At 42.5% G+C, this 72,089-nt stretch overlaps 1 non-coding gene across 1 annotated transcript; it reads right to left on the reverse strand.

Moving 5' to 3' along the window:
- Positions 1–36,123: 36,123 nt before the first annotated feature.
- Positions 36,124–36,194, reverse strand: TRNAG-ACC (transfer RNA glycine (anticodon ACC)). The gene has a single exon. It is a non-coding gene; the product is annotated as a tRNA-Gly (tRNA).
- Positions 36,195–72,089: the final 35,895 nt, after the last annotated feature.

The following is a 72,089-nucleotide window of genomic DNA, read 5'->3' on the forward strand; positions in this document are numbered from 1 at the left end:
TTAAAAGCCAGGCTTGTTCACCTGCCAGCACTTTAGCTTCCTTTTCCATCTTTCCGACGATTTTCCCAGATGGAATTTTTGGTCCTCTACACATCCATCTTCTCTTTATCTAGCAGGAATTTATTTCCTCTGCGGTCCTCTCTTTTTTCTTTTCCTTCTCCTTTCTCTGCTCCTCTCCTCAACACCTCTAGCACGGTGTGTGGTTATTCTGCAATTTTTCAATACCACCCTCTCTCTCTGGGAGAAAGTTATTACTTGGTTGAGGACAGGTTGGTTATAGCTGTGTGCGTGCCTACCAAGCTGAAGCCTCGTCAGCAAGGCCGTTTCCAGCCCCTGCTGGCTCAAGTGACATTTGGCAAGACATCGCTTTCCAACCCCATCCAATTGTTTCTGGCAGTTTGATGAAATTGCAAAGTGGGTTGCAATATTGGCAATTTAAAAGTGAATATTGCATAGGGTTATAGAATCATATTTTGAATACTTTTTTTTGTATTTCTTGCTCACCTTACCTGTTTCTTTTTAAAGAGCAATGAGATATAATTTTAACAATGTGTGTGCAATATTAGCCTGGAATTTCCAGAGAGAAAATTCAGGACGAAGATAGAAATGCTCAGTCTGCAGGAATGTGCTTTATCCTCAATGTTAAGTTGGCATTTCAGCAAGGAGGCCACAGGAGCTTTCCTTCACTAGTCTATTGGTCATTGGTTCCTAACTGCTGCTGCACCTTGGGGAGCTTTAAAAAATACAGATGCATGTGCCCTGCCCCTAAAAATTCTGACTGCATTGTTTCGGGTGCATCTTAAGAATTGGTCCTTTTTTAACCTCTTCAGGTGATTCTGCTCTGCAGCTAAGGTTGAGAACCACATAACTCAGTACAAGGAGATGCAAACTGTATTCACTTATGATTTGAAGACCTCAGAAAGTATTTGCTCCCTTACATAACATGGAAACGCCAACCTCATTTCCTTCCCGTGCCCACATTGAGCTGTTTCTGATTCTTGCCTATTTGTCTATAATCATTCCCTGTTTCATTTCTTTTCCCTAAGTGTCTTGTTGGCTCACATGTTTACAAGCAGTGTGAAAGAAAAGCAGCAAAAGGAAGTTGAGTGATGGTTGCTCCTAATTTTGGGGTCTGCTGACTGCAGCTTCAGTTAGGACTTCACAGCTTTTCTGAGTGGGGAGGACCTTTGCTAACAACTCTCTACTCATCCCTCTTCCAAGATGAAGCCCAAGAATTAACTTCCAATGAAACCCTTTATTTTTACTGCCCCAGCCTCAGCAGGTTAGAAGTGTCCCTTCCAACTTTGTACCCCTATTGCAACCCATCCCCCAACACTTGGGACACCAAATGGCTCTTACTGGCTTCACGCCTTTCTCCTTCCAATAGACTGCCCCTTGCTCCCAGCATCATGCCTGTTATCCAGCAAGCACTCAATAAATATTTTTATAACAAAGGAGCAAAAGAAGCGATGAAGCTGTATTTTCTCAGGATGTCAAGGAGTTTACGGAAATGACCCTATTATATTAGAAGTTGCAGGTTGGAGATGAAATCTGTTGTTGGAGACAGCGTCTTAAGGCAAATCACTGAAAGGTAAACTCCTGGCTTTGGCAGAAAGCTTTGGGGGAGAACTAGAATGTGGCAAGGCATTGCGGGGATCTTTAATGGACAGTGTCAAGTAAAATGGGACCAGCCACCAAGCTGAAGACCAGGCCTTAAGACTAGCTGGGCTACCCCAGGAGGACGCACTGGGGGTCTAGAGACTTTCCCACCGGAAAGTCTGTCTTACTCAGGAGAAATTCTTGGCAATTAGTTCTGCAAGCTCAGGTCACAACATGTCCACCCTCTGGTTTGAACCAGCACTTTGGATTCCAGCACAAATGGTCACCTTGACCTCTCTTGGAATGTTTAGTTCACCTCTGTGTTCTTGTTTATTTCTCTCCTTTGCTGGTCTATAAGCTCCGTGAGGGGAAAGATCATGTCAGTTTAAATCACTGCTGTAAAAACACACTTAGCATGGTGCCTCGCAGAGTCAATATGTGATAGACAATTTTTGACTGAAGGAATGACTTAATTTACAGTACCTGAGTTTCCCATAGTCCAGCATCTACTGTGGAGGGTCCTTGGTGCTCACTGAAGCTAAAGTTCCATACATTCTTAACCTGGGATCCATGAACCAATTAAGGGTCCATGGATAGAATTCCAGGGGTGCCTGAATGTGCATGGAAAACAATAGCTCTTTATTTTCAGTAACCTTTAAGTGAAATGTACTTTTTCTTCAATCATGAAAGTAGGCAACAAGTCACAAGAGTGCCAGCAAGACCCATGACTTTGTCACTGGCAGAATACGTTATGCTCATTCAGAGAATTCTGAATTATGGTAGCAATTATGCCTGCCACTGAATCTTATTATTTAATGTGTTAATAAAGAAGCATATATATTACCATAGCACAGGTTTATAGAATGACCAAATTAATGGTAATTAACCTGAATAAATGCATTAAAATTTTAATGATGCCATTTTCAAATAACTGGATGCCTTTGTAATCCTATGTATTTTCTTTTATAAATTTAAAAGCATTATTCTTAGAAGGGGTCCCTAGGCTTCACTAAAGCAGTCCCTGATTACAAACAAGGTTAAAAAAAAATACTTATATAGTACTTGTTACACAGGTGGGTTTAGTTCGTTAAAACACCCTCACAGATTCTGCTTCTGTTGTAAGATGCTTTTTCAGCTCAGGAGACTAGAATAGGATATCTACTGGTTACTGATATCCTATTCACACCTCGGAACATAGATCTTGGCTAACCATCCATGTATCACACCCCAGTTGGCAACACAAGTTAGCAGCTAGCACTAGCTGAGAGTCTGGACTTTACTCAGTATCCGTTTCACACCCTTTTGTGACCTTAGCATTACCCAAACTTTAATGTTCCTTTCTTGCCCCTGGTCTTGGAAATCTCCCTTGACATCCTCTATTTTATTACTTTTATTAATCTTTTCAAAGAACTACCTTTTGTCTTCATTGATTTTTCTCTACTGTTTTCTGTTGTCATATTTATTATTTCCTTCTACTGTCTCTGGATTTTATTTGTCGTTCTTTTTCTAATTTTCTGAAATGGGAAGCATAGAGCATAGTTAACCTGTCTTTCTTAAAACGTGCATTTAAGGCTATACATTTCCCTCTATGCACTGCTTTAGCTACACCCACAAGTTTTGATATATCTTCATTATCATTCAGTTCTAAATGTTTTCTAAGTCCTATTGTGATTTTTCCTTTGACCTATGGTTATTCAGAAGTGTATTGCTTAATTTGCAAACAGTTGGGTATTTTCAGTAATCTTTTTGTTATTGATTTCTAGCTTAAGATCACTGTAATCAGACATCATATTCTGAATTTTTTAATCCTTCAACATTTGTTGAGGTTTGATTGATGGCCCCATATATGATGGATTTTGGTAAATGTTCCTTACACACTTGAGAAAGAATTCATGTTCAGCTTCTGGGGTCTTGCTTCCTGTTTTAAACCTTCCTTTATATTTTGTTATAGTTTTGTCTCTTCTTCCTCCATTGTCTCTTGCAATGGGACTCCCTGCAGAGCATCCACCACTCCCAACTCCAACATCTAAGCCACTCCCGACGCACATGAAGATGATTTGCATGGAATTTGAACACCTAGTATCTTCTTTTCACTAGTTCTTAGGAGGCAATTATGGGTAGTTGCCCTTGTACCAGGGAGAATTAGCATTCAGGTCTTGAAGAGGGGAAATACCATGAGAAACTGCTTCACTTCCATAGAGAGTGATGGAAACAAATGTCCCCCTCCATAATAAAAACACACGTATGCCTAGTTTCTGTCTGGGGGCTGGTAGCAACTATAGCAAATGGCCATGGGGAAGTCAGGCTTGGGGGACCTGGGCTCTAGGCCCATACATCACTGCCACATATACAAAATGAACGGCACACACATTGCCACATGATTATTGCAAGTGCCTCTGGTGACTGTTATGTTGAAACATAAAGATGAAATGGAGTAAAGTGGGATCCCAGCTGTGATAATGTGGGCTTGTGAACAGTGCAAGGGAGGATATGTGTATTTAGGATTAAAAAATACATGATTGGGGAGTGTATAAGACTCCTCAGTCCCTTTCCTTTGTATGTGAATCTACCTATCAAGCATGAAGATCTCAGATCTCAGTGGCTTGCCTGGTTATGTAACCCAAACCAGCCTTTCTGAGGAGTTGAGCTCTTGATAACTATGTCCTTCCCAGACCAAGGTTGATGCACATGTCCATTCACAATCATAATTGGGTGAGGTACTTCCACAAGGTGCCAAGTGGATTATCTGAGTTCCACATATGTTCTTCCCTGCCCTTATTGTATAACAGCAGCCCTATTTCCTCCTGCTGATCAGGGTCAATTACTCCTGAAGGAAGGTGTCTCTTCTGCCTGCTGAACCCAGGATCAAGGGGTACAAAGCATCCAAGTGGCAGCTGTAGCTTGCTGTGTCTCCCAAAGGGAGATTTGGGTGGCAAGAGTGCAGGGCACCCTAATCCTGCAGAAACCAAAGTTGTAGGTACTGGTAAGACAAAGTTCCCCAGAAGCTCATTGAGAATAATGGCAAGTGGGATCACTTCTGTTCCACTCTTTGACTCACAGGTCCACATATTCTTTTTGTTGGGGACTCAGTACCATGCTGATTCAGTGTGTACTGAGTCTTGGGGAATAAAATTCCATCCTCACAGAGTGTTGCCTCTGAGCTGGCACTTTAGCGTTCCTTCAGCAGGCAATTCCATTGCTGTAAGATGGCCAACTGCATGCTGGCTGATGGTACAACTGGTGGATCCCATGATTATTGACCCACATCCTCACCACCTGTGTCGTGAAGTGAAGCATCCTGGTTGGATGTTATGTTATGTAGGATTCTATCTCTGTGAATCAGGCACTTTGTAAGCCCCTGGATAGTGGTACTGGCCGAGGCTCTGCAGGCAGAAAAGGAAAACCCATATCTGGAATAAGTATTGGTGTGAGAATGAACTACTGAATTTTCCATACTGGAAGGGACTCAATGTAGTCAACTGCCACCAAGTGGTTGATCATACTCCTAAGGAAAAGTCCCATACCAGAGGCTCAGCTTTGGTCTGTGTTGTTGACAGTTGGGCATCCAGAGATGGTGGTAACAGATTGCTCCTGGGCCCATGTGTGACCTCTACTTCTGCCACCATGGCTACCACATTGTTTCCTTCATGTCAATTCTGTGGTGGCTGATGATGAAGGCTGGCCGACATCAACTGTCTGGGTCATATTGTCTACTTGTTGTTCAGTGCCTCTTCCATGGTAGATACAGTACTTTCTGCTGAGTGTTAACATGTGAAACATATATCTTCAAATTTTGTATCGACTTCCATATGTCCATCCTCATGCCATAACTAGTCACCGGGCCCACGCAAACACAAAGTGGGATAAGAAGTGCAATCCTATGTATATGCCCAGGAATGGGAGAGCAGAAAATAGCTGATGAATAGCAGTAATGACTACCAGAGGTTCCACTTATTTTACTCTGTTAGAAGGGTCTCAAAGTATTTCCTTTATGGTCTACAGAGTCTTAGTGAAATTAAATGTTTACTGACAGCTTTCTTTCTTCCTAGAATCCAAGAGATGTTTCCTTAGGGTTGGGGTTAAAGATGGTATAGCTGCTGAGTTTTACGCTTTGTTACTGGTGAAAGCATGTTATTCTTGGCATTTTGTTTGTTTGTTTGGTTTTTGTCCTCTTAGGGAGGGATTTTTTTTAAAGCAGCTGTTCAATACTCATGCAAATAGGCTTCTGGTGGGCCCACCCAACCGGTCGGCTGGTCATGCCTAAGCTCATCTGAATCCCACTGAGATGCAAGTCTGGCCCCCCACCACACTTACATTACTATTTATATTTTTTGGCCCTGCATTGAGTCTCTCCCTAACTCTAATATAAGCTTCTTGAATGCTGAGACTGTGTCTCCTTTCTCTTTATAGCTGCAGCTCCTAGGACAACCTCCTACCCAACATAAAATGCTTTGTAGTATTTGTCATTGGTGATGAAGTGATTCTAGAAAGCAAACAAAACAGGTTTTATGACAAAGATAGCCACCCATGCAAATAATGCAAGGCAAACAGTTCTCAAAGGATAAACAAGCCCCAGAATGCATTCTACCCTGGGCACCCGCTGTGTGCTTTGACCTCTAGCAAATGGCCTTCTGCGAGTTAAGCCCAGTGAGTTGGAGGGCCTGGTTGACATTTTATGTGTCTAATGTTCAGAGGATTGCAGCTCCTCGGAAAGGCTTTATTGAATCTGAATCCCAGAAAGCAGAACAACCTTACAAAGTCTATGTCAATTAAAAGAGTATAACCATTTTATTTTATGTGCAAGACCTCAGGCTTCAGGGCCCTCATTTACTAATCCTATTCCCATTTTAACTTTCACCCCCAACCCAGAGCAAAAGCAAGATGCTTTCTATTTGGGGCAACCAATAAATTATTTTGATTTTTTTGTTTTATGACCAAACCTATTTATTACCAGCAGCCACAGCATTATTTCTCTCTACACACTCATCATTCATATCTACAGGGGTAAAAATATTCCAAAATAGTATGTAATGTCTGTTATACATTTAGATGTATAAATTTTGGTTGTCAAGATGTAATTTCATAGAAACTTATAGGTTCATTGTAGAATTTCTTTTTTTACTCTGTCCTTTTTAAATCTTAACTCTATTTTTTAATGCCTAGCTGTTAGTTTTATCCCTTTTTATTCCTCTCTTCTTGAAAATGTTACTTCTATATGATGTAGTCCTACTTTACTTATCATGGTCTGGGTCTAACAAATTTTGGCAATAGACTTAAAATAAATTAAGGGAGAAAAGCATATATTCTCTTAAGAGTCAGAAAGACAATTAGTGGGAAGATGGCAGAGTAGGGAGCTCCAGGACTCAGTCCTTCCACCAAAACAGCTGTTAAAGAGACAGGATCAGCTTGAAACAACTATTTTGAGACCTTGGAGGCCAGAAGAACACTGTACAAAATTCAGGGAAGAGGACAAAGTTGATAGACTACAGTAAAGAAGAGTAAATTGCCCTATCTGCATAGCACCTACCAGTGCCTATCTTACACCCTCTTGGCAGGCCACTGCAAGGTCCAGTCCCTGGCTAGCTGCTAGTGACAGAAAAGGATGTCATCTAAAAACCACGGTTGGGCATGGCCAATCACTGATCACAGCTTTTGATTAACCTATTTGAATCTTAGGGCTGACTCTGAGGGCAGCCACTGTTTGAACCTGTGCCAGACAAAGGTGACGGCAGCCATTGTTTCAAACCTCCGTGGACATGGGCAGCACCGGTGGAGACTTAAAGATGCTGCACTTCCTCAGAACTATGGGGGACAGTTAGTTGAAGTGCAGCATTTTCTGGGAAGCCAGGAAAGCTTAGCTTTGGGGAGCTCTTGGAGAAGCTCTTTGTGCCCTTCTTGATCCCCTCCCCAGGGCACTAAGGAGCCAGTCTATGCCCCCTTCATTGACCTCTAGCCCTGTTCTGGCTGCGTAAGTCTGACTTGGGAGTATCATCTCTGGCACAGTGCTCCTTCCAAAATTTGCCCTCCAGGCGAAAGCAACTTGAGACAGTGAAAACAGTTTAAGAAACCATAGAGGTGGACATTCTAGGGCAAAGGCCTGTAGGCTTCAACACCTGAGAGAGGGAGGTCTGTATCCTGGAAAACAGAGGGGAAAACCAAGTTCCTGTAAACAGGGGAACTCCAAAACAACTAACAAGTAAAACTGCAGGACAAGACAGGGGCCCAGAAAAATAGGGAAAACCTAGCACACTGTATCCAATCTGATAGGACGGCTGAAGCTCAAGAAAATCTCTGTCCTATCAATAGCTGGTTACAAAATCAAGAAACAGACATCTCAAGGAATAAATCTGGGAGTTAACATTTAAAAATATTAAAATGTACAATGCACAACAAAAGAGTACAAGACAAGCAAAGAAACAGGAAATGATGGTCCGTTCAAAGGAAGAGGATAAAAATCCAAAAAACACCATGAAGAAGACCAGAATGTGGACATACTAAACAAATCCCTTAAAAACATGATCTTAAAAATGCTTAAGGGGATGAAGGAAAATATAGAGAAGAAATTAAAGAATATCAGAAAAACAGGGAATGATCAATATGAGAATCTTAGTAAACAGATAGAAATTTTTAAAAAGAATCAAACAGAATTGCTAGAGTTGAAGACCACAATAACTGAAATGAAAAATGCCCATGGGAGTGTGAAGAGCAGATTGGATCTGGCAGAAGGAAGAATTGGGGATCTTGAAGACAAGACACTTTGAAATGAGTCAGGCTGAGGAGCAGAAAGAAAGGAATATTAAAAGCAAAAATAACCTACACACCTCTGAAACACCATCAAGCCCATCAATATACACATTATAGGAGTCACAAAAGGGGAAGAAAGAGAGAAAGGGGCAGAAGGAATATTCAAAGAAATAATAACAGAGAACTTCCCAAATTTAGCAAAAGATGTTAACATGCACATTCAAGAAGCCCAGAGAACACCAAACAGAATAAACATGAAGAAAAATATACTTCATCATATATTGATCATACTGTCAAATGCAATGAATAAGGAGAAAATTCTGAAAGCTTCAAGAGAAAAGCAACGTTACATACAAGGGAGTCCCAATAAGACTGAGTTCCAATTTCTCATCAGAAACCATGGAGGCAGGAAGGTGATGGGTTGAAATACTTAAGGCACTGAAATAAAACAGATACCAGCCAAGAATTTTATATCCAGTGAGATTTTCTTTAAAAAACGAGAGATTATGACATTCCCAGATAAACAAAAGCTGAGGGAGTTCATTACCACTAGACCTGCTCTAAAGCAACGCTAAAGGGAGTTCTTCACACTGAAATTAAAGGATACTAGACAGTGGTTCAAAGTGGCAAAAAGAAATAAAGACCTGTGGTAAAGGTAGCCATTTGAGTAATTATGAATGCTAGTATAATTGTAGTGTATTGTTTGGTATGTAACTCCAATTCTTACGTCCTACAGGTACTAAAATGCATATGCATAAAAAGCAATGATAAATCTATCATTTGGGACATACAATGTACAAAGATATAAGTGGTAATAAGGACAAAAAAAGGTGGGGGGGCAGAGTGGAATAGGAAAAGTTTATGGATGATATGAAAGTTAAGTTGGTATCAAACAAATATGATTATAATACATTTAGGATGTTAAATTTTAACCCCATTGTAACCACAAGAAAATTAGATGATAAATATACCCAGATAGAAATGAGAAGTCACTCCATATGGTACAACACAAAAAAACAAATAAATACAAAAGTAGGCATTAATAGAAGTGAAGGGAAAAAAGTTATAAGACTCTCGGTGGGCGGGCAGCTGCGGCAGCTGCTGCTGTGGCTCGGGCGGTGGCGGCGCGGCGGCGGCAGAGGGGGCTCCGGGGTTGGATCGTCGGCTCTCCCTGTGCTCTCCGCACCACGGCTTAAATGATTTATTTTGTGATTGCAGTGATGAAAGCCCTATAAAAAACATATTGGTGAAGATGGCGGCTTAGTAAGGTACGCGCGTCTTAGTTCCTCCTCCAGAGCAACTACTAGGTGAACAGAAACAGTGCAGAACAGCTCCCGGAGCCACGGCAGGGAATGGACACACAGTGTACCCCAGTCTGGGCTGGCTAGACTGACTGCGAGACTCTGCTGCAGTGAGATCCCCGAGTGGCACGTGGTTCCCCGAGCTGCGGCAGCTGGCGGACGGAGCACCTCCCTCCCTCCTTCCCGGGCCGGCTGAGAGTCTCGGAGAGGCAAGTTTCCCAAGCTGCGGTGGCCGGCGCCCCTCTTTTGTGGGCGGCTTCCTGGACCAGCTATGAGTCTCGGATCAGAGGGCTACCCAAGCCGCGGTGGCCGGCAACCGGCACCCCTCCCCCGTGGGCGGCTTCCTGGTGCGGTGGCGAGTTCCCCAGGCCGCGGCGGCCAGCGACCGACACCCCTCCAGGGAGAGGAGGGAATTTCCAACAGTGGCAGGGACTGGGTCCAACCAAACACCAATAGGGGCATTTATAAAGGAGCCACAGGGTCCCCTCAAGCTGTGGCGGCTGACGCCCCCACCACGCACGGCCCCCCGGACCAACGGAGAGAATTGGATCGGAAATCCCCAGGCCGCGGAGAATGGTGACCAGAGGGATCCCTTCCAAACACGTGAGACAAACGTGTGCCACGAGCGCCACCTACTGGGCAGGATAAGAAAAACAGAACCCAGAGATTTCACAGAAAAATCTTACAAACTTGTTGGGTCCGACACCCAGGGAAATCTGACTAAATGCCCAGATGCCAGCAGAAGATAACGGTCCACGCTCAGAAGATTGAGAATATGGCCCAGTCAAAGGAACAAACCAATAGTTCAAATGAGATACAGGAGCTGAGACAATTAATGCTGAATATACGAACAGAAATGGTAAACCTCTTCAAAAATGAAATCGATAAATTGAGGGAGGACATGAAGAAGACATGGGCTGAACAAAAAGAAGAAATAGAAAAACTGAAAAAACAAATCACAGAACTTAAGGAAGTGAAGGACAAAGTAGAAAAGATGGAAAAAACAATGGATACCTACAATGATAGATTTAAAGAGACAGAAGATAGAATTAGTGATTTGGAGGATGGAACATCTGAATTCCAAAAAGAAACAGAAACTATCGGCAAAAGAACGGAAAAATTTGAGCAGGGTATCAGGGAACTCAAGGACAATATAAACCGCACAAATATACGTGTTGTGGGTGTCCCAGAAGGAGAAGAGAAGGGAAAAGGAGGAGAAAAACTAATGGAAGAAATTATCACTGAAAATTTCCCAACTCTTATGAAAGACCTAAATTTGCAGATCCAAGAAGTGCAGCGCACCCCAAGGAGAATAGACACAAATAGGCGTTCTCCAAGACACTTATTAGTTAGAATGTCAGAGGTCAAAGAGAAAGAGAGGATCTTGAAAGCAGCAAGAGAAAAACAATCCATCACATACAAGGGAAACCCAATAAGACTATGTGTAGATTTCTCAGCAGAAACCATGGAAGCTAGAAGACAGTGGGATGATATATTTAAATTACTAAAAGAGAAAAACTGCCAACCAAGACTCCTATATCCAGCAAAATTGTCCTTCAAAAATGAGGGAGAAATTAAAACATTTATAGACAAAAAGTCACTGAGAGAATTTGTGACCAAGAGACCAGCTCTGCAAGAAATACTAAAGGGAGCACTAGAGTCAGATACAAAAAGACAGAAGAGAGAGGTATGGAGAAGAGTGTAGAAAGAAGGAAAATCAGATATGATATATATAATACAAAAGGCAAAATGTTAGAGGAAAATATTATCCAAACAGTAATAACACTAAATGTTAATGGACTGAATTTCCAATCAAAAGACATAGATTGGTAGAATGGATTAAAAAACAGGATCCTTCTATATGCTGTCTACAGGAAACACATCTTAGACCCAAAGATAAACATAGGTTGAAAGTGAAAGGTTGGGAAAAGCTATTTCATGCAAATAACAACCAGAAAAGAGCAGGAGTGGCTACACTAATATCCAACAAATTAGACTTCAAATGTAAAACAGTTAAAAGAGACAAAGAAGGACACTATATACTAATAAAAGGAACAATTAAACAAGAAGACATAACAATCATAAATATTTACGCACCGAACCAGAATGCCCCAAAATACATGAGGAATACACTGCAAACACTGAAAAGGGAAATAGACTCATATACCATAATAGTTGGAGACTTCAATTCCCCACTCTCATCAATGGACAGAACATCTAGACAGAGGATCAATAAAGAAATAGAGAATCTGAATATTACTATAAATGAGCTAGACTTAACAGATATTTATAGGACATTACATCCCACAACAGCAGGATACACCTTTTTCTCAAGTGCTCATGGATCATTCTCAAAGATAAACCATATGCTGGGTCACAAAGCAAGTCTTAACAAATTTAAAAATATTGAAATCATACACAACACTTTCTCAGATCATAAAGGAATGAAGTTGGAAATCAATAACAGGCGGAGTGCCAGAAAATTCACAAATACGTGGAGGCTCAACAACACACTCCTAAACAACGAGTGGGTCAAAGAAGAAATTGCAAGAGAAATTAGCAAATACCTCGAGGCGAATGAAAATGAAAACACAACATATCAAAACTTATGGGACGTAGTAAAGGCAGTGCTAAGAGGGAAATTTATTGCTCTAAATGCCTATATCAGAAAAGAAGAAAAGGCAAAAATTCAGGAATTAACTGTCCATTTGGAAGAACTGGAGGAAGAACAGCAAACTAATCCCAAAGCAAGCAAAAGGAAAGAAATAACAAAGATTAGAGCAGAAATAAATGAAATTGAAAACATGAAAACAATAGAGAAAATCAATAAGGCCAGAAGTTGGTTCTATGAGAAAATCAATAAGATTGATGGGCCCTTAGCAAGATTGACAAAAAGAAGAAGAGAGAGGATGCAAATAAATAAGATCAGAAATGGAAGAGGACACATAACTACTGACCTCACAGAAATAAAGGAGGTAATAACAGGATACTATGAACAACTTTACACTAATAAATACAACAATTTAGAGGAAATGGACGGGTTCCTGGAAAGACATGAACAACCAACTTTGACTCAAGAAGACATAGATGACCTCAGCAAACCAATCACAAGTAAAGAAATTGAATCACTCATTCAAAAGCTTCCTAAAAAGAAAAGTCCAGGACCAGACGGCTTCACATCTGAATTCTATCAAACATTCCAGAAAGAATTAGTACCAACTCTCCTCAAACTCTTCAAAAAAATCGAAGCGGAGGGAAAACTACCTAATTCATTCTATGAAGCCAACATCACCCTCATACCAAAACCAGGCAAAGATATTACAAAAAAAGAAAACTACAGGCCAATCTCTCTAATGAATATAGATGCAAAAATCCTCAATAAAATTCTAGCAAATAGTATCCAACAACACATTAAAAGAATTATACATCATGACCAAGTAGGATTCATCCCAGGTATGCAAGGATGGTTCAACATAAGAAAATCAATTAATGTAATACACCATATCAACAAATCAAAGCAGAAAAATCACATGATCATCTCAATTGATGCAGAGAAGGCATTTGACAAGATTCAACATCCTTTCCTGTTGAAAACACTTCAAAGGATAGGAATACAAGGGAACTTCCTTAAAATGATAGAGGGAATATATGAAAAACCCACAGCTAATATCATCCTCAATGGGGAAAAATTGAAAACTTTCCCCCTAAGATCAGGAACAAGACAAGGATGTCCACTATCACCACTATTATTCAACATTGTGTTGGAGGTTCTAGTCAGAGCAATTAGACAAGAAAAAGAAATACAAGGCATCAAAATTGGAAAGGAAGAAGTAAAACTATCACTGTTTGCAGACGATATGATACTATACGTCGAAAACCCGGAAAAATCCACAACAAAACTACTAGAGCTAATAAATGAGTATAGCAAAGTAGCAGGTTACAAGATCAACATTCAAAAATCTGTAGCATTTCTATACACTAGCAATGAACAAGCTGAGGGGGAAATCAAGAAACGAATCCCATTTACAATTGCAACTAAAAGAATAAAATACCTAGGAATAAATTTAACTAAAGAGACAAAAAACCTATATAAAGAAAACTACAAAAAACTGCTAAAAGAAATCACAGAAGACCTAAATAGATGGAAGGGCATACCGTGTTCATGGATTGGAAGACTAAATATAGTTAAGATGTCAATCCTACCTAAATTGATTTACAGATTCAATGCAATACCAATCAAAATCCCAACAACTTATTTTTCAGAAATAGAAAAACCAATAAGCAAATTTATCTGGAAGGGCAGGGTGCCCCGAATTGCTAAAAACATCTTGAGGAAAAAAAACGAAGCTGGAGGTCTCGCACTGCCTGACTTTAAGGCATATTATGAAGCCACAGTGGTCAAAACAGCATGGTATTGGCATAAAGATAGATATATCGACCAATGGAATCGAATAGAGTGCTCAGATATAGACCCTCTCATCTATGGACGTTTGATCTTTGATAAGGCAGTCAAGCCAACTCACCTGGGACAGAACAGTCTCTTCAATAAATGGTGCCTAGAGAATTGGATATCCATATGCAAAAGAATGAAAGAGGACCCGTATCTCACACCCTATACAAAAGTTAACTCAAAATGGATCAAAGATCTAAACATTATATCTAAGACCATAAAACAGTTAGAGGAAAATGTAGGGAGATATCTTATGAAACTTACAATTGGAGGCGGTTTTATGGACCTTAAACCTAAAGCAAGAGCACTGAAGAAAGAAATAAATAAATGGGAGCTCCTCAAAATTAAACACTTTTGTGCATCAAAGAACTTCATCAAGAAAGTAGAAAGACAGCCTACACAATGGGAGACAATATTTGGAAACGACATATCAGATAAAGGTCTAGTATCCAGAATTTATAAAGAGATTGTTCAACTCAACAACAAAAAGAGCCAACCCAATTACAAAATGGGAAAAAGACTTGAACAGACACCTCCCAGAAGAGGAAATACAAATGGCCAAAAGGCACATGAAGAGATGCTCAATGTCCCTGGCCATTAGAGAAATGCAAATCAAAACCACAATGAGATATCATCTCACACCCACCAGAATGGCCATTATCAACAAAACGGAAAATGACAAGTGCTGGAGAGGATGCGGAGAAAGAGGCTCACTTATCCACTGTTGGTGGGAATGTCAAATGGTGCAACCACTGTGGAAGGCAGTTTGGCGGTTCCTCAAAAAGCTGAATATAGAATTGCCATACGACCCAGTAATACCATTGCTAGGTATCTACTCAAAGGACTTAAGGGCAAAGACACAAACGGACATTTGCACACCAATGTTTATAGCAGCGTTATTTACAATTGCAAAGAGATGGAAACAGCCAAAATGTCCATCAACAGACGAGTGGCTAAACAAGCTGTGGTATATGCATACGATGGAATATTATGCAGCTTTAAGACAATAAATTTATGAAGCATGTAATAACATGGATGGACCTAGAGAACATTATGCTGAGTGAGTCTAACTAAAAACTAAAGGACAAATACTGTATGGTCCCACTGATGTGAACCGACATTCGAGAATAAACTTGGAATATGTCATTGGTAATGGAGACCATCAGGAGTTAGAAACAGGGTAAGATAATGGGTAATTGGAGCTGAAGGGATACAGACTGTGCAACAGGACTAGATACAAAAACTCAAAAACGGGCAGCACAATACTACCTAATTGTAATGTAATTATGTTAAAACACTGAATGAAGCTGCATCTGAGCTATAGTTTTTTTGTTTGTTTGTTTATTTGTGTCTTTTGTTTTTTTTCTTTTTCCTTTTCTTTTTTTATTATTATTATTTTTATTTTTTCTCTATATTAACATTCTATATCGTTTTTTTGTTGTTTTGCTAGTTCTTTTCCTAAATCGATGCAAATGTACTAAGAAATGATGATCATGCATCTATGTGACGATGTTAAGAATTACTGATTGCATATCTAGAATGGAATGATTTCTAAATGTTGTGTTAATTTCTTTTTTTCTTTAATTAATAAAAAAAAGTACAAAAAAAAAAAGCCCTTCCGTTTCTGGTATGTTGCATTCCGGCAGCTAGCAAACTAGAACACAGGGAAAGATACATTGTTCAAGAAGGCCCATGAAGTTCAGAGTTTCTCTCTCAAGTGAGAAGGCACATGGCAAACACAGCCACAGTTTCTCTCTTGGCTGGAAGGGCACATGGCGAACACAGTGTCATCTGCTAGCTTTTTCTCCTGGCTTCCGGTTTCATGAAGCTTCTCAGGAGGCGTTTCCTTCTTCATCTCCAAAGGTCACTGGCTAGTGGGCTCTCTGCTTCTCGTGGCTATGTCATTCTTCTCTGCTATCTCTGAATCTCTTTCATTCTCCAAACTGTTTCCTCTTTTAAAGGACTCCAGAAACTTCTCAAGACCCACCCAAATGGGTGGAGACATGTCATCACCTAATCCAGTTTAACAACCACTCTTGATTAAATCACATCTGCAGGGAGATGATCTGTTTACAGTTTCAAACATACAGTATTGAATAGGGATTATTCTGCCTTTATGAAATGGAATTTAGATTAAAGCATGGTTTTTCCAGGGGACATACATCCTTTCAAACCAGCACACTGCCTTTCCCTTTCTCGAATTCTAGTGTTTCTGGAATTGTCAAGAAGACAACCTTAGACATAGTGTACCTGGATTCAACAAGCTATTTAACAGGGTTATCATGATATTTTTGTGGATAAGAAGGAAAAAAGTGTGGTCTGGATAAAAGAATAGTTATGTGAATTCATGGTTTGTCTCAGATGTCAACTCTGAGGGAGATCTCAATACTGTTGTAAAAACCGTCCCCATAATTCTGTCCTATTCTACTTTTGATCAAAGACCTTCCCCATAACTCTGTCCTATTCTACTATATTAAATACTTGAGAGGAAAGCTCTGCAAATTTGCAGAAGATGCAGAAGAGGGATGAATAGATTCCATGGTCAATGGCAGATTTGGAATTCAAAGGGTTCTCAACAAGCTAGAATGAAGGGTTAAAATGAACAAGATTAAACACAATGAGGATGCATGTAAGTGCACACACTTTTGTTTAAAAATTAAACTATGCAACAATAGTATGAAAGAAACATGGGCCAACATTAATATGGTAGTGATAGGGGGAGTCTTAGGACCTTTAATTTGTTATAAACTCATCATGAGCCAAAAGGGTGCCATGGCTGCCAAGTATCAAATGCAATCTTGGACTACATTAATTATGGTATAATGGGAAGGCTAATTCCATTGTAGTTGGGATCACCAGACTCTGTCTGGGTTATTGTACGCAAATCATGGCAGGCTGACAAGCTGCAATGTATCTGAGACAGGCAGCCCGGGTGGAAGAGGTTCTGGAATCAGTGGCATTCAGGAGCCAGCTGATCCTCACTTACTAGAGCTTGTTGAATATTCAGGAATTTCATGAGCTGGTTGTGAAACCATTGGTAGCTTGATGTGGGCAGGGGTGGGGGGTGGGGAGAGTATTTGCACGAAGGTAATGAGCAAATGCTGCAAACCAGGGCTTTTTGTTTTTCACAGAGCCGGTCTGTCAGCACACCACTGTCAGGAACCCTCTGGTAGAGAGAAATGTTGGAGACAGAGGGGCTGCTATGGTCAATCAATAATTAAAAATAAAAACTTGAGGAGCAGAGGATGAGGATTACAGAGCTGTCTTTAAATACCTGAAGAGTTTAGATTTGCCTTTCCAGCAAATCAGAGCAATGCTTCTCAAACCCTCTACCTTTACCCTAAGAACCTGAGCTGTCACAACTTCCCCACCCTTCCTGAGGCATAGTCTCAGTCGCTACCAAGAGATTTCTCTGAAGTTGCTCATATTCTCTCCGAAACGTATGCAGACTTTAGAGTTTACTCCATAATTGATCCGTGTCTCTCTGAATATAAAAAATAGTTGATTAAATTAGTGTATGTCAAACTTTTTGTGTGCATGGATCACCTGGGGTATCTTGTTAAGATGCAGGTTCCAATTCCGTAGGTCTGGAGGAGGGACCGAGAGTCGGAATGTTTAACAAGCACCAGGTGACACCAAAGCTGTTGGTCTATTTACTTACTTTCTATCCCGCTACCTCCACCTTCCGATAAATTCAACATTGAGGATGATGCACCATGTTTAATGTGACCTTGCACCCCACAACCGCATTTCTTTGCCCACCCACACAAAGGCATGGACCCCTGGGGATATGCACATGTCCCTCTGAAAAGCTTGGAGGTACAATGCTTACACTGACTTGTACTCCATTATTGGTCCTCTCGTAGAATTCCTTTTCGCTGAGCAGCCCTTCAGCGTTCTACCTTCTACCTACATTGAGCATCATTATTTAAAAACAGTGGAGGAAATTCATTCTTTTACCAATTACGGGAAAATGGTCAAGAACGCCATCCACTACATTACATTCTGTCCTCTATTTGAGACTCAGGGGAACTTTCTCTCAGCTTCTATCTCAAGAATTGCTTCTTCTGAATACCTTGTTCTTTTTTTATCTTACCAATGCTCTGAATCAAGTAGTTGATTGCATTTTCTTCTTTCATTCAACACATATTGTTTGAACACCTGCTAAGGTGCCAAGCCCCAGTCTAAGTCCTGGAGAACACAGCAGGGAACAAAGAAGACACGTATCCGTGCTCTCAAGGAGTCTACATTCTAGTGTTTCTTTGCTCCAATTGTTAGGAACTATGGAGCCACAGATGAGGCCACCTCCAAGAATTCTACAAGACCACATGAAACGCATTTCCGGTTTGAATGTGGCTCCTGGCAGTATGATTTTCTAACCCTCATCTTCTCTCTCTCTTTTTTTTTAAGTGAAAGTATTGTTTATTCATGTTTTAAATTAATGACCAATACAATAATGCAAATGTTAAAAGTTTGCTTTGAACTTAATAAAGTAAACTTCAATCAACTTAATTGCGTTTTTAAAGCCTCAACTTGAGTTCCACATTAGGTCTCCTGATACACAGAAGAACCTACTTTTTCATATTTGACTCTTTCAGGAGGGTTACCACACCATAACAGTCAACAAAGCTTGATTAAACAAGCATCCAATATGACAACACTATTCTAATTGGATTTTTTAAAAACTTTTTTATTGTATAATATAACATGTATACAAAGCAAAGCAAAGAAAAAGCAATAGTTTTCAAAGCACTCTTCAACACGTAGTTACAGGACAGATCCCAGAGTTTGTCATGGGGTACCATTCCATTATCTCAGATTTTTCCTTCTAGCTGCTCCAGAATATAGGAGGCTAGAGGGCTTAAATATTTTTTTATCATCACAGTTGACTTTTTTCCTTCTTTTTTTGGTGAAAAATAACAAATATACAAAAGAGCTATAAATTTCAAAGTACAACACAACAATTAGTTGTAGAACAGATTTCAGAGTTTGGTATGGGATACAATTCCACCATTTTAGGTTTTTACTTCTAGCTGCTCTAAGATACCAGAGACAAAAAGAAATATCAATTTAATGATTCAGGAATCATATTAGTTTGTTAAACCCTACCTTCTCTGTATAGCTTCACCATCACCTTTGATCTTTCTCCCACCTTTAGAGGTATTTGGGTTATGGCCATTCTAACTTTTTCACGGTGGGAGGGGCTGTCAATAATATGGGGTAGGGGGATGGAACTAGTGGATGTTCTGGAGAGGCTGGCCCCTCTGCATTTCAAGACTTACCTGGTCCAGGGACCCATCTGGAGATTGTAGGTTTCTGGAAAGTTACCCTAGTGCATGGAACCTTTGTAGAATCTTATATATTCCCACAGATGTTCCCTAGGATTGGCTGGAATGGTTTTGGTTGGGGTTTGGCAAGTTATGACAGGTAGCAATGTCTAACTGAAGCTTGTGTAAGAGTGACCTCCAGAGTAGCCTCTGGACTCTATTTGAACTCTCTCAGCCACTGATACTTTATTAGTTACACTTCTTTTCCCCCTTTTGTATAATCCAGATCTTCTCTTTAGCTGATTCCCTCAACTTTTAATTTTTCTTGTTTGAGATTGTGCACATTTTATTTTGTCTGTAAACTGCCTCAAGTCCCTCATTAAATAAGGTAGGATATAAATAAGTCACTAAGTAGGTAGAGCTGGAGAAATCAGGACTAAAGCCAATGCAGTAAAGTCATAGGGAATCAAACTTTAGCTTAATAGACAAACAGCCTACCGTGCTCAAATCAAGTGACTTTTATGGCAATGGAATTGGCTGTTCACCTAGTTTTGGGAATTTTGACGTTGCTTTTGGACTTGAAGAGAGTTTGTACTAGATGACATCTCGGGTACCTCTCAATAATCTGATTCTATAGAAATTTCCATGATTTCTATTCTTCTGTAGACAAAAATGGCTCTTCCTCTCCTGACCAGTCCCAATATGACTGGAGAAGATGAATTCTTCAGGAAAGACAGTGGCTCTGGGGAATCTCATAAGTTGGGGTGGGGATGATGGAGAAGGAGGGGGTACTGCTGCCAGAAAACAGCCCAGTGCTTAAATCCTCCACCTGGGACATGTTTTGTGACACTCACTAAAATCTAAATTCCTGATTTTTCTTTCTAACTCAGTCTTGAGCTAATTCATGGTTCTCTTCAGCTGAATAAAATACCCCTGTATTTATAGTGGATGCTATAAACCAGCCAGCCATGATATTTTTTATATCATAAGCAGCTGCTCTTGGAGCAGACACAGACTAAAAGAGGCCGATTTGTATTTTTACAGCCAGATATGAAACCAGCTTTCAATAATTTGGGAAGCACGTGCTGCCACTTTTGAGCCTCAGGATGCTAATTTTTAAATGAGCCCCTAAAGATCGCAGATGCAACATTTAATACAAGCCTGAAAGGTAGTCCCATTTTAGCCACTTACTTGAAAACAGGAAATTTTCAGGAATTAATTGATTTTAACTTCAATATGAAATATTGGCATGTGTGACGATACTATTCTGTGGATAGATAGAGACAGCATTTATGGCCTTTTAAACTGCATTCCGTTCACTGAAAAATGACAACTATGCTAAAGAAATACTTTCCTCCTTGCTGCCGGTTTCTCCCAACGAGAGCTTTTAGCAAAGGGCATAGAAAGTCCTGCCAATAAATAACAAAAATTTACTATCCCCGCCATCACTTTACAGTCTTGCCCTCCCCACAAGAGGAACCCAGAGAGCAGAAAAGATGAAATCAACCTGCTTTGCTCAGCACCAACGACATATTATTGCTCAAACTGGGTGACTAAGGAGAGATGAGTCTGGAAGAATTACACAGACAGAATGCTGTTGCCCCAGCCATGTTTCTCCGTTATTTTCGTGGTTGTTGTCAGCATTCCAATTTCCCACCACCGATGGCTGGCTGCCTCATTTTTTTTTTCTCCCAGTGCCACAGCAATCAGAATTGTCTTCACCTTCTGAAGACACTGAAAGACAGAAATTCCTTGAGTTGAAAGCCATCTAGGAGTGATTTCTGTATTTCTTTTGTGAGACTGTGAGGAAGACTAGCATGCCTTCGAAAGTGCATCTTCAGACTCGTTGAATTGAGGAAGGAAAAGAGACAGAGCCAGAAAGAGCTTAACTGGAATGAAAAGCATTTTCCTGGACTCTGTTCTCCTAAATTAATCAGGTCCAGCACAGGCAGCTTAGAGAGCTTCTTGGGGGAAAATTCCTTTCTCATATGACTGAATGTTTCTCGCCAGGCTGCATACAGCAGGGTGTTTTCTGGTCTTTGGTCTGAGCCATTGCAACCAGAACCAAAATCTCTGTTTGCCCTTCTTATCAGGAACTTTAGCGACCTGAAAGGAAGTAGCAGGATGTATGAGATGACCCAGATTTCTCTCCATTAGTGGTTTCCAGGGCTGTTGGTATGGTGAATTTGAAATTACAATTACAGTTCATGAAGTCTTGGACAAAGCTAAGCTACTAGATTTGATTTAAGAAAAGAGCAGGGGGAGTTCCAGCTTTTATTTCAAAGAACCCCAGTGTTATTCTCTTTGTGTAAGCCCTAGAGGAAAATAGTTTGCACTGGGGGGGGGGGGGGGGGGGGGAGGGGAGGGTAAAGGAGAATGTATATCACCTCCTTAGTAAGGATGGCTTTTAAAACTTTAGACCAAGTTCTCTGTTTTATCCCCCCAGCATTTGGGGCTTAATAGCTGTATGTAGGCTGTTATTGTCATAGCTAATCCCTTGCTTCTCTAAATACATCTTTTATTATGCTGCAGATTTCAATAACCTTTTATTACTCTCTTTCAGATGGCAGCAATGTTATAACTAAACTGTTCCCAAGGTGGGCATCCACAAAAACAAAGGGCAAGGCACTCAAGATGAGTTGGGTGCCTACAATGGGTTGGGTACTAGGCTAGATGGTACCCAGTTCTCACCAGTGCAATTTAAGCCTCTGGTCAGCTGGAAGGCTACAATAATTAATTTCTCCTTAGAGATGAAGAAACTGAGCCTCAAGAACATTCAGCCTCTTCCCCGTTTCTGCATTTTAAACCCAGGTAGTCTGACCTCAGAGCCCACGTTCTTTCTGACTTGCCATACTGCCTCTTGCTCAATAAAATCTTGATTTTGCAGATTGCAGAAGGTTTTTAACCTTCTCAAATCCCCACAGTTATACTTGCCAGGTTGGTGTCCCTGTTTACTTTACCAAGCCACTAAGTACAGGGGCTCGATGTAATCTGGCTGAATTAGATGTTTCCTGGGCAGGTGCCAAGCACCAGTCTATGGCCTGGAGAACACCGCAGGGAGCAAAGGTCAGGGCAGTAGATAAACTCTAGCAGGGGATTGTGGTGGAGGCTAATAGTTGGTCACTCAAATCCATCCAGCCCTTCTTCTATAGCAATAGACTTGCTGCCAGGTACATGGCCTACCTCCTCCACATCTGCATACTTGGTACAGCTACACGATGTTTAAATGTGACTACCTGGCTACCCAACATTTCCTAGTATTCCTTGCAGCTGTTGGAGGCCACATGAGCATGCTCCAGAATGGTGGATCTCAAAACATCAGCATCACTTGGGAGCTTATAAGAAATGCAAATTCTCGGAGCTAGTGAATCAGAAGCCCTGGGGGATGGGGCCAGCAATCTGTGTTTTAACAAGTCCTGCATGTGGTTCTGATGCACACTAAAATAGAACATGAGTAGAAATAATGTGTGCCCTTCGTGTCTAGGCCTAAAGATAGTGAGTATGCCCCTTCCACACCCTCTCCCTGCTTCCTTCAGGCTAGAACCAGACAGAGCCTCAACCATGCAGATGGTACAGTAAAAACCCCTTAGGGAAAGTGTTTTATGCCAAGTTTTATGCTAGCTTGATGAAACTAAAGAGCCCTTCTCAGACTCAAGTTTTAAATGCATAAAGAAAAATACATAAGATTGCAGAGAAACCATTTAGATTTATCAAAATATTTTTACAAACTCAAATCTGTGATATAGCACAGGGTGGATTTGTTAGCAATGCATTAAATAACAAGATCTGGTGGTGGGTCTAAGACTTCCCTTAATCCAAGATATCTGCACCAACTATAATATGGAAAATATTTGTGAGTTCTATTGGTAACAAATTCCCAGGTACTGCAAATATAACTACGATTTGCTATCTACATTCATAATTTAAGGAAATGTTAATTTTCAATTAGAAATTTGTGGTAGGCTGAACAATGGTTCCCAAAGATGTCCATAGCCTAATCCCTGGAACCTGTGAATACATTACCTTACATGATATTTTAGTTTCCCGGTGGCTATGCAAATACTATACAATGGGTTGGCTTAACATTAGGTATTTTTTGGCTCATGGTTTCAGAGGCTAGAAGGCTTATTTCCTCCCATAGTCAGTATTTTCTGACTGGTTTGGCAATCTTTAGGGTTCCTTGGCTTTTCTGTCACAAGGCAATGTACATGACAGCGTCTTCTCCTTTCTTTTTCAGGTTCTGTTGACTTCCAGCTTCTTGGTACACTGATGGCTTCTCTCTTTGTAGCCTTCTCTATAAGACCTTCTCTATAAGGCCTCCAGTAATATGATTAAGACCCATTCTGATTGAGGTGCATCAAACCTTAACTGAAATAACTTCACCAAAAGGTCCTATTTACAATGGGTTCATATCCACAGGAATGGATTAAGATAAGAACATGTTTTTCTGACGTACATAACTCCAAGCCACCATATATGGTAAAAGGAACTTTGCAGCTGTGATTAAGTTGAGGATATTGAGATATGGTGATTATCCTGGATTATTCTGGTCGGCCCGAAATATATTCACAAGTGTCCTTATAAGTGGGAGACAAAGGGATATTGACCACCTAAGAGGAGAAGACAATATGATAATGGATACCATGCTGTTGGCATTAATGATGAAGGAAGAGGCCACAAGCCAAGATATGTGGGCAGCTTCTAGAAACTGTGAAGGCAAGGAAATAGATTCTCCACTAGACCCTCCAGAAGGAACAGCCCTGCTGACACCTTGACTTTAACTGAAGTAGTCTCATTTTGGACTTCTGATCTCTGAACTGTAAGAAAATTAATTTGTGGTTTTCAAACATTTTTTATTGTGAAATATAATATATATGCAAAAAAAGCAATAAATTTAAAAGAACATTTTAACAAGTAGTTATAGGAAAAATGTCAAAGTATGGTATGGGCTACAGTTCCACAATTTTAGGTTTTTCCTCCTAGCTGCTTTAAGGCACTGGAGACTAAAAGGAAATATTAATATAATGACTCAGTAGTCATGCTCATTTGTTAAATCCTATCTTATCTGTTACAACTTCTCCTTTTCCTTTGATCCTTCTTCCAAGCTTTTGGGCTGTTTGGGCTATGACCATTCTAACTTTTTCATGTTGAAAAGGGCTGTCAACATTATGGGGTAGGGGATGCAACTGGTTGTTGTTCTTGGAGAGACTAGTAACTCTAGATTTCAGGGCTTTTCTGGCCTAGGAACCAACTGGAGGTTTTAGATTTCTAAAAGATAAACTTAGTGAGTAAAACTTTTACAGAGTCTTAGATAGAGCCCTCAGTGTTCTTTAGGGTTTACAGGAATACTGGTAGCTGGGGATTGGTGTACCATGGCAATTCACAATATCTTGCTGAAGCTTGCATCAGACTAACCAGAATAGCCTCTTGACTCTGAAATATCTTAGCTACTGTGGTAGTTAGATTCAGGTGTCAACATGGCCAGGTGAAGGTGCCTAGTTCTGTTGCTGTGGACATGAGCTAATGGCATGTGAACCTCATCTGTTGCTGATTACATCTGCAGTCGGCTAGGAGGTGTGCCTGCTGCAATGAATGATGTTTGACTTAATTGACTGGTGCTTAAATGAGAGAGCTCAAAGCAGCACAGCCTAAGCAGCCGAGCATACCTCATCTCAGCACTTGCAGCTCAGCCCAGGCCTTTGGAGATGCAGAAAGAAATCACCCCAGGGAAAGTTGTTGGAACCCAGAGGCCTGGAGAGAAGGCCAGCAGAGATTGCCCTGTGCCTTCCCATGTAAGAAAGAACCTCAGTTGAAAGTTAGCTGCCTTTCCTATGAAGAACTATATGTTTTTAACTAAATAAATCCCCTTTTATTAAAATCCAATCCATCTCTGGTGTGTTGCATTCTGGCAGCTAGCAAACTAGAACAGCTACTGATACCTTATTTTGTTACTTTTCTTTTCCCCCTTTTGGCACTGCCAATCCCAAGGTGCCAGGGCCAGGCTCATCCCTGAGAGTCATGTCCCACATTGCCTGGGAGACTTACATCCCTGGATGTCATGCCCCATGTAGGAGGGAGGGTAATGATTTTGAACTTAGAGAGAGAGAGAGGCCATATATGAGCCACAAGAGTTTCTCTGGAAGTGACTCTTAGGCATAATTATAGGTAGGTTTAGCACCTCTGTTACAGTAATAAGTTTCATAAGAGCAAGCCTCAAGATCAAGAACTTGGCCTATTCACTTGGGAGTTCCTAATGTTTGAGAGATTACCAGGGGTTTCCAATGTGGGAAGTTTAATAGTGTCATTTTTTCTTCAGTACCTCAAGGGACTTTTTCCAGTTTTTAAATTATCTACCCAACATACTCTGGGATGTATCTGGGTTTTACATTAAGCTATGCAGAATTGCAAGACCTTACTCCCAATTCTAGGCTCCATGTGTTTATGTTGTTTAACTGAACTGGCCAGACAGGTTAAGTTAGATTGTGTGCTACAGAAAATTTAGGTTTTGGACAAAATAAACCTTTCTTCCTTTAGTCTCGTACAGTAGATGAAGTTATAAAATATAGACGATATCATCCTTTATCCCATATTCTGGTTTACTTTAGTTCCAACCAGATTATCTTCGTTCTTATCTCAAATTGAAACCTGATCTCTTTTTAGCTTCTTTAACAGTTGCTGTAGGTAGCAATGCTGACTTTTCAGAGCTGCAGAACTACAACTCTGAGTCCTAGGTGTCATGGAGGTACCCAAAGTTCCAGGAAAATATCAGGTTATACACATATAGCACAGCATCTGAAATAACACTTAAAGCTCAGGAATAAATGAGCTTATAATTTAGGCTCCAATTTTCTTATAAGTATTTTCTAAAAGAGAACATACAATATTTGTTCTTTCGTTTCTGATTTATTTTGCTCGACATAATGTCCTCATGGTTCATGCACCTCATTGCATGCGTCATGACTTCCTTTATTTCTGTGGCTGCACAATATTCTATCACATGTATATACCATAGTTCGCCCTTCTGCTTCTCAGTCAATGTACCCTTTGGCCACCTCAATCTTTTGGGTATCATGAATAATGTCGCCATAAACATTAATATGCAAATGTCTATTCGAGTCCTGCTTTCATGTCTTTTGAGTATATTCCCAGTAACGGGATGGCCTGCTCATATGACGACCACATATCTAGCCTCCTGTGTCCACTACATTATCCTCTGGAGGCACTGCCCCGTTCTGCTACTGTATGCCTCTCGCTCCACATTTTTCTCTAGCACTTGAATCTTTCTGTTTATTTACTTATTTTGAATCTGCAGATTTTGTTGAGGTACATTCATATAGCATGCATTCTATCTAAAATAAACAATCAATGCCTCACATTATCCTCACTTGATTGTATAGTCATCACTCTCAATTTTAGACAATTTTAATTACTCCAAAAAGACAAATAACTGATAGACACACCCACACCAATGAGAAAAATCCACAACTCCCCTTAACTCTTATCCCCTCTCCAATTCGTGTTGTTTTTAAGCCACTGAATTTGTAGTAATTTTGTATAGTGACAATAGGAAACTAATAACAGGTTAGTTAAAATAATGATGATTCCCCCCCCCATCTGTCTTAGTTTGCCATAGCTGCTGCAACAAAGTACTACAGACTAATTGGTTTAAACAACAAAAATGTATTATCTCACAGTTCTAGAGGGCAGAAGTCGAAAATAAAGGACAGGGGCATGCCTCCTCTTAAAGTGGAGAATCTATTCCATGCCTCTCCCCTGGCTTCTTGTGGTTGCTTGGCAATCTGGGTGTTCCTTGGCTTGTGGTGGCATAACTCAATCTCTGTCTCCCCCCCCCCCCCCCGCTCTTTGTTTTCTGTCTGTGTCCAAATGTCTTCTTTATAAAGACATCAGTCATATTGGCTAAGAGCATGCCCTAATTCCCTTTTGCCTCTTTTTAACTAATAGTATCTTTGCAGATCCTACTTACAAATAAGTTCACGTTCACAGGACTGGAAGTCAGGGCTTGGACATGTCTTTGTTGTGGGGGTGGACACAATTCAATCCATAATACCCCATCCAGCTTCATGAAGCCCCTGAATTCTATCCATGAACCCCAGGTTAAGAATCCCTGGGGGTGCTATATCAAACTCTTTAGAGATCTACCCCCAAGCTGAGTATGCTCCAGTCTTGCCTGGAATGGATAAAGATTCTAACAGACACATCTGTTCCATTATGCTTTCACCTTGAAATAAAGATGTGGGCATTTTTCAAGAGTATTACTTGAAAATAAATGTTGCTCAGCCAGCCAAAGTCAATTATTAAATAATCGAAAAGTATGAGGGTACATGTGCACAGAGTACCCATATTTCCTAAATCTTTCTGCATAGGTTAAGGAGGAGAGTACCTTTCCACTGTTGTTGACATGTACATAGTGGTTTTCGTGATATAGTTTCATCTGTGGCATTTGTGAATTTACATTTCTCAATAAAAGCCAGTAATCCCATAATAAAACAGTTACTGAAAAATGTGTGTGCTGAAATTTTGGAAATGTAACAGCTGGTGAAAATTGGAAAAATGAAGTGAAAAGAGAAAACATCTTTTTCTGGAAATGCTGTTTGGAGTAGCCATTAAATAATCATAGCTCCCCACATTGGTGAAGAATTTGGTTGCACCAGCAACCAGAAGGTTCAAACAATTAGACCAATATGGTGAAATCAAGCAAAGAAAAGATCACTTTAATTGCATATTTTGATATGGAAAATGCCTAAATTAGCTCTGGGGCAGGAATATACAACATTATTAGAAGATGATTATAATTTAATTACAATTTTGTTTCATTTAATGCCTTAAGTTCATTCCTGGAAAGTTAGGCAAAAATCCATCAAATTTTTTCTTATGATTGTAATGACAGTTTTGGAACTCCCATCAATAGACAAAATTCAACTGCATTTTTATGCACCAGCAACATATAGGAAAAGAAAAATGTTTTAAAAGGCAACAACAGTATTTAAGGTACCTAAGAATAAATCTAAAAAATTTATGTGCAAGAAGTTTATGGAATAAATTATAAAATATTATTGAAAGACATTAGAGAAGACCTAAATAAATGGAGAGAATACAATGCTTACTGATAGGAAAATTCAGTACTATGAATAGCCTTTTCTCCCCAAATTGACTTATAAATTCAAATGACAAGCTGGAACTTGACATGCTGTTTCTAAAATATCTATGGAAGAATAATGCCCAAGAATAGCCGAGATGCTCTTGCAGAAGAGAAAGCAGGTGGAGGAATTTGGCTAACTCAATATCATGGCTTCTTAAGTAGTTACAGTTAGGGCAGTGTGCTTTTGGCAAGGGCTAGACAATGGAACAGAAGAACCCTCCAGAAAAAAGACTCATACATATATGAAAACCTGATATGTGTTGGTTAGAATTGCAAATTGGGAGAAATATGTGAAAGATTCAATATGTGGTACTGGGATAATTGGTTATCCCTGGAGGAAAGAATGGAAATGAATCCCTACTTATCATACACCATATAAAATGAATCTCCACCTTATTATACACAAAAACCCATTCCAGATAGATTAAAAACCTAGGTGTAAAGGACAAAACTTTCAAGCTCTTGGAAGAAAACACAAGAAAATACTGATATGACCCTGCTGGGGAATGGGAATGATTTCTTAAATAAGACTCCAAAAGTTCAAACTTTAAAGAAAATGACGGAATGAAGCATTTGGTTTCATTAAACTTCAGGACTTCTTTTCATTATAGAGAGTGAAGAGTGGGGGTGGCGGGGAAGCCACAGTTTGGGAGAAGATCTTTGCAACACAAGTTACTAACAGAGAATTCTTCCCTGGAATATGTATTTAATATATATTTGTATGTGTTCATGCCAGTACACATTATCTATTGCTATGTAACAAATTGCCCCAGCATTTAGCAGCTAAAGCAACACACCCTTATTATCTGAGCTTCTGAGGTTTAGGGAGTGGGTGTGGCACAGTTGAGCCCTCTATTTCAGGGTCTTTCACTGGGTGCAGCCATCTCGAGTACCTGCAGGGAAAGTTCCACTTCCAAGCTCACACTCACATGGCTGTCAGCAGGGTTCAGCTCCTCGCATGTTGTTGCACTGAGACCTCAGTTCCTCTCCACCTCCTAGCTGGCGACCTCTCTCAACACACGGCCACATGGGCAACTCTATGGAACATCTCACAACATGACAGCTGACTTCATCAGAGCAAACAAGTGAGAGGGAAAGAGAGTGTGCCAGCAAGAGAGACTGCTAGCAAGACATGAGTCACAGTCTTTTGTATCTTAATCTCAGAGGTGATAGCTCATCACTTTTGCCATATTCTATGTATTAAAAGAAAGTCTCCAGGACCAGTCCACAGTGAAGGAGAGAGGATGACACAAGGCTATGAATATCAGGAAGTGGGGATTATTGGACGCTCCCTGTCTATGAAATATTTGTTCATGCTTTTTGCATAATTTTCTATTGGGTTGATAAATATTATAGATGACTAACTTCTTAGAGAAACACAGATGACCCATAAAGTTATAAAAACAACTACTCAAACGCAATAATATTAGTTAATAATACTGCAGTGAGATGTCATTTCTTGCCTACCAAAATGGCAAAATTTAAAAGTGACGATACTGATTGTTGACTGTTTCTATATGTTGGAGCAATGGCGATTCTAGTTCATTGTTGATAAGTGTAGAAATTGGTATAACAAAACTTTGGGAAAGAATTTGACATTCCCTGGGAAAGCTGAGCATTCAGAAACTTTCAACCCAGTAATTTCACTCCTAGGTACACAGCCTAAAGAAATCCTTGTGCATGAGCCCCAGGAGAGATGCACACTGTACACAGCAGCCTGGGTTTGTAATAGACCCTGTATTAGTTAGGGTTCTCTAGAGAAACAGAATCAACAGGAACACTTGCAAATATAAAATTTATAAAAGTGTCTCACGTGACTGTGGGAACGCAGAGTCCAAAATCCGCAGGGCAAGCTGTGAAGCTGACGATTCCGATGGAGGGTCTGGATGAACTCCACAGGAGAGACTTGCCAGCCAAAGCAGGAAGAGAGCCTGTCTTTTCTGAACCTTCCATAAAAGGCTTCCAGTGATTAGATTAAGCTTCCCTCATTGCAGAAGACACACCCCTTGGCTGATTACAAATGGAATCAGCTGTGGATGCAGCTGATATGATCATGATTTAATTCTATGAAATGTCCTCATTGCAACAGACAGGCCAGCACTTGCCCAACAAGACAAATAGGTACCAACACTTGGCCAAGTTGACACATGAACCTGACCATGACAGACCCAAACTGAAAAACCAAACATCCAGCACCAGGAGAGAGAATAAAATTAATTGTGATATAACCTCACAATAAAATACAACACAGCAGTGAATAAGAACAAGCTACAACTATACACACGACCATGGGCGAATATAAAAAAATGTAGTAACTTGTGAAAGAAGTAATTCACAAAATATATGTACAGTATGCTCCATTTATAGTAAGTTCAAGAACAAGTCAAATACACACACTCACACACACACATATATAGAAAATGATTAACAAAACCAGGATAATGGTTTTCCGGGGCAAGAATGCCAACAGGGAGAGGACACACAGGGGTTTCAGAGGGGTTGAGCAGTGAGTACATACTTTTCATTATTATTCTTTCAGCAGTGAATATGAAATATATAATTTTGTACACATGGTCTTTTAGTTTTAGAAGTGCAGGGGGAAATAACAGCTAATATTTATTAGCTGTATTCTATTGTGAGGTTATATCATTTATTCTGCTGTGCCAGCCACTTTGCAGATTTTCTCTTTGAATGAAAGAATCCTGTGCTTTTACTTCCAATATTCCACCTTTTGCTTTCTATTCATGGTCTTTTACTTTCAAGAATGTTTATCTACAGTAAAATAGAGCATAGTGAATTTAAAGTAAGGAAAAAATCAAGTAATAAGAAAAATAAGAAAAATACTAATACTCAATTTGAGGAGAATTTTGCCTTTATGAATTCAGATCCTACAACCACTTAATCCACCCCCAGAACCCTCTGAACCAAAAGCAGCCACATGGACAATCAAATTAGATCAGGGTTTCTCAACTTCAGCAGTACTGGGGCCAGATAATTCTCTGTGGTGGGGAGCGGGGGCTGCCCTGTGCATTGGAAGATGTGTAGTAGCACCCATGGCTTCAACCAGTTAGACACCATTATCACTCCTTCCCTTCTCCCAGTTGTGACAACCAAAAGTGTCTCCAGACATTGTCAGATGTCCCCAGGGTGGGGGGGGTGGGCAAAATTATCCCCAGGTTGAGAGCCACTGAGCTAAATGACTTTGGCACACTCAATGGGAGTACATACATAGGGAACCTTTCGCATGTTTATTATTTCATATTCTGTTGGTATTTCTCACTCATTCAGTTAGTCCCACGGCATTCATTCAGGCACAGTCTCTAAGAACTAACTATTAAGTAGATTCAAGAGTTATATCATCACTCTAGGTTTCTTGAACATTACTAAATTGCTAGCAGAGATGCCAGCTCAGAAAGAACCCAACAGCTTGCAATCACAATTCTGCTTTTCTTTATTTTAAACTTCCTTTAAAAATAAATAGAAGGCTAGACAGCAACGAGATTCAAGTATTCATTAGTGACCACTTGTAGGTTTTAACTGACCTTGAAGGAGGCCAATTATGCTCTCCACAACTCAGAGCTAATGCAGTATCTTTGAAGTTTTGTCGGGTTTAGTATATGAAGAGCTTCCAGCTATGTAAATTGGATTATTGCTTTGATTGATTAAATCATAACCTAACCTAAGTGGATATGCTGAAAACAGCATCGACCTGTATTAAAAATTTAGGGAAAGGATAGTAAAAAATGTTAATGCTCACACTTAAATGTATGCCTAGATTTTATTTTCTCCTCATATACGAGCAAGATTTTCAATCTCTGTGCACGCTGGGTGCAGGCTGCAGACTTTATGAAACCTTTTGGATGTGCATTTTCTTCACTTAGTCATTTTAAAGACTCTCCTCTATCTGTGCACGATTTTCTCTTTCTCTGTCCTCGCTCATATTTTTAAATTTTCATTTACAAGGAATAAGAAGAAACTCTGAACTTGCAGTGTAATTGTACGCAAGCAGTGTATTTCGGTTCCTGCAGCTGTGTCAGAGGCTCAGCATAGGGATGCTGTTGCCATGGAGACAGAGATGTTGAGCCAGCCTCATCACCTTTGCCCTGCTATTTAAAATCATACACACAGCAAAGCTGTGGCAGATACAGGGCTTTCTCCGGTAGGTCAACCACCTCCTCCCTTTTCTCTTTTAAAAACAACTTGGCAGATTGATGCCATTTTCATTTATGACCGTTATAAAATATAATGTAAATATCCTCTTACGCAGGGTGATTGGGCATCCTTTGTGCCGCCTCGTTCCAGCATGAAATAGAAATTCCTCGAGAATTTGCCAAAGCCATGTCCCCCAGTGGCTTCTGCTTGGGGTCCTACCCTCCCCTGCGCTTCCTGAGGGTCCCGGAGCAGAGATCAGTGTATCAGGGTAGGTATCAGAGAGGAACGGTGAACATTATAAGAAGAGATGAAAATCAAGAAAAAAGACGCTAATCACGGGGCTTTTAAGATGTTGTTTAAACAAACCCTGCCGTATTTGGGGAATAGACCACTCTCCTACACTCCTGGTGATCGAATGGGTCAGCACTACCTTTTTAGAGGCAATATGGCAGCATGTCTCAAAGGCCTAAGAAATGGCCCTCGTCCCATTGATGACAATTCTAGCGATTTATTCCGAGAGAACATACATGAATGCAAAGATTCACCTATAAGATTATTCATCCGTTTTATTCATGACAGTGGAAAACTGATAGCAACCTGTTTCAGAAATGTGCCCACAATAGGCTACTAAGCAGCTGTATGAAATAACAATGTTGAAGCATACTTAAACAGGAAAAAATGTTCAAGCTATATTATTTGATGAAAAACTGCCAGTTACAAATCACTAAGTACGTTAGCATTCCATTTAAAAAATAATTGTAGAAATTGGAGTGTAATATGCCATATTTTGGTTTTTTTAATGTTATTTCAATTTCTTCTTTTCATTTCTCAATTTTTATGGTTTGACAGTGGGCCTATATTCTGCGTACAATTTTCAAGTTAGTTAATAAAAAATAACCAATTCACACTCATGAAATCTTTTTAGTCTTTTTTTTAAAAAGCCCTGGAAACTTTTTTTAAAGAAAAGGGATTTCTACTCGATGTCCCCAAGAATTTCAAGACCAAGTCACTGCCTTCTGCCTTCTAATGGCTTCTTTAAAAATTTGGGGGTAATGGGGTGCAAGGGTAGTTCAGTGGTAGAATTCTCACTTGCAATTCGGGAGACCCAGGTTCGATTCCCCTCCCATGCAACAAACAAACAAAAATTCAACAAATGGTGCTGCAATAATGGGATATTCACATGGAAAAAGAATGAAATGTGGCCCTGCCATACAGAATACAAAAAAAAAAAAACAACCACAATTTATCTTTTGGACCCCACAAAACACAACCAGTTAAATGTGGCTAAAAGCATCGAATCTACTGACTTTTTGAGCAACTCTAAACCAGTGTCTGGAATAGCCCACGAGAAAGCAGCCTATCCATCACCTCGCCCTGAACTCCTGGCTACCCAGGTAAGGACACCCGTACAGTCCAGCTCTGCAGAGGGGAGGCACCAGCTGCCGCTGAGAGCTGAGACGAGGTGCAGATGAGGGGATTTAATAGTCCCATCTCTGCCCTCTCTGCATCCTGCCACTGGGGAGGCAGGGTTGGGGGTGGGGGAGTTAGACCTTGCACAAACCATAAATAAACTTGCAGCTAGTATGTGATTGCAACTCTCCAAGCTCACAGGCAGACACGGATGAATTTGTCATTCCCAATGGCAGCTTGCTCCAATGTGACAGAGATGGGGGGAGTATTCTTACGTCATCTATATTTATCTCCTTTGCTAATGGAGAAATTTTTGTGACTCCAAAATAACGAGCAGAAGCATTTGTTGTGAATATTTGAGACACGGCCTCAGTGGCTCACAACTCCTAGTAAAGCTGTCTCTCCTACCCCCACCCCCATCCCAATTTCCTCAATGCCATTATGCCAAACAAGATAACACTTGGGTCCCTACAAAGCATATGACAGCCTGAGTGATTTCCATGCATCCTCGGTAACACGTGGCTGCCATATTAACTGTGGAGATCTTGAAACCGCCTGCTTGGAAGAAGCCTTTTCCTTCACCCGCCTCTGCAACTCCACTCACCAGGACAGGGACCAATGCTGAGGTCCCCCGACCCCCTGGCCTCAAAACTTCACCCAAAGGTTCTCATGGGCTTGCTGTCCCCCTTAACCCCCAGGAGCCCAGGGACTGCCCAGCGGCTGGGCAGACAGGGCCAATCATTGGCAAAATGCTTCCCCAGGTTTCCCTTAACTGGATCGTTTCAAAAGGCAGCCCATAATTCCGAGAGCAGCAGCTGCATGGGCTCTGGTTTATGAAAAATAATATTGGCCAAAAGGTGTGTGCTGGAAAGTTCTAGAGTGAAGCACTGTAACACAGAAGCGAAAAGATATGCCGGTACTGGTACTAAAGGCAAGGGAGACCCTTGCTTTGAATTTTCTGACCACTGCTTTCTATATGGTACTTTCCAAAAATGTCCGAATGCATCTTTATTTCAGTTTTGTTCATCGAGCATTGGCTTAACTTCTCTGCATCTCACGATTCTGTTCTGTAAAATGGGAATCGAAACAGAAACAATCTTAGGGCTGTTTTGAGGAATAGATGAATCAGTCTATATAAAGCCCCTAAAAATGCCTGGCACCCGGTGAATGCTTAATATGTATCATTTTCGTTATCGCCGTCACTGAGCATCCCTTACTCCCAGGCATTCTGCGGAGAGCCCGAGTTTTGATAGTTTAGTCTTTTTAATTGCAGTGTACCCCCCCCATCGTATCAACACAATTTATTGATCCATTTTCCTAGTGATAGATAGATGAGTTTTTCTAGTTTGGGACTATTCTGAATAAAGCTGCTGTGAAACTTTTTGTACTCCTTCCTGGCAGAATACATGCCCTCATTTCTCTTGGGTCTATACCTTGGAGTGGGACCACAAAGAAAGGAAGAAAATAACAACACATTCAAAGAAAAAAACCAAAATCACACTCTTCCCTCTCTACATTGGGGTCAGAAACCTTCAAAGGGGAGCCACCCTTCGGTTTATGCAGCGGTGGCCAGTTTTATTAAACCAACGTCCAGTGCATTAGGGCGGTGGATTGGAGACCCCAGGAAGTCTCCGAAACCCTTCTCTGTGCTCTCAGATCCATAACTGAGCTGCCTGGGCCCATCCTTCGTCTGGCCCGGGGAGGAGGCAAACAAGAGGACCATAAGGGGCTCTGGTTTGTGAAAAATAATATTGGCCAAAAAGTACAAGTTGGAAAGTTCTGGAGTGAAGCACTGAAACACAGCAGTGAAAACATGTGCTCCCTTCCTTTCGCCATAAGGAAAATGGGTTTCTTCACAAGAAAAGAGAGAAATAAGTGGCCGCTGTACCCATGGGTAGCTGTCCTGTTTACAGAGAAACCCACTGTAAATGCAATGTAGGGCTGAACTTGCTTTGGTGGTCATGGTGGGGTGGATATACCAGTGCTGCTCAACCTCAGCAGTGCTGGTTGTTTTTTTATAGTTTGGTTTGGGTGGGTGGGTGCATGGCCCGGGAATCGAACCCAGGCCTCCTGCGTGGTAGGCGAGCATTCTACCACTGAACCACCTGTGCCCACCAGCAGTATTGATTTTTTGGGCTGGATAACTGTTTGTTGTGGGACTGTGCTGTGCATTGCAGGGTGCTTAGCAGCACCCCGGCCTCTACCCACTCAGCGACAGGAGCGCGCTACCCAAAGGGCTCGAGACATTATGCAGTGTCACCTGGAGGATGCAGTCGCCCCTAATTGAAACACTGGGATATACTTATGTTACGAACGTGGGACAAATGAACTTACATTTTTTCTGTCATTTTAAATCCTGAAAGATGGGTCCTGTTGTAAAGCAAAAAGGCCCGGCATTGACTATCAGGGAACTTTGATACTCTATAGCCAAGTGTCCGGAACGCTTAGTGATTTACCTCCTTCAGGGAACTACGCTAGAATACTAACTCAGGGTAACACACAGAAAATCCCATCTCAATTGTTGAAAAGTCTGAATGATGCAATTTTGCAATACGATTTTATTTCAATTACAGCAGAGCTCTTCAGCTGCCCACTTCACTGAATAATGATTTGCAATTGCCCATCAGTTGTATATTAACAGACATTTTCAAAGGGCTTCAAGGTCTGGGAGAACAATTTGTTCTCTGAAACGCTGTGTTCTCACTGATATTGATACTTGTGACTTTTTCCCAACTCGGAATAGAGGCTTTGATAAGTAGATGCTAACATTTTGGAGGATCGGAGGAGTTCTGTTTTTCAAAGAAAGAACTCCTTTTCCCTAGGGATGCCGGTTTATGAATGTGTATCTCTCCTAACCATTCATTCCCTCCAAAAAATCTAATGGTTGAGCACCTGCTAGTTGCAAGCAGTTGCTCTGCCCTGGGGATATAAAGATGCATTTGGCAGGCAATGCCCCTTGCCCACAGAGAGCATGCTGGCAGTGTGTGTGTGTGGGGGGAGGGCAGGGGGAAGCACTTCTGACCAACCAGGCTTTGCCAATGGCCAGCTCTGGACCTCCGGTGGTCACCCCATCTCTGTAGACTCATCTAGCAGATGAGATGGGTGGATTACTGAAATGGCAGCTACGCTTCCCTCTAGTGCTCACTCACATCAACTATTCTTGGCCGCCCAGAACACTTGATTAGGAGACCACATCTTCACTCGATGCCAGAGCAGACTAGGATTGATTGTTGATGTCTGCCATGGGCATACGATGGGAAATGGATGGAATCCCATGTCAAGTTGCCATCCAGGAATTTCTAAGGTCTCTGATTCTATGATATGCAAGAATCTGCCATTCCCACCGCAGTATAGTTTGGTCTGGAAGAGCATGGTTACTTAAATTTCTCCCTTTGGACGCAGGCCATGTTCTACCTTTTCCCGATCCTCTATCTGTAATTCTCGTGTTTAGGTTCTAGCAGAGGATCACAAATTATTCCACAATGCTACTGCCCCAAAGGTTACTTCCTGATATTTTCTAACATTCCGCTCCATCTTTGAAAAGATCAAACAAGGCAAAACTTGACCTGCCTTCATTCAGGGTCTTTTTGGATAAATGATTTCCTGGCGTGGTGAGAGAATACTGTTTTCTTCATTTTGAATAGACGAAAATAGACACCATCAACAAACCTTTGGCTAAGGGGGAAAATCCGTTTAACTCACATTTTGCTTCGATTACATAGAGGACAAAGGAGCGCATTGCACCCGTGCATGAATAGATGCTTCATTATTCAAAACAAGCATCAAAGAGCATTCCATCCCCTATAGAAAATATGCAATCACTGTTTAATTCAATGGTAGGATGCAAATTTAAATTCCCATAAGGGGAAGGCTGTTAATGCCATTTAAATTGGTTGTAAATTACAGATAATACGCTTGAGACTCCCGAATACAGATTAGTGGAGTATTGCTTTAGGAATTCAATTCTACTTTGAACTTATTGTGTATTTATCTATGAAAAATAAAGCCATGAAGACTTGTTTACAGCAACATTTTATTGCCTATCTGTTTTATTTCTGAAGCAAATATTTCACTTTTAAATGCCAGGGAGATGGTGCAGTGTCATACAAGAAAATGCCACAATGTTAAAGTCAGATTAGCACATTTCCAGGCAGCTTCTTATTTAAACACACACACACACACAATAAGAGGGGGCACTACAACGGAAATTAATAAAGATATCGCACTAGCTGACTTTTCGATCTTTTTACCTTATTTCTGTTGGTGTCCCTGCAATTTGAAAATCCCACAGACATAAGACAATCATGATTTTCAGAAATTAGAGGCTGTGATTATCTCTCACTGCTAAAGTATACAGGCACTTAGAGGCTGTTTCCCATTTTCACAGATTAACTCATCGTGAGTGGGAAGCCTGATGGGCGAGCCTTTGTCAAAAGAATTATTCCTTAAAAACAAGGGCTTTGCAGAAGGAGAAAGCGACAGATAAAAATGGACACTTCTCAACAAAGGTTTCTGAGCTTCCAGCTCAAAGAGTAGCAATTTCCCTCCTAGCTCATAGAAGTAAAAACTGTTCCCTCCTTGATGTGGTTTCATGTCTCAGGTGGGAAATAGGTTACTCGGGGTGATAAAAATAAATCAGTTTTGAGGCCCATGATCTCTCCTCTGGCAGCCTATAAGGGGTGTGTGTGTGTGTGTGTGTGTGTGTGTGTGTTTACGTGTGTGCATGCGCACGCGCGTGTGTGAAACTGAGAGGTCTTAAAAAAAGTTGCCATTGATATATACACACCAAATGAAGCCAAGCTGCGGAACAACGGAGAAATGCCTAATTCATTATGCCAGAAAATGGGTTGTTACCATCAATACCACGTGGAGTTAATCATTTCCAAAGAAGTATAATACCAAGTTATCCATAACGCTGCACCTAAATGGAATAATGTTTTGTTTTTTCTTTGATCTGTCAAAGGTACTTTAAGCGTTGCCAGGACCTTAGTGACTCTATAAACATTTCATTGTACGGTTCTTTAGAATTATACAGACCTTGTGATATCCCATAAGGTTAATTGGATTTTTTAAAATCCCCACTATTTTCTTGGTGATTTGTCATTTATTTATGTTGGAGAAAATAACACAGAACCCGGACCTCCTTGGATTTCCTTTTTCTGCTTATTTGCATTTGGGTTAAAGGGGAGGTTTTTTCCTCCTACCTAAGGGTAAGGATGAAACAAGCCAGTTGACACCTTAAGCTGAAAGAAAAGGCAGATGATTCAGGTCATCTCTGCTCATGTTAAGAGACTGATAAAATGTGTGCGTTTGGGCGGTGGGAGTCGTTCTTTAGGATCTCCCCGCCTTCCCCTTTATAGGTTTGGGGTCAGAATAAGCCTGACGCAAATAAAAAGTGAACGAGGAGTCTCTGAATTGCATTCGTAAGCCCTCGCTGCTCTGTGCACATGTACATCTTAAGCCTTCCCAGTTGGTGCAGAGGTGGGCCTCGGGCTCAGGCTGAGTGCACTTCACCGTGGTGAGGAGTGATCCTGGGGGGCCCTGGCCTCTCTCTCACTCTCTCCTGGGGTGGGGGTGGAGGGGTGCATTGGGAGCATGCATGCTCTTTCTGGGGGAAGCCACAGTCCAATGCTCCAGTGTGGCGGGCGGGCACTGCCAGCCTGCACGTGGTTCCCAACACCCGGCCCCCGGCCCCCAAGCCAACAGGCACAGCAGTGAGGCAGGGCAGAGGAAGCATCACACTCAGGGCCATGAGGCCAGGGCTCTCGCCTGGCCTCTGCCATGAGCTTTTGAATGGATCTCTGGGCCTCAGTTTCCTCATTTGGACAGCAAGGAGGGCCATTCACTTCAGCATTTGGTGAGCACTTGCACATCCTGGACTCTGCCCTAGACCCTTGGCACAAATAAAAAGGGGGTTCAAGCTGAGGGATCGGGAGGGTAGGGGTTGTGTGGGCAAATTTCATAAATGATGAAAATAAATGAGATACGTTCTATAACCCACATAGAAACAGAATGCTGTTGAAACCCAAGGGGGAACAGCTAGCTTTAAGATACTTCAGCACAGCAATTACAAGCACAGATTTGAAAGCCCGGCTGCTTGTGATCAAGACCTGATTGCATCACTTATCAGCTGTGTGACCTTGGGCAAGTTGCTTAACCTCTCTGTGCCTCAACATCCTCACCATTAAAATAGGGTCAATAATAGCACCTACCTCCTCGGGTTGTTCAAATAATTAGAACAGTGCCTGGCATGGAGCGAGCCCTGTATACATTATTTTAATGTTCTGGAATTCTCAGAAGTCCAGGAGGCTGTAAAGGAACTAGTGAATGAAAGGGACTCCTTAATTTAAAAACAAACTCTGTGTTTCAGAGAGAATGAAGATGAACGAAAACTCTGCTTACTATTTGTCAAACGGTTAGTTCACCAACATCCCTGCCCGCCCACCGGATGCCCATACATCCATGCCCAGGCTGGCAAACAGGAGTGTTTGGCATGGTCAGGAGCAGTTGGCATGGATGGGGGCGTTCTGCATTAAGGCGAGGGAAGGACCAGTCTTTGATCTGTAATTGGCTCCCAGAGAACACACACAGAGAAGCGAACCGTCCGCCTTGCCCACCCGGCTGGGTCAAAGCGTGGGAGAGAAGTCTAGGGCAGAGACATTTTTGGACCTCACTGCCTCCTGCATCTGAAAGAGTAAACAGGAACGTGGGTGGGTCTTTCAGCTTGGAAGTTGCAAAAAGGAAGGCAGAACTCGGCCCTGGAAGGAACGAGGGCCAGTGGGCTGGCTGGGTGGCAGCTGACACAGGCCAGGGGTGGGCAGTGGGGGGGCTGCTTGGGAAGGTCCCTGCGGGCAATGGGAGTCAGTAGAGGAGGGGCAGTCAGGGGGCTTAGCTGCGAGCTTTCAGAGGGATTTAAGAGGAAGGAGCCCGGGTTAGGCTCTGGAAATACCATATTGAGTGAAAAAGGAAAACAAGCCACATTAAGTACACACCTGAGATGCCCATGGATCGGGGGGCGGGGGTCAACCGTATGGGAGCTAGGATGCGCTAACAAATGCTTGGCAACTGGCTCTCTTGGGGGCAAGCTGAGGGGTGGGGAGCACTTGATAACTGTAGTAAAATAATCTGGAAGTGATAAGTTTTTAGTATTATTTTCTTTGTTGTTAATATAACTTATTCCATTGTAAATTTATACAATAAATTTTTTCTGAGTGTCCTGTGCATGTGTCATTTTGCAGCGGAATCCCAACATAGAACATAATTGCAAAGATCCATGCAAAAGAAGACAGAGGGGGAGACATGATTTTCTAAAAATAAATACTTAAACACAACTTAGGGTCCTACAAGCGTTTGGACTTGAGGCTCTCTAGGGGTCTGCACCCCGATAATCAGAACACATGGAATCAGTGGTGCCAATGGTCGAGTGTGAGTACGGTGAAACCCTTGTCTAGAGCTTTCCCCCGCCCTCTGTAGACATGACCTGGCCTGGGAGAGTGCAATAGGAACTTCTGGAAAGTGAAATGGCCCCTAACGGTTAAGTTAGGGTTCTACATGCTTCTTTTGGTTCCCATTTGTAGTGCGATAGACATGCTTAGATGACTTCCTTCAAGTCCCCTACAGACCCAGCACAAGGGCGCCACCTGCGCCTCTGAGAACACCTGAGTGCACCCTTGGAGAAGGCTTTGCCGCCTTCATCTTTGAAAATATTCCTCCAGCAATCGAAGGTCCCGGTATATACAACGTGGGCTCCTCTATGCCCAAGGGGCAGGGGGACCACACCGGCCACGCCGTCACGCATCCAGCTCACCACGCGGTGTATGTCCTTGGCGTCGAGGGGCAAGCCCTTGACAGTATCATCCACACCTGGAGATGATGACGCCTGGCCCGCGCCTCGGGTGCCATTGGGCTTGGTGGTCTCCCAGGCCTTGGAATTGTCCTTCTGTGCCAGATTTCCCAACACCGGCCTCCAAACGGGTTCTGCTGAAAGCTGGCAGGTGGACCCAGCAGAGAGAAGTGGCTCCAGCTGCCCCACCAGAGACCAGATTGCCGGCAAAGAGCCCCAGAACTCTGTGTGCGTGTCTGTGCCACCCGGGGAACCCCAGCTCGTGTTTGTCCCTAAAGGCAAAGTTGAGGGCCTGGGAGGGGAAGTGGCAGATGCCATCAGCCAAGGTCCTCTTCCAGTAGGGGAGGGCGCCCTGCTTCTTGGGAATGGGGACTCCAAAGGGCATGATGCCCACGGACTGTCTGCCGCCCTGGGAGGCCCCTGGCAAAGGAGATGGCCTGTTCAGTCACGGTGGCAGAGTGGGCAGCTGCGCAGGTGCCCAGCTTCTGGAAATTGATTGATGGGCCTGAGTTGCTGGTTCGAGCTGGCTCCAAAGCCAGGGAATCTCATTTAGAGCCTCAGTTTCCTCAACTGGAAGGTAGGATCCTCCTTATCATCATCGTCATCATCTCTAGATCACGTGGTTATTGTGAGGGCCAGAAAAGTAGGCAAAAGTGTTTCAGAAACTGTAAGCAGCTCATAAATATCATAGGCAAATACAAATTGTTTCTCATAAACACTTATGAGATCACCTAGTGATCACAGGATCACCTAGTGGTCAAGAGGCCAGTGTCTGGAGCCGGTCTACCTAAGTTTGAGTCCTGGCTCTACTCTTTTATTAGCTGTGTGACCTTGGGCAGACCCTTACACTCTCTGGGCCTCAGTTTCCTCAGCTGTAGTTTCTGTGAGACTTACATGAGTTAATATCATGAAGCACCCAGAACAGTGACTAATACCAAGTAAACACTATTTAGGTATTGGCTGAAATTGTTTATCAGCTTAAAAAGCAGGCAGTCCCCAATTTTTCCATAATGGAAGGTCTTTCAACTGGGGAACCCAAGATCCTGGCCTCCATCCCCCCTGGTTTTAAAGAGATAGCGCCCCTCTCTGGCAAGAGATTTAAGAGATTTGCTACCATGCTAACAGCCAGTGCTTTTTAGATAATGACTCTGAGGCTTATTGAGGAGATAAAGACGCCGCTAGAGTCAGATTCCATAGCCACTCACCATAGTAGCGGGGGGCTGGGGGGAGCGATCTTATTACATGCCTGGCTGGCTCAATTACATCAGTCCTGACCCAGGCAGAGGCTGGAGCGAGCCTAGGGCACAGCCCCAGGGGTGGAGGCCCGTTAGCTGTCCTGCAGAACTGGGGCTCATTCACTATCTCAGGAGACAAAGTCCACTCATCACAGGCCCCAGGGCTGAGGGTGGGGGGCGCGGGTAAGAGAGCAGAGCGACAAGAAAGGTGGAGAAGGGCAGTGACGGTCAGGGGACAGGAGCCACTGCTGCCACAGCAGCCACAGACTGGCTCAAGGAGTTCGGGGCAGAAGGTTCTCAGGCAATGAGTAAGGGACATGTGGGAAAAGGGGAGAAGGTGGGAGGGAAGGGGGCCAGGGTCTTCTCACCAGGGACAAAGAAGTCAGAAGTAAGGAGAAATGAGAACAGCTCAGTCCTGCGAGGTGGGAAAGCCAAGGCAGGATGATAGTAGGACCAGGTTTTTCAAAATAAGGAGTTGCTACCGTTAGGGAGTCCTGAATTCCATATAGTGGGTCAGAACCAGCATTTTGTTTTTCTTAGCAAACTAGAGCACAATAGCGTGGCATACACTGCTTGGACGCTCACCCAGCTCCTCTCCTCTTCCTGGGCGCGCGCTCTCTCTCTCTCTATTTCCCTTCTGCCATGATCCTGTGATGAAGATATGAAGGTGGCGGCATCAAAGTATGGAAAGAACCTGGAGAAAGTCCCTAAGTAGAAGTAGTGACTGATCTGCATTGGACTAGGACAGAAACAAGAAATAAACTTTTACTTTGTTAAGCAACTGGGATCTAGGGGTTGTTTGTTTCAGAAGTTAGCCAGCATTACCCTGACTAATAAAAATGAATGGAATGGAGTGGAAAGGAAAAGAATGGAATGGACTAAATGAACATAGAATAGAATAGAGTAGAAACCATCAGTAAATTGCAGGTGGTAAAAAAAAAAGTAAATACTGTTTTGTGAAACATTTGATTTCATTTATGTACATGCTACGTCCCAATATAAGTGTGATATCTTGCTGTAGGTAGAGGTGAAAAGTTTAAGAAAATCACTGCCTTAGAGGTGGTGGGAGGGTTGATACAAGAGAAAGCTTTAGGTAAGATGGGATCTGCTACCCTTTGAGGGAAGGTGCTATAGACTTGCTGGATATCCCTGCCTTATGGCTGGCAGTAGTGGAAGCTTATTATTTTTGCCCGCTCAGTCCATTTGCTCTTCTTTTGGCAACAGCATTCCAGTCCTAGCCCACATAGCTTGGCTGGGGTTGGCGCCACCCCTTGGAATTGAGGGGAAGAACACTTGTGTGATGCTGGACAAAGTTTTCCATTCCTGGAGCTACAGTGATTGGTTCAGGGATGCACATATGATCCATGTAGGTCCAATCAGAGCTAAAACTGGGACTTTCAGCTGGAGTGAACGGAGAAATGAGTGTCGTATTTCTCCTGATCTCAGAGCTGTGAGAATATAAATCTGTAACGTCAGCAGCTGTCTTGTTATCACAGGGTGTAACTTGCCTACAACAGAACCATCATTGAAGAAGGCGGAGCTAAGATAGAACAAGACCACATCCTGATGACAAAATTTGAACCCCTGGATCTAGCCATGCCTGAAGCCATCCCTGTGGTTTTTTAGTCAAGTCTATAGATTCACCTCTTTGCTTCCTCCAGTTCAAGTTGGGTTTTGGACAGTCATGACTGAAAGGGTAATGACACTGTGGTCTTCCACATCTTTAAAATGTCACTTCTTTGGTAAAATAGGCCCCGGACAGGGATTAAAGTGGAAAACAGCTGGTGCTCAGGATCCTCCAGGCTTCGTCAAGGAAAAGTGGGGTCAATCACTGAAAGCTTTGACATCTGGAAAGACTATAAGGTAATGTCGAGAATAAGCTCATTTTTCTTTGTTTTCTGATTTTAGGGGATGAAGGACGGATGAATACCATTAGAACTACTGGTACATTTTTCTTCATTTATTCAACAACTATTTATTGAGCACCTTCTATGTACTAAGAACTACATTAGATGCTGGCAAGATAACAGTAAATAATAGCAGTAAATTCTTATAAAGAGCTTATTGTGTGCCAGGCACTGTTTTTAGCATTGTATGCTTAGCAATCATATTTATCCTTTACATCTACCCTATCAGGCAGATACTAGTACTAGTTCCCATTTTACAGATGAGGAAACTGAGGCACAGGGACTGGCTTCAGATCTGAGTCTTAAGATCTTTGACCCAAACAACCACAGTCCTGGCTCAGTCTGAGCACATCGTTATCCCTGCAAATCCTCTGAGCCTCCTGGAATCTCTGCTCTGAGTCCCTTCTCTGATAACTCAGTTCAACAAAGTGTGACTCTGACTTGTTACTTGAATTGGAGCACCGTTTGTCGAATTCCAGGCACTGCTGGAAATTAGTCTAACTTTTAAAAATTTGTGTAACGCTTGGTGGGGATGAGAGGGATAAAAGGTTGTTTAGAGACGCAGTTTAGCCTAATGGTTAAGAACACAGGCTTCAGGCTCATCCTAGGTAAGGGGCTCAAATCTCCACGCTGCCATTTTCTAGCTATGTGCGTTTGCAGAAGCTACTGGCCCTCTCTGAGCGTCTGCCTCTTCATGTTGGAAACGGGGTTAATGATTCTAGCTCATCTGGTTATTGCACAACTGGAATCAAGACACAAAGCGGCACCCAGTAAATGCTAGTTGTTGTTCAAACTCTTCTTCCTTGGACCTCAGCTCCCTGTTTGTTGAATCAGGGGCCCGACAAGAGAGGCTCTCTGAGGTCTCTGCTGGCGTATGTCTGTTTGACTAGTATTTTCCAAATGCTAATTTGGGAACGGCAATTTACCATTGTCATGTTTTCTCTTCTTCAAGAATTATTTTCTGTAGTGTCTCTGTAAGATCGGGCTTTGTGTGCCAGTTTGCAGCCAAAGGAGTTTTTAAGCTTTTCACGTGACCTCATAAATTGGTGTCCAGGAAAGTGATGAAATGCCTTATACCAAACCAGTGGGGAACAGAATCCCAGGGCCCAGTGGCCCTGATCCAAGCCTGGAGGTGGTGGCATTGGAAGAGGCGCAGAGGGCGGGGGAGGGGGGGGCGGGGGGGGGGCCAGAGAGGAGAGACAGGAGGAGGGGGAGGGGCCAGGGAAGGAGTGGAAGAGAAGTGAAAGGGGAACTTTGGGAAGAGGGGCAGAAGGGAAAGCAGGGGAACGGCAAAGAGAGAAGCAGAGGTGGCGGCAGGAGCAAGGGACAGGAGGGAGGACAAGAGAAACCAGGGGGCGGGGCAGGAGAGGAGGTGGGGGGTGGGGGCTTGGAGACCCAACGGCTAGAACTCAGCACGGAGAACGCAGACAAAGAAGAGCCCCGGCGAGCAGGTTGGGACCGCCACGTGGCCAGCGCAGACCTTGCCACGTCGTGTCGAATCTGTTTTTGTAAAGCCTGATTGCTAAACCTTCGTGCTGGAAACCATCGAAGAAACCCCCCAAACAGGAGCCCATACTAAAGTTGTTTTTTTTGTTTCGTTTTGGGTTTTGGGGGGCATGGGCAGGCTCTGGGACTCGAACCCGAGTTCGAGTTTCATGCTTGAGAACCAGGATGTGTCAAGAGAACCAAACATCTGGCTTACCAGGAAGCTGTAGCAATACAACAGACTAAAAGTAACATCTAAAGCCTTTCCTTACACCCTGATTTAGGGATATGCCACCTGCTTAAACCCAGTTTCACTTCCCACGCATTGGTCTTCTCTGAGAACTCAGATACCCAGTGGTGATAGCCACGTATTGAAGAAAATATGACTCCACCATAGAACCACAGCACGCTAGATCTAAAGGAGATTTATAGATTGTCTGGCCCACACTTGCCTATCGAGGAAATCACAGATGGCCAGAAAGATTGGTTGTCTTATCCAGGACTACACAGCTGATGGGTGGCCAAGAAACAGGAGCCAGGACCCCTGTTTTGTTCCTCTACTATGGTGCCTTCCTCACCAGGGAAGGCATTGTACTCAAGAAGGCATCGTGTGGACGTTAAAAGCACCCATCATGGAATCCGACAGGCCTGGTGAGATTCCCAGTTCCGCTACTCAGAATGTGTATGTGTGACCAAGTTACTCAGCCTCAATGAGCCCCCCTCACTTCTTTCATCTGTAAAATGGGAATGCTTATAATGCTTCACCAGCCAGGATTGGTTACGGAGCTTCATTGAGATGAATCACAGAAAGCACATAGCATCATACCTGGTCCCTAGTAAACACCTATAGAATCTATAATGAAATATTCTGGCCCATACCTTGCAGAAGTTAAGAGACGAGTGAGGAGGTTTGGTTTATTTTTTTCCAGTTTGGGAGTGCTCAAAGGCTGCTGACTTCATAGGAGCGCCTGTGATGTTGCTGCACCCACACCCTTGTCTCGTTTCCCTGGATGCCCATAGATAACCCTTGGCTTGTCCCTTTTGAGACATTTTCCCCTATGTAAATGACATTTCAGCTCCTCTTGGCAGAACGCACCTCAATCTGATTCCTTCACCCTCTTTAATCCTCCTCGTCAACCACTAAAGCTTGAGAGGTCCCTGGAGATGTCGATGAAAGGTTGTGGCCCAATCAGCTGCCTGTCCCCTCATGCCAGTGGAGTCCCAGGGGAGCAGCACACAGGCACCCCCGGGGATATAAATGCCCACCTGCTCAGTTCTGGCTCCTGGCAGCTCAGAGCACTCTGAGTGCCCTAGATTTTGGAGCAACTTCCAGAGCTTGGTCATAAAACAAGGGCGAGAACTGCTGGGGGTCAGGAAACAGAAGGAAACTGTAGAGGCCAAGCTGAGCTAACATTCCAGGAGCGTGGAACCCATCTTGTGCAAAGCAAGGCACAATTTACCAGAGAGAAAACGTTAAATTGCCTGCGCTTTCTTAAGCTCTGCAGTCATTCGCAAACATTCCCTGCAAATGTACAATGCGCCAGACATTATCTTAAGTTCACAAGGAGGGTGCGAATATGAACAAAATGCTTATGTCTCTGCTTTCTGCAAACACAAACCCTTCTGAGAAGCCAGACTCCAAAACAATGACAACATAGTCTGATTGATATCATATTTGCAACCTGTGTGAAGATAGTAAGGGGAATAGAGGATGTGACTGTTGGTGCTGTTGGGGTGGAGGGAAGAGGCAAAGAAGACTTCACAAAAGAGGTGATACTGGAACTGGGTGCTCCCCGGGTAAAGTTGGCTAAAGTGATCCATGAAATCCAGTCCCAGGGAACAGCACGTGCAAAAAGGCACAGCACCCTGAAGGACCCTGGAGTGTTCGGCATGGTGATACTACCGATCCCCAGGTAGGAGGGAAATAGGAATAAGAAAAATGATTTGGTTTCAGACTTGAGATCCCTTGGCTACAGACATAATCTAGGGTTGGACTTTACTCAATAGGCAAAGTACAGCTACTGAGGGTTCTTGAGCAGAAGAGTGACATATTTGTTTTGTATTTTGGAAGGAAAACTCTACTCCTGGAGTAGAGGGTGAAGCAGATGGGGCCAAATTGAAGGCTCTGGCTTCATCCAGGCAGGAGGGGATGGGAGCTGCAGTGTGGCAAGGACCCTGAGGACAGGGGCTGTCAGAGTTCCATCCCTCCACAGCCTGGCCAGACTTGACTCACATGCACTCCTTCCATATGCCCCAGACTCTGGGCAGCACTAAGGGCTCCAGAGACATTTGTTAAAGGAATGTCTGGAACATTCCAAAGTGTGGAATGTTCTGCCTTCCATGGGATCCCAGGGGAAGTGAATCAGTGACTCGGTGAGACGCCAGCTTGTGCTGGACCCCGGAGTGGCAGACTGCCATAGAGTAAAACTTAAGACTGATATCACTCTGGTTGGGTCCTTCTCAGTAGCAAAAGACTCGCTATTGTGGAATAGTGGTGGAAAGAGTTCGGAGACAAAGGTGCAGAATTCAATCAGAAGACTTCGATGATCATACCACAATGTCGCAGTTCTAGATGCTTGCTGCCTTTCCACTTTTGTCATGTCTACTGCACAGGTCCATTCAAAGATGTGAGCTTACCTTTATGTCAGTTAAGTCCTGGGGGAGAAGAGCTGTCTTTGTTTGGGCGTCCCTAGAAATAGATCCAGAGACAAGCATTCAAATGCATGTAGTTTATTTGGAAGGTGGTCCCAGGAAACACTGGTTGGGAAGTGGAGAAGTGAAAAGGGAAGGGAAATGACACAAAGGCATGTGTCATTTAGCAAGTTACCATTGTGGGCAACTGGAGAGCAATCCCATCGGGGAGCTCTGGTGTTTAGTACTGAACATGCTTCAGATCTATCCCCCTGAAGGATGAGGAAAATGTGTTTACCTGCCAACTCCCTAGCTGTCATTGTTTGAGAGCTGCTTCCAAGAGCATTAACTCCCCAGCCCTTTCGGCTTTCCCTGAGCACCAGTCAAGTGTATTCTAGAGAGGTGCCGATGTTTGCAGTAAGCAGCCTTGGATCTCTAGAGGAAGGAGGATGTGTGTAAGCTACGGGAGCTCACAACCAGAGGGAGGGCATCCCGGTCCACCCGAAGGTTGTTCTTCAGTAGTTGGAATCTCTGGAGGTGTTGGCTGGGCAGGAGATACTGTAATTTGGTGTGGCTGGGGAGCAGGCTTTAGTACCCCCACAGTTCCATCAGCCTTCCTCCCAAGCTACTGTGAATAAGCGTGGGGACTGCAAAAGAGCAGGGTGCCTACTAACCAAGGCAGCCAGACAGGTCACCCCATCCCTTTCTCACCCATTATATATCCTAAGACCTTCCAGAGCGGCCACTCTGCAGACATCTTGGAATGGTGATCATTGAACGAGTGAGTCTTTTAAGCCCTTGGGGCATATGTTTAAGAGGCAGAGAGTTTTGGACTGCACCCCCTGAGATGTTGATCTGGTAGGGTCTGAGTGGGGCCTTAGGCATCTGCATTTTAAACAAGAACCCCAAATGAATCTGAGGCACATGTTCTTCAAACCCTATTTCCCCAAATGCAATCTTAGAAGGTATTGGACAGGGGTGAGAAGGGAAGCAAACAGAGGAGGAAAGAGAGAGGCCAAAACTGAGTAGTAAAGGAGATGAGACCAAAGGAGGAAGGAGAGGCCAGAGAAAACTTCCAATGGGGCAGGCGCTGAAAGTGTTCTAGGACCCCCTGGCAGGGATTTCAGCATCAAATAATGCCTTTAAAGCTCTGAGCATTAAGAAGCAGGCTTCCCTCTAAAAAACTCCAAAGGCAAGCATGAGTATCTGAAGTTACATGACCTAAGGGAGCAGAAGCAAGCTGGAGAAATGATGAGGCTATCTTTCGGCTGGGCAGAAATCTCCTCTCTGCAGCGCTCGACCAGGAAAGATGGGTCATAGGAACCCAGAAAGTCATCCCACCCATTGTGCCTTAGAGGGACCCACACCACAGAAACACCCTGGGAAAAGAAACCAGAAATGCCTTACTGGAAGGAATGCACAGCATAGTCTACAAAAGCACAGATTTTCAGAAGGTCAATCTCTTTCTGCCACGTGACTCTTAGGTGAACTAAACACAGCATTACCTTGTTGAGAGAAGAGAAACAAAGTGCCTTAAGCTGCTCCTATCCCTACTATCTTGAAGGAAAATAGAGGTAGAGCTGCTGAGAGACCACATGTGTCAAGGCTTCACTTCAGGTAAAGGTTGGTCTAGGGCTTCTTTAATGTGAGTGTGCATCAGAATGACCTGACAGATAGACACTCCCTCCCTGAGTCGGATGTACATCTCTACCTCTTCTCTAACCAAAATGAGCACACTTGCTTCTTGGGGTGGGGGTTGTGGAGCAAATTGCTACGACGGTATATAGTGGGAACACAGGTTCAGAGCACAACAGAAACTTTCAGCAAATGATCCCTTTATTCTTTGCACAGAATAAAGAATCAAGAAAGGGCAAATAATCTCCTTGTCACTTACACGGCACAAAGAGTCCAAAAGAGCAGGGTCTCCAGGGGTGGCTGGACACCGCTCCTGGTTGATCGACAGTGGCTCTGTGTGCCCCACTCCAAGCTGGAGAAGAGAGACCCATCTTTATATCCACTTTGGCAGGAGGCACCCTGCCACTGAGGATTTCTGTTCTGAGAAACATCTGGGGCTGCTGGTTCCCAGTTCCCAGGTTTAAGGTCTAGCCAGGCCAGACTTGACCTCTCCCCTAGGTTGTGGAATGGCACACAATGGATGGCTGCTTGGGGTGTGGTCTCGACTGTCCCAGAGAAGGGAGGTGGGGGAAGATGAGGGCTGGGCGATGGCATCTGAAACTTCCCTAGCAGGGGTGGGGAGAGACTTTATGTGGTGGCCCCAGGATCTTCCACACTCTTTCAAGATGAAGGTGATATAACCATATCTTCTCTATTAAAAGACACCAAGGAAAATGGGCAGATCTCTGTCAACTTTTGGCTTAGATTTCAGGTCATTCTTGGCCTCTGAAGTGATTAGATACTTTCATGTGAATAATGAACTCTCTGGAGACCCTTCGTTCCACCCAGTAATTCTCATTGCCTGGGATAGAATAATCCAATCTCACATTTCCAGCCCCTTCCTTGAAGACCTTTTTTTTTGATGGCCCTAGCATTAAGGTAGTTTTGCTGGAAGTAAACGTCTCAAGAAATAGGAGTTGAGCTAGAGAAGACATACTTCTGAGAGATACAAGAACAGGCTCTCCTTAGTCCCAGGCCATAAATTAGGCTCTTAGAAAGGAATATGGTCTTTCTTTGAGGTCACCAGGAGATCCTCTTGGGCTATACTTGCTGTAATAGGAGAAGGCCAGCTACTCTATAAATCACTGGAGGTGGCTCTTATTCATCTGTCTTGGTCTACAATTCTGTTCGCCCTGATATGTGCCTCTCCATTTGCATTCACAATCCAACCAGAGCTATTTATTTTTGCTTTCACTTGTACCTGTGTCTAGGGGTTACCCATGGATATTCAGATCTCTAAATCACAAGGTGAATTAAGGACGTGAATTAAATTCAGAGCAAAGATATTGAAGGAGAGTCTCTTAGAGCAGCAGCTCTTTGTAATAACTTGGGGACTTCCAGGTCCCCAGGAGAAGCCCACAAAAGCAGCAGACTCTCTTCCCAGAAAAATGCACCTGGAGATGGCATTTTGCATACAATTGAACAGACCCTTCAGTTTGAGAGTCCTTATCTCATAGGAGAGAATAGTCCCAGTGAAACAGAAGAACCTGCAGAAGCAAGAGGAAGAGATGCAGAATAATGAAGAAAGGCAAGTTTGGTGGTGAGGACCCTCTGTATCAGTTAAAGTAACTGAGCCCTAGCTGCTATAAAGCAGCTGCCCAAAGTTAAGTGTCTTGAGACATAACAATTTCTTGTGAGTATTTCTGGTGGGCAGGTGAGTGACATTCCCACAGCTGCTGATTCAGGAAATCAGGTTTCTTCCACCTTGTGGCTCTATCACCCTCAGAGCACTAGAGACCTGTGTGTACCACCAGCAGGAGAAAGTGCATGGATAAGGTCCATCTACTTCTTTAAACACCTCAGGTTGGAAGTGCTAAACATCACTCCATGGCTGGTTAAGGGTCACAGCGAGATGGAAATGGAACAGAGGAGGTAGCCCTTGTCTGGGAAATCATCTAACAACAACTCCACATCATGGAAAGAGGGGCATGAATTTTTGGTGGCCAGGAAGCCATGTCTCTCCCTAAATCATCATGTGCAAGTGAAATCGGGTTAAAATAACTGGCAAGGAATGCTTTGGATGGGAAAAAGGAGCCACCAAAAGACAATATGAAGCTCAAAGCATGTGTTGAGTAGGCCAGCTGCATTTCTATCTTGTTGGTAGTAAGAAGATGAGGTTGCAGATAAACTGTCTTCCAGCTTCAGGACTTTCTAGAACCAGGTGGTTGAGTCCTTCCTTCTTATCTAAACAAAAGCACTTGTCCCAGGAGCAATTCCCCATTTATAATGGGTGTTTTCCTATCCTTCCATCTGAACCAGAATTTGAGTGGTTAATTGAAAAAAAATTAGGACAGGGACTCATTAAAAAATGGTACATGCAAACTTTAAAGATTTTATTTATCTTAAAACATGTAAATATACATCCATTCACTAAACTTTTGCGGTATGGTCAAGTCATTTTCTCTGAATATCAATCTGCTGATGGGGGTTGCAGATTCTTGCACGAGCCATGCCTAAGCTGCGCTGTCTATTCTTTGCAGTTTCAGTTTCTTTAAAATGGAGCAAGAATGTAAGACACTTTGGAAAGTGAGTACAGTGCAAAATCCTCCTAATTTTTAAGGATTTTTTTCAATCTTTTATAATAGTTTAGCATACACATAAATTAACAGCATTTATAGCTATCTGCTATTATTAAATCTTTCCAAAAATTTTTTACTTAGTTTCCATAAAAAGAACTCCTTTTTGCATTCGTATTTCAATTCACGTATTATATGAATTACTTTATTTTAATAACAAGTACAACTGGAACAAAGTTCATACACAGGTTTGGAAGCAAACACACAGCTCTTGGTAAGTATAGGACTCAGCTGGTGGGGGCAGAAGCACATGGTGTATTCAAGTGGGCATTCAATGGGCCGTGGGCCTCAGTGTGTTTTGCAGAGGGAATAAGGAATCTTGGTCACTTTGGTATGGTCACCAGCTAATCCAAGATGGTCCACAAAGGTCCTTGCCTTTTGGTATTCACACCCTTGTTGTACAGTCTCCTTCCACACTGAATCCATGGCTGGTTGATATGACAGAGTATGACAGAGGTGTCACTGTGTGATTTCCAAGGCAAGGTCACAAAGTGCGTTGCAGTTTCTGCCTTGGACTCTTACTTTGGGAGAAGCCAGTCATTGTGCCATGGGGACACTCAAGCAGCCCTGTGAAAAGACCCCCATGTAAAGGATCTGGGGTCTCCCACCAAGAGTCAGTGCCAATTTGCCAGCCATGTGAACGAGCGCCACCTTGGAATCAGATTGCCCAGCCCCAGTCAAGCCCCATTGCCTTTGGGTAATTGCTGCCTTGGCCAACACTTGACTGTAATTTTATGAAGATTCCCAAGCCAGAACCATCTGGCCAAGCAGCTTCTGAAATTTTGATATACAGAACCTATGGGAGATGATAAATGTTTATTGTTTAAAGCCACCAAGTTTTGGGACAATTTGTTACCCAGCAAAAGATAACTAATAGGCTTGGCAAAATGGTTATGGGTCCATCCTTTAGAGAAATTTCTGCGATACTGGGCTGTTCATTGTGCAGGAAATTGTCCTAGCCTGCATTTGCTTTTCTAGGAGAAAAGACCATGTACAAGGTGGCTGACCAGGTTAAGGCTCTGATGATGAAGAAGAATGGACCAGGTGAGGATAAAATCTAGAAATCTAGAAATCTTCTTAGCATCAGACGCAACCAAGCTACCAATTTTAGGCCTGTTGTAGGGCCTGTCAGACAACCACATTTTTTACCCAAAGTGTGTTTAATTCACAGGCTCCAGCCAGAACTTTTGAATCAGAATCTGCATTTTAACAAGATTCCCAAATGCTGCATTCTAAAGTCTGAGAAGCACTTCACTAAAGGACTATTTGTGTGGGGATTTAGGGGATTATATTCCAGAGGGGCTGCTTCTAGAAAGGGCTCCCATTTTCTGGAAGTAAACATATTAACCCTGGATCCAAACCTGTCAGGAACTCTGTAAAATCGATTATTGGATTAGGGGAGGTTGGATCTCATGTCTTTCAAAGATTAATTCGAGTCTTTAATATTCTTTCCGGCTATTCCGGGATCCTCATCTCCGATTTCATCCTGTAACTCTACAGTAACTGTCCTAGGAGCCCCAGAATCCTGAGTTGCATGTCTTCCTGTCTGACCCCTTGTGGCTATTTTGTTTGCTTTCACGGGGCACATACCCTAAGACCCCCTGATGCTTTCTCCTGCTTGAGGGTGCATATGCGGCCCCAGGGAAACAAAGCACATTTTTCAGACCATGATGTGCCCAGGACACATGGCTTCTGAGAGGGTGAGAAAGCCAACTGCTGCCTCCTGTTCCTTAAATCCTGAGGTTTCCAACAGGGCTTGAGGAGAGCAACTGTGAGCTGGAAGGCAGGATTTTTGAGGACCAAACAGGAGGCTGAAGAAGTCATCAATTATGTTATCACAAAAAAAATATTTGGTGCTTTTCCTTAACATTACAGCTACTATTGCTGCTTGGCATGCCCTTTTATGTGTCCAGGGGGGGTTGCTCCCATTAGATTAGATTAAGTGTCTCATCTAAGGCACAATAACAGATTTGGCCTCGTGGTTTAGCTGCTGGCTGTGGTTGACTGATACCCAAGCTTTTGACTCCCTGCTGCGTATCTAAGCGGTACAAGCTGCAGTCAATGCATTTAATCTACATAAAAAGAACACAAATTGCACGTTAGCCTTTTTGAGTCCAGTAATCAGGTCCGCCCTCCCCCCCCACCCGGTCTACTTTAAGCTCTTCTGGACAATTTGAGGCACTCTAGTGTGATACGGAGGGTTGCAAAAAATTTTTTTCTGAGTCAGGTAAAAAGAAAAGTCTTTTTTTTTTTTTTGCATTTTAATTGCACTTGATCTGCTCATTGAATGACCCCTGTAATTTATATATTGTTCATAGTTACTGCTTTCTGCAGTCCTGCTGCGCAGCTGATAACATAATTCACACGCGTGCACCTTGGGCTCTGTGGGTAGTGGCTTGGGCTTCTTTTCTTTCCGAGTTTGCAAAATTCTGTCTCATCCTTCGGAGTCAAGCTGCTGCAAACCTTTGTCAGCCACTATCTGCTTATGCAGGTGTAAGGAAAAGGCCACTCAATGAGCCCCAGCCTACTCCTTTGTTTACATGTAAATATTGCCCTTTCCTTTCCAGCTGCCCAAGCTATTTGCAGACCCGCTAGCTGCTTGTAACCGCAGCTTCCTCCACACCAGCTCTGGATCGTGCAATTAACTGACTTAAACTAGAGATGTGAAAAGAACAGCAGACGTAGGTATCACACTCTCGCAGGCTGACTATAGAGGCAATGAGATCCAAGACAATCAATAAATATAAAGGGGGATAATAGATGGGGGAGGCGGAGATGGCTTCCTTTTGTGGCTACATCCTGAGATGCTTAGTCTTTTAGGACTGGAGGCATGCTATTTTTGTGATTTGAAAAATAGTCTAAAAATTAGCCTATGGGAGGTTGAATTTTAATTATTATTTTTTTAAGTGTTTAAGTGCTTAACCATTTTATTTGCTTTATATTCACATGGAAGCCATGCACCTCACATTCTCCAGGAGGATAAACTATGGGGTTAAGTTGGATTATTTTGACTCCTCAAAGGTTTTGTGCTCAAACCCACTGGGTAGAGATCGCACCCCTGTCCCTCAATATGTGGTCCATGGACCAGTGGCAGCAGTACCGCCTGGGACTTTGTCAGAAATGCAGCATCTCAGGCTCCCCATTCACACCTGCTGAGTCAGAATCTGCACTTTAACCAACGCCCCAGGTGATTTGTCTGCACAATATAGTTTGTCAAGGCCAGGAGTAGACGTTTGGGTCTCTACCCTGGCTGCACACTCAAATCAACTGAGGACCTTGAAAAAAATACTGATGCCTGGACCCTAACCCCAGAGAGGCTGATATAAGTGCTCTAGCATAGAACCTGGGACTGAAACTTTTTACACACTTCCCAAGTGAGTCTAACATGCAGTCTAGGGCGAGAATCCCTGGATCATATAAAATCTTAGAGAAAGAAGGGATCCCAAACAAACAGTCCTAAACTTAATTCAATGCTTCCATGGACATTTCCAAAATCTCCCCGTCCCATCTCCCAGGTGAACCAGAAAGGCTTCCAGCATCTTTTAATTTGACAGGTATTTATTCAGTGCCACTTATGGGTCCATCCTGCCACACCCCAAAGGGCCACTTGGGCAAGCCAGAGAGTAACGTCAGTTTGTGGGCAAGGCTCTTTCACCATGATACTGAGAGGCTGCACTGTGAGGCTCTGAGGCTCTGTGGGATTCAGAGAGGGTTGATGTGCTGGTTTGAATCTGTGGTGGACCCCGGAAAAGCCATGTTCTTTAATCCTCATTCAATGTTGCTGGATGAGAACTATTTGATTGTTCCCATGGAGATGTGACTCCCCAATTGTGGGTATTAACTTTTGATTAGAGGGAGATGTGACTCCACCCATTCCAGGTGGGTCTTGATTACTTTACTGGAATCCTTTAAAATAGGAAACATTTTATGAGAGAGCAACAGAATCCACCAGCCAGAGACTTTTGGAGATGGAGAAGGAAAACGCCCCTGGGGGAGCCTCATAATGCAAAAGGCCTGGAAAGGAAACTAGCAGATGTCGCCATGCTCACCTTATGCCTTTCCAATTGAGAGAGAAACCCTGAACTTCATTGGGCTTTCTTGAGTGAAGGTAACCTCTTATTGGTGCCTTAATTTGGACATTGCTATAGACTTGCTTTACTTTGGACAATTCACAGCCTTAGAAATGTAAACTTGCAACTTAATAAATCCCTCCTGTTAAAAAGCCATTCCATTTCTGGTATATCGCACTCTGGCAGCTAGCAAACTAGAATAGTTGGTTTTCAGACGGCTCCACAACACACCCCTTTGTAGAAATTGTAGGTCACATCAGTCTGGGTTCCTAAAAAGCAGTTTCAGAGGAATTTCAATTTCATGGGCATGTACGAATTAGGGTTGTTTTATTTTTCTTTTTGGCATCTTTTCTAGTATATGTTTAGCAAACTTCTTAAAATTATTTTTAAAAATTTATTTGTTAGAACGGTTATAGGCTAACAGAAAAGTCATGCAGAAAGTACAGAATTCCCATATACCCCTACACACATTGGCACACACATACACGCGGTTTTCCCTATTATTCACATTTAGCATCAGTGCAGTACCTTTATTACCACTGATGAACCAATATTGTTGTAATTATATTATTAACAAAAATCCATAATTCACATTAAAATTCACCCTTTGCATTGTACAGTTCTATGTTTTTTTAATTACTGTGGCAACATAATTTTTCTCATTTTAACCGCTTGCAAACTTTTTCATCTTTATTTTTAATTACAAGAGTGGCAGATAGCCCTTTGGGAAAGATTTTGGCATGGAATTCAGAAGACTTGAGTTTGGTATTGGTTAAATCCCTTGAGAAAACTGGAGGAAAAATATGGAACTATTAAACTTTCCCACCTGGGGAAGTCCTGACACCCTCTCATACACTAGGGACACCCAAATCAATAGGCCAAGCCCTTGATTCTGAGTTTGCTCTTATGAAGCTTATTTCTGTAGCGGAGAAGCTAAGCCTACTGATAATTATGCCTAAGAGTCACGTAACCTCTTTGGTTGCTCAAATGTGGCCTCACTCTCTCTAAGCCCAACACTGCAAGAAAAGTCATTATCTTCCCCACCACATGGGACATGACTCCAAGGGTGCAAGTCTTCTTGGCAACATGGGATATGACACCCAGGGAAGAGCCTGAACCTGGCACTGTGAGATCAAGTATGCCTTTCTGACCAAATGGGGGAAAAGAAATGTAACAAAATAAGGTATCAGTGCCTAAGAGAGTTCAAATAGAGGGGAAAGGCTACTCTGGAGGCTATTCTTATGCAAGTTACAGATAGATATTGTTAATTGCCATAGTTTGCCAACTTCCAACAAGCACCATTCCTATTAGTCCTAAAGAAAACCCAGGGCTCCGTCTGGGATTCTACAAAAGTTGCACGCACAAAGTTTAGTTTCCAGAAACCTACAACCCCCGGATGGTTTCTAGGCCAGATAAGTCCTGAAATGCAGAGGGGGCAGCCTCTCCAGCACATCAACTAGTTTCATCCCCCATCCCATATTGTTGACATCCCTTTTCAACATGAAAAAGTTAGAATGGGCGCAGCCCTAATATCCCTAAAGATTCAGACAAGGCTCAAAGGAAAAGGAGGAGTGAACAGAGAAGCTAGGATTTAACAAATGAGTATGACTGCTAAATCAATATATTGATATTTCTTTCAGTCTCCAGTGCCTTAGAACAGCTAGAAGGAAAAACCTAAAATTGTGGAACTGTAACCCATACCAAACTCTGAAGTCTGTTCTATAACTACTTGTTACAATGTACTTGGAAATTTATTGCTTTTTTGTATATATGTTGTATTTCACAATAAAAAAATGTGTTAGAAAAAGAAATCTTGGGTTTGAGTTCTTATTTCATTGCTAACCAGTTTGTGATGCTCTCCAAAATGTGAAATTCTTCATGGAACAGAGTGACATTATGTGCGTCACATTTGTCACATTTAAGTAAAGCAATCACCCAGATGCCAGCCAAGCGGGCTCCTCCCAGGGTTGGTTTGTGGTCTTCTAAGCAGATGGAGCAGTCCTCGGGAGGCTGGGGCTACAACTGCTTCTGTTATCTGTAGCACCTAGGCTTTACTAATGAGCAGAACAAATGCTGGAAAGCGTTTTTATTAGCGAAATTAATGACTTGTTAATTAGCATGATGAATGTTGAAATGGGCTCTAATCGATGAAATTGCATGCAGTCAAGTTACACGGGTTGGCTCAGATAATGTGGAGACGTTTTCCCACCCTTGTACGGCCCAGGTTTAAGAGCCTAATGATGCCCTTAGGGATGGCGTCCAAGAATTGAATGCTTGCCTAGCCATTGGTTTTGAAGAACTTCTCATTGCCCGATCCTGCCTGAAATGATGACATAATCCTGACTCTGTCATGTCGTTGTGCCTATTCTAGAGAGAACCTTTCATGCGAGGTGATGGAACATGGTTGGAGAATTGCTTTCTTCATGACTTGGTTGTGAGGCTGTAGGAGAGGAGCTGATCCTCACTCCCGCAGGCATTTCCAGTGGCTACTATTAGCTACGAAACTGATTCTAATAGTTGGACATGAATAAAATGGTGTGGGTCAGTTGCAACCCAATTGTGTGACGTCTCACGTCTAGTCGCTGCACCTCTCTAGGTTTCAGGCATCTTATCTATAAAATCAAAAGGATCATCTTAAAGATTTCTTCCTGGATTAATGGTCTAAATGTCTAATTCTAACAGATGAGGAAAAGCCAAATGGACCAAGATACTGTGGGCTGGCTAGTGTGATGCCTTGATATATCCCAGAGTAATGTGGGCAGTGAATAAAGAAGTATTTGCAAAGTCCCCTTGGGGGACTGGGGAGAAAGGAGGAAATATTCAACTTCCCCATTTGGAGAATTCGTGACATTCTCACAGGCAGTAGGGACAACCAAATCAGTAGGCTGAGTCCTCATTCTTGGGGGTAGCCCCTATGAAAAGGATAGGCTAAGTCTACTTAAAATTAGGCCTAAGAGTCACCCCCGGAGAACCTCTTTTGTTGCTCAGATGTGGCCTCTCTCTGTAAGCCAACCATTCAGGTGAACTCACTGCCCTCCCCACTACCTGGGACATGACTCCCAAGGGTGTGAATCTCCCTGGCAACGTGGGACAGAAATCTTGGATGAGCCAGGACCCAGCATCAAGGGATTGAGAAAACCTTCTTGGCCAACAGGGGGAAGAGAGAAATGAGACAAAGTGTCAGTAGCTGAGAGATTTCAAACAGAGTCGAGAGGTTATCCTGCAGATTATTCTTATGCATCATATAGATATCCTTTTTTAGTTTATGGTGTATTGAAGAGACCACAGAGAAGTACCTGAAACTGAAGAGCTGTGTTCCAGTAGCCCTGATTCTTGAAGACGATTGTATAAAGATATAACTCTTACAGTGTGCCTGTATGATTGTGAAAACCTTGTGTCTGATACCCCTTTTATTCAGGATATGGACAGATGAGTAAAAAAAAAGAAGAAAAAAATAATAGGGGAGATGAGGGGTAAAATCAATTGGGTAGATTGAAATACTGGTGGTCAATGAGATGGATGGGTACGGGGTATGGGATGTATGAGTTTTTTCCTTTTTATTTCTTTTTTTTGGAGTGATGCAGATGTTCTGAAAAATGATCCTGGTGATGACTACACAACTACATGATGATATTGTGAGCCACTGATTGTACACCGTGTATGGTCTATATTGTATGTGAAGATTTCTCAATAAAAATATTAAAAAAAATACTGTGGGCTGCTGCAGACCTTGCTCTGAGCCTCTGCTTCCCCCATCAGTAGCAGCCCATACTGTGTAGCTCTCTTTTCAATAACCCCAAGCGCCTGGGAAACTTAGCCCATGCTTGCCATTCTCTCTGTATGGTCCCAATTAAGTCTGTGGACTTTACTGTAGAATTCTGACAAGATTCTGAAAGTTGCTAAGTTAATAGAATATTCTGGCAAAAAAAGCAGAGCAGAGGAGATGACGCTTTACAGTTGCCTCACTTAGCAGGCTCCTTTTATTCTGAGAAACACCAGCAGCGGGGTTGATTTCAATTCAACATTTTCCTTCCAGGGAACCTGGCGGTGGCACTCAGCTCCCAATGTGGTTTAAATGAAGTATCAAGTCCGATGACCCGGAGGCAAGCTCCAGCGACTCCTCCTTGGTTCCTTGTGGGGCGCGTCAATGAAAGCTACTGCAAGAAGCAGACCCCAAATGGTGAGGCTCAGCCATCGCTTGTTCCAGGGAAGGAGGAAGAGCGTGTTTAATTGACCCGTTTGTTAGATAGTTGTTCCATTTCATACTCCTAAAACAGCCTTGGTATCTTTCTATTGTGGCTTCCCAAGGATTCCTGGTGTGAGCCTTTTATAGTCCCTAATGAAGGCATTGTGCTATTTTCAGTCAAGATCTGTGGCGAGAAACAAAGAAGGGACTTGACAGAGCTGCGTTTCCAGCACAGTTGTTGAAAATAATCCCAATCTACTGGGGCTCAAAATAACTGAGATCAAGACAAACATCAAACTAGTGTTGCTATCTTGTGCAACAGCAGCCCCAACGAGAAGAATGCTGGGCAGCAAACCAACAAGAGACAGTTCATCTCAAAGATTTTTCCTTAGAAAAATTCTTCAGGACATCTGGACCCCAGCTCTGAAGTTTTCCTGCCTTGTGTTTCTTAAATGCTTGCTGGGTTTCTGCTTTGCTGTGCGTTTTCTGTTTTCTAAAAGAATTTACCTTTATCTTAAAGGACAGCATAAAGCAAATAATCCATTAAGGGCTTTGAGCAGGTTACCACTCCATATTATTGTACCCAAATGTATTTTAAATAATCGGAATATTAAAATGGGAAAACCAGAAGTCTTGGTTAAAATGTCCATGAAAGGTAAGGCAGAAAAGTTCAACAGGTATTTCTTTGAGGTCATTGGGAGTTATATAGTCCCCATTATATTTCTCAATTTGGGCTATTAATTGGTTACTGCACTTCATTTGTCTTCTGTGGTAGTTAGATTCAGCTGCCAACTTGGCCAGGTGAAGGCACCTAGTTCTGTTGCTGTGGACTTGAGCCAATGATATGTGAACCTCATCTGTTGCTAATTACGTCTGCAGTCGGCTAGGAGGCATGCCTGCTGCAATGAATGACATTTGACTTAACTGGCTGGTGCTTAAATGAGAGAGCTCAACGTAGCACAGCCCAAGCAGCTCAGCACACCTCATCTCAGCACTCACAGCTCAGCCCAGGCCTTTGGGCACGCAGAAAGGAATCACCCCAGGGAAAGTTGTTGGAACCCAGAGGCCTGGAGCGAAGGCCAGCAGAGATTACCCTGAGCCTTCCCACGTAAGAAAGAACCTTAGATGAAAGTTAGCTGCCTTTCCTCCGAAGAACTAACAAAATAAATCCCCTTTTATTAAAAGCCAGTCCATCTCTGGTGTGTTGCATTCCAGCAGCTAGCAAACTAGATCATCTTCAAATATGTATGACTAAAAAGAACACTTAATCTATTTCTTAATGTAAATTCCAGTGATGCTAATGTTTTCCCAGAACCAAATGCAATACTCCTTGAACTCAAGTCAAGCTATTTCTCTTCCACAAACATTCAGTAAATACCCACTATGTGCCAATCATTGTGTTAGAAATTGTTCAGCAATGTATCCTCAACAAATGTAGAGATATGGACACAAATTTGAAAGTCACCAGCAACCAGCCTGATTTTGAAATATGTGATCTGGCTTTGAGCCATGGGAAGGCTGAAGGCATCCACCCAATGCCAGGAGGACAGGAGAAATGACATGCAGATGCACTAGCCTAGAGCTTGGAAGGAGGGGATGGAAGGCCCTGGGGATTCAATTTCTTAATTCACCCCATTCTCATCTCCTTACCCTTGTTCTTCCATCTCCGAGGACCGTGGTCTCAAGTCAGGAGTAAGTGAGTCATTGTGTTCAGTGCCTCAAATCTTGGCTGACCCTGCAGAATCAGCTGTAGAGCTTTAGAAAAAACAAAACACAAAACCAGATTTCTTAACTTCACCCAGATTCCCAAATTGGAATTGCAGGAATGAGGCTAGGGATTCTGCATCTTTGAAGCACCACCCTCGTGATTCTGGTGTGCAGCCAGGGTTAAGTACCTGCTGGGCACAGAACGATCTAACCAGAATATTTGGTGCTAAAGGGCCAGGGATCTACCAAAAAAAATGAAAAACTGAGTCCTTGTCCACAAATGATTTGTAATCAGCAGAGGAGAACTTTAGGGAGAGAACAAGAAAACAGTAGGGAATATGAGAGAAAACCCAGGAGGAAGGCCATGGGGACTGTGTGTACCATATTTGCTGTCTCAGAGGTGGGGAGCTGTGTTTATGTTTCTGCACAAGCAGACCCACCCCTAAGATTTGTAATACAGATCTCGGGCCAGAGTACAAATGGAAGCCCACATGTTTCATCTCCAAATCCTTAAAGGTTGCAAACAAGCTAAGAAGCCATTAGTCAGTATAGGTTCATCCTCCTACCTTAACAAATAGACTCTCATAAGACCTAGAAGACCAGGGTTGAATTTAAAATTCTTGGACTCCTTGGAGTTCCAAACTAGACCATGATGGTATGTGGGGAGCAAACCCCAGCCACTAGCCTGTAGCCCAACCTCCATCTCTTTCCTCATAGGCTCCATCCTTCATTGTAAGGGGCCTTGTGGGCATACAAGCCAATGGACTGGAGTGTCCACCTAAATTCCACCCATGGCTCCTTACAGATGTGGCCGCTGGCACCTGGTGTTCATACTGGAAACTGGCTTGGGGCCATTTGGAGAGGAAAACCCAAGGTTCCTGGCACCTAAAGCATGATCTAGAAGGTCTCAGCCTTGTTGTGGAAGGAGCCCAGCCAGAGCGAAGCCCTCTAATGGGCAAGGCCCAGGAAAGGGGCCCTCCTGATGTGGTCATTTCAGTCAAAGCACAGCACTGTGTATAGGCAAGATGGTGAGTGAGTCCTGTAAACTACAGGCTTTGCCCACAGAAACATGAAAACCAGTGCCTGGAGAACAGTCTCAGAAAAGAATAAGTTTATTTTATCCCTGTCTCTTTAGTCCCAGATATGTGCTCATATTTATCTCTACCAGTCTGCACCTCTCTCAGGGTTTCTATCAGTTTGCATTTGGTTCACCCGAAAAGTAGCAAAAACAAAATGAAGCAAAATCCAAACAAGCAAAAACCCGAAATAACAGTGGTGTAAACAAGATAGAAGTTTCTCTTTCACATAAATGTAATCAATTAAGGCCAATATAGTGGCTTCACAATCCCCAGGTCACAGGCTCCTATTTTGATGTTCCACTATCCTCCAGATTCAGTTTCTACCTCATGGCCCAAGATGGCTGCTTGAGCTCTACCTGTCACATCTGTATTCCAGCCAACTGGGAAGAGGAAGAGGGAAAGAAGGCCATGCCTCCTATTTAAAGATACTCACCACGTGTATCCCAATGACCAGAACTTAGTTATATATCCACAACCAGCTACAGATTGCACCCAGCTAAAAATGGAGATTCTGTTCCTAACGAAAAAAAGTATTGGGTGGTGACTAGGTGTGTCTGCCAAGAGGCTTTTGATTTCAAACAACAGAAGCTGACTCTGGAAAATTTAAGCAAAAGGGGAATTAACTGGCTGGTTAATGGGTGGTTCAGATAACTGATAGGCTGAGTAGAGGTTAAAGCTCTGAAGGTGGGCAAGCAATCGATCTGGAATGCCATCACCAACCGTCAGAGCTGCGCAGACCACCAGACTCTAATTTGCCACCACTGTGTATAATTTCTCAATTATCCGTGCAGCTTGACATCACTGTATCTAGACTGTGCTGTTCAATGTAGCAGCCACTCCATGTGGCTTGTGGTACTGTATGGACAGTGCAAATACAGAACATTTCCATCACTGTAGGAAGTTGTATTGGGCAGTGCTGGTTTAGATTGATATGCCAAGCTAGTGTATGTGCCTACCTTTTGGCCACCAGGGTACCCCCATCAAGAAGCAAAAAAAAAAAAAAAAAAGCAGGAAATGTCCTTCACACATTTACTGGCTGTGTGAACTTGGGCTAATTGCTTCTCTAGCCTCAAATTCTGCATTTGTACAATGGAAACAATGATAATAGCCTCTTAGGGTTGTTATGATGATTACAAGATAACGCATGTAAATTGCCAGGCCCATCTGGATTAATAGAGTCTTAGATATAACCACCAAATGCAATGCAATGCGTGATCCTTGCTTGGTTATTTGGGAGGCAACTGGGGGAAACTTGAATATGGAGTGAGTCCTAGATGAAATTAGAGGGTTATTGTTAATTGTGTTAGGTGTAATAAGAGTATTGTGATCGTGTCAGAGATAATACATTTTTAAGGGTAAAATAATTTTTAATACTTCATCAAAAAGTAGATGAACCAAATATGGCAAAATGTTGACAACTGATAGGTAAATGGTGTTTATCACATTCTTCTCTCAACTCTTTGGCATTTTTTATTTTTCGTAATTTATTCAAGAAAGAAAAGAAAATACCAGGTTCATAACAGGAGTTTAATTAATGTGAATTCCCTTCTTCCCTTCAGTCTTATGGGCCTTATCTCATAACTACTGTGATGCTTTCCGTGCCTTTCCCACCCAACCTTTCCCACTTTCCCCAAGGTCACCCACTTAAAGGCTTCCTGCCACTTCTCTGCCTGCACTCCCTGCACCTATGCGGACCTTTGAATAAGAGTCATTTGTCCAATAATGAAAGGAGCCTTGCAGAGAAGCCCTTGTCAAATACTGGAAGCTAAGTTTTCCCCTTGCTCCATTGCATAGCAGGGCTTCAAAGAAAAACCAGTTTAGCAGTGTCTGTTTTCACATTTACCTGAGCAGTCCTCTTCTCCTGAGGCCTCTGACTCATCCAGAAAGAAGTGGCACTGGCAAAGATTGGGAGGTGGCAGCCAGTTTGTCATTTTTTTTTTTCTCTGTTTGGATGACTTTTTTTTTATTTTTTTTTTTATTAATTAACGGAAAAAAAAAAGAAATTAACCCAACATTTAGAAATCATACCATTCTACATATGCAATCAGTAATTCTTAACATCATCACATAGATGCATGATCATCGTTTCTTAGTACATTTGCATCGCTTTAGAAGAACTAGCGACACACCAGACAAAGATATAGAATGTTAATATAGAGAAAAGAAATAAAAGTAATAATAATAGTAAAAAAAAAGAAAAAAAAACACCAAAAACGAACAAACAAAAACAAACAAACAAACAAACTAAACCTATAGCTCAGATGCAGCTTCATTCAGTGTTTTAACATGATTACTTTACAATTAGGTATTATTGTGCTGTCCATTTTTGAGTTTTTGTATCTAGTCCTGTTGCACAGTCTGTATCTCTTCAGCTCCAATTACCCATTATCTTACCCTGTTTCTACCTCCTGCTGGACTCTGTTACCAATGACATATTCCAAGTTTATTCTCGAATGTCCGTTCACATCAGTGGGACCATACAGTATTTGTCCTTTAGTTTTTGGCTAGTCTCACTCAGCATAATGTTCTCTAGGTCCATCCATGTTATTACATGCTTCATAAGTTTATCCTGTCTTAAAGCTGCATAATATTCCATCGTATGTATATACCACAGTTTGTTTAGCCATTCTGCTGTTGATGGACATTTAGGCTGTTTCCATCTCTTTGCAATTGTAAATAACGCTGCTATAAACATTGGTGTGCAAATGTCCGTTTGTGTCTTTGCCCTTAAGTCCTTTGAGTAGATACCCAGCAATGGTATTGCTGGGTCGTATGGCAGTTCTATATTCAGCTTTTTGAGGAACCGCCAAACTGCCTTCCACAGTGGTTGCACCATTTGACATTCCCACCAACAGTGGATAAGTGTGCCTCTTTCTCCGCATCCTCTCCAGCACTTGTCATTTTCTGTTTTGTTGATAATGGCCATTCTGGTGGGTGTGAGATGATATCTCATTGTGGTTTTGATTTGCATTTCTCTAATGGCCAGGGACATTGAGCATCTCTTCATGTGCCTTTTGGCCATTTGTATTTCCTCTTCAGTTTGTCATTTTAGTTGATGCACTTCTTCAATAAATGTAGAGCACAAAGGGATGGAGGTTTGGAGGAGCTCAATCATCTCACAGAAACCAGCAGTGGGGGACGTGGAACTGGGTCTAGAGGGGGCTACCTCATTTTCTCCCTGATTGGGTATTGAGAAATGACTTAGCAAAAAAAGGGGGGGGGGGGAGGGCTGCAAGGTGTTTGTCAAATCCACAGCACGCTGCAAATGCTAAATAATGTCTTCCTGCAGAACTGAAGTAGCAACAGTTTCCATGTGTATGTAAGAGGAAGGCAAGTGAAATGTCAGCTTTCTGGCCAAGATCAGCAGTGGCCACTTCAAGAGGCAAACTGACTTAACACAAGGCCTATCTTTAGATACTATGTACCTAAAAGAATCAGCTTTGTGCACAAGAAGCAAGCATCCTGAGCCTTTTCTCAATACCAAGGATGTTAAAATAGTGAGTAAATAAGAAAGCAAACTTTACAGTTGGTACAGTAAGTGAAGCACTAATTAGCAACATTTGTTTTCCAACCAGATTTCCCCCTAAAACATTATGTTTTAAAATGTAATAAGGAATCTTCTGCTTCTTGCAATGCTGTGGACTGTGTGTGTGTGTGTGTGTGTGTGTGTTTGTGTGTTGGGCGTGCGCAGTGTGCTCTGAGGGGCTCACCCACTGCATTGCAGCGAGGTCCTGGCTACAAAATACTCTTCAAGGCATTTCTGGTCTTGCAAGGGGTTGGAGAGATTTCCAAAGACTCCCACACCAACAACCTTCAAAATAAAAACCAATCCAAGCCTTAAGCTGCAAGCCGTAGTGGGCGCCCTGAGAAGAGATGCCAGTAGCAACACTGTTACAGGAATACTGAGAATAGTGGGCACCCTGAGAAGAGGTGCCAGTAGCAACACAGTTACAGGAATACTGAGAATTGGGCCAGCGCTGAGCTGAGGGAACTCATCCTAAAACCCACTTGCTAAGCCAAAATCCTTGCAGAGGCTGAAGGAGACCCAGCTCAGACTCACAGTGGAAACAATTCATCTTTGGGAGAAAGCTTCTCTAATTTAGACCTGCAGGATTCCTGCAGATTCAAACCTAGCAAGGAGCTCACAGTGTGCGAAGGCAAGTCACCGTGAGTCAGAGTTATAAAGAACATATGATTGATTCAATCTCCAAAATGACTGAAAATGTAGGGATTGCCAGGTACAGAATGCAGAACAGCTATATATGAAATGTTTAAAGAAATAAAAGCTCCAGTCACATAAATGGGCAGACAATGACGGGCTAGCAGCAATGATCAGGAAGAATTTATTTTTAAGTGGAACTTCTACAAATAAAAATAGAATTATTGAAACATCCCCGCCCCTGAATGGACCCGTTGAACAGTAGGTCAAATCCAGCTGAAGGCAGGATTAGAAATGACCCAGAATGCAGCACAGAGAGGGAAGGAGATGGAAAATATGAAAGAGAGATGAAGTGGTTGGAAGATAAAATGAGATAGTCAAACATAAATCTAATTGAAGTTCCCGAATAAGAAGAGAGAGAAAAAGAGAGCACACAATATTTCAAGAGATTATGGCATGGATTTTCCAAGACTGATGAAAAACATAATAACACATATCCAGGCAGCACAACATATGCCAAGTAGCATATGAAAAAAAATTAGGCCTAAACACGTCAGAGAGAAAAGATGGTTCACCTTCTTAGACTAACCGCTCTTAGACTAACGGTTGCCTCAAACAGCAAAGGAAATCAGAAGACAATGGAATCATATTTTTGAATTGCTCAGAAAAAATAACTGTCAGCTTAGAGTTTTGCACCCAGAAAATCATCTTTCAGCAATGAGGGTAAAATTTAGGTACTTAGAAATAAACAAAAATGGAAGTGTTTATCATAAATATATCTTTACTTAAGGAACATGTTCTAATGATTCTTTAGGAAGAAGGAAGATGAGGCTAGAAGGATGATCTGAGATGCAAAAAGGAATGATGAGCGACAAAACAGTAAAACTGTTTATTCATTTGCACCAACATTGTTTGGGGGAAAAAAGGCATTTTAATGTCAAATTTGTAGAGTTAAGAAAAAAATGACAAAAATAAAATATTGGACAACAATCGCATGTTAGTCAAGAGAAGGGAGATCAGAGTTTAAATCTCCTAAGATCCTTAAAGAGTGTTATTCTAGAGCAGAGGTAGGCAAACTTTTTCTGTAAATATCTAAGTAGTAAATTTGGGGGAGATAGCCACAGATGATACAAAAATGAAAGCGCATGACTGTGTTCCAATAAAACTTTATTTACAATAACAGGTGGTGGGCAGATTTGGCCTGTGGACCATAGTTTGCTGGGCCCTGATTGAGAAAGAAGCTCAAATGTTGTTTAACTTTTGACTTCTAAGTTAAAGCTACATGGCATGATTTCAAGGGTGATTACTAAAAGAATATGAAAAGCAGCTAGGAAGTCCAAGAAAGTAGAAAGGAACAATGAAATGAGAATCAACAAGTGCACTCACAAACAGCAAGCCGCAAACAATCAAAAAAAAGAGGACAAGAAATGAGGGAAAAAAGAATCATAGAAAAAGTAGGACAAATAAAAAAAAAAGGAAGGTTGCAAAACAAAGTCCAAAATGTAATAATTACTATTGATCACTGTATATGTAAATGAATTAAACTAGTCAGTTAAAAAACAGAGATTGTTAGAAAGGAGTTTTTAAAATGTAGCTATATGCCCATTACAAGAGCCCCACTTGAGGCAGAAAACTGCCCAAAGATGGAAAGTAAACAAAGGCATACCAGACAATTATTAGCCAAAAGAAAGCCAAATTGGGGAATATAGACTTTTAAGATAAAAGCATTTATCAGGGTTAGAAGGGGTCACTAGATAATGATAAAGGATTCAATTCCTCCGAAAGATAAAACAATTCCAAACTTGTATGCACCTAATAAAATAGCCTAAAATGCATAAATATTGTCGGGGAAATGGCCCAATGGGAGACCCTGTGAGCAGGTGATTTTAAGAGCTTAATGAGATTGAGCATTTAATAAAAGCAGGGTCACAAAAATCATGTGCTCCCTATCCTTAAAAGTAGAGCCACGCCCCAAAATAGAACAGTGGTTAAGGCTACCTAACACCAGGAAAAGGAGTGTGTCTGCATGTGTGTGCGCGCGCGCGTGTATTTTTAAGTGAGTTAATTAATTAGAGAGATTCCCACGGGGTGCGGGGCTGTGCGGGGGAGGGGGGGCGGCATTAGAGGGTTGCCATTTACATAACAGCCCAGAGGCTGGCTGGAATCCATGATTAGATTCCCCGCACGCGTGTCCAGGCTAGACCATATGGCCAGCACGAGCGGAGAGCTCCTGCAGACGCTTCACACAGTAAAGCTCGCACCACACAAAGAGAACCACCCCGGCTGCGTTTGTTTCCGAACCCGGTGACTCGGTCAGCTAAGGAAGATTAGTGCGAATAGTGGGAAGAATTCTGCAGGAACCGCCCCCCGCCCCCGCTCCCCACCCCTCCCCACACACACACAAGCTCAAAACACGACGCTGAAATAATTAATCATCACTGTCATTTCCCCCCCTCATCAATCCAGTCAGTTCAGTCTGCAGTGGAGTGTGGAATACTGAGAATATTCGTTCTTTGCCTTGGAAGATCAGCCATTCTCTTGTTTGGAATAAAGGCGAGCATTCAGTGAAAAAGACAAGGCAGTGTGCACCTCTTCCCGTCCATTACTTGTCTCTGAAAAGGTTAAGTCCAGGAATAAGGTGATGGCTCAGAGCCTCTGGGCACGGCGAGGGCTGATATGAACTGGCTTGTGGGGGCGGCTAAGGGAAGCTCACGAAGCAGGGCTGTTTCTGGTACCGAGGATGGAACAGAGGTGGGGCCAGGTGGGCGTGCAAAGCAGGGTGCTTAAGGCTTTCAGCTGCCACCGGCGGGGGGCGGAGTGCTGGTTTCCTTTGTCCCGCCTCCTCTTCCTCAGATCCATTCCCCCGCCTTTCTCTGCCTTGCTCGGTGCCCCGGGCTCGGGACCCAGCACAAGACAGAGATGAACTTGTTGAATCCTCCCGACAATGTCAGGATGCAGGCGCTTTGTTTTACAGCTAGATAATCGTGGCACAGAAACGTTAAAGAACTTGTTCAAGGTCAATTAGTTAGTTGGTGCACAGCTGGGATTTCAACCCAGGAAGGTTGGCTCAAGGGTTTGCATTCTTAATTTCTACACAAGTGCCGCCCAGTAGAAAGATAATAGGAGCCATATATGAAAATTTAAAAGAGATTTTTAATTTTGAAATAATTTCAAACTTACAGGAGAGTTGCAAAAATAATACAAAACCCACGCGGAGAACTCAAATATACTCCTCACCAAGATACTCAGATACACCAACTTTTAACATTTTGCCACACTTGCTGTATCATTTTATCTTATTTCTATGCATCTGTTAGTCAATCTATTTTCTAAACCACACATGTAATTTTAAAAGGCCTAGTAGCCAGGTTAAAAAAAAAGTGAAATGAAACAGGTGAAATTAATTTTAGAAGTATGTTTTATCTAACCCAATATACCCAAACTATTATCATTT

Source organism: Tamandua tetradactyla, chromosome X (assembly GCF_023851605.1).
Source record: "Tamandua tetradactyla isolate mTamTet1 chromosome X, mTamTet1.pri, whole genome shotgun sequence".
NCBI lineage: Eukaryota > Metazoa > Chordata > Mammalia > Pilosa > Myrmecophagidae > Tamandua > Tamandua tetradactyla.